At 40.0% G+C, this 59,249-nt stretch overlaps 4 protein-coding genes and 1 long non-coding RNA gene across 10 annotated transcripts; 1 reads left to right on the forward strand and 4 right to left on the reverse strand.

Annotated features, from left to right (window-relative positions):
• Nucleotides 1–4,562: 4,562 nt before the first annotated feature.
• On the forward strand, nt 4,563–5,120 carry LOC143414591 (uncharacterized). The gene is made up of 3 exons (XR_013095235.1): nt 4,563–4,637; nt 4,712–4,790; nt 5,009–5,120. It is a non-coding gene; the product is annotated as an uncharacterized LOC143414591 (long non-coding RNA).
• Nucleotides 5,121–14,787: 9,667 nt separating this feature from the next.
• Nucleotides 14,788–21,901, reverse strand: zbtb22b (zinc finger and BTB domain containing 22b). The gene is made up of 5 exons (XM_004572636.2): nt 21,750–21,901; nt 19,510–19,722; nt 18,051–18,800; nt 17,614–17,892; nt 14,788–17,275 (listed from the first exon to the last, which is right to left on the reverse strand). The coding sequence occupies exons 2-5, from the start codon at nt 19,720–19,722 to the stop codon at nt 16,190–16,192; spliced, it is 2,328 nt and encodes a 775-aa protein (XP_004572693.2). The 5' UTR covers nt 21,750–21,901; the 3' UTR covers nt 14,788–16,189.
• A 649-nt stretch (nt 21,902–22,550) lies between these two features.
• Nucleotides 22,551–31,161, reverse strand: kifc1 (kinesin family member C1). 3 transcript variants are annotated; one of them, XM_076879302.1, is made up of 17 exons: nt 31,045–31,161; nt 29,828–29,912; nt 29,524–29,617; nt 29,207–29,260; nt 28,944–29,027; nt 28,456–28,648; nt 28,177–28,342; nt 27,893–28,060; nt 27,603–27,716; nt 27,353–27,439; nt 27,053–27,250; nt 26,495–26,659; nt 26,239–26,377; nt 25,978–26,117; nt 25,813–25,886; nt 25,586–25,661; nt 22,551–23,174 (listed from the first exon to the last, which is right to left on the reverse strand). In XM_076879302.1, the coding sequence occupies exons 2-17, from the start codon at nt 29,897–29,899 to the stop codon at nt 23,130–23,132; spliced, it is 1,869 nt and encodes a 622-aa protein (XP_076735417.1). In that variant the 5' UTR covers nt 29,900–29,912; nt 31,045–31,161; the 3' UTR covers nt 22,551–23,129. The 3 variants fall into 3 exon arrangements, with proteins under 3 accessions (XP_076735417.1, XP_076735418.1, XP_076735419.1); XM_076879303.1 differs by lacking the exon at nt 31,045–31,161 and adding an exon at nt 30,972–31,025; XM_076879304.1 differs by lacking the exon at nt 31,045–31,161 and adding an exon at nt 30,710–30,868.
• An 899-nt stretch (nt 31,162–32,060) lies between these two features.
• znf384a (zinc finger protein 384 a) lies at nt 32,061–47,623 on the reverse strand. Of its 4 annotated transcripts, none has more exons than XM_004572640.3 (11): nt 47,464–47,623; nt 44,960–45,027; nt 43,852–44,173; nt 41,608–41,730; nt 41,154–41,311; nt 40,970–41,046; nt 40,622–40,846; nt 38,781–38,948; nt 37,812–37,890; nt 37,048–37,206; nt 32,061–35,246 (listed from the first exon to the last, which is right to left on the reverse strand). In XM_004572640.3, exons 2-11 carry the CDS (start codon nt 45,020–45,022, stop codon nt 34,851–34,853), a joined length of 1,770 nt encoding a protein of 589 aa, XP_004572697.2. In that variant the 5' UTR covers nt 45,023–45,027; nt 47,464–47,623; the 3' UTR covers nt 32,061–34,850. The 4 variants fall into 4 exon arrangements, with proteins under 4 accessions (XP_004572697.2, XP_004572698.2, XP_076734982.1 ...); XM_004572641.6 differs by lacking the exon at nt 47,464–47,623 and adding an exon at nt 47,115–47,373; XM_076878867.1 differs by lacking the exon at nt 47,464–47,623 and adding an exon at nt 45,720–47,098.
• Nucleotides 47,624–48,749: 1,126 nt separating this feature from the next.
• On the reverse strand, nt 48,750–57,998 carry flot1a (flotillin 1a). Its single transcript, XM_004572644.3, has 13 exons — nt 57,827–57,998; nt 57,255–57,318; nt 56,850–56,925; nt 55,865–55,955; nt 55,311–55,454; nt 55,037–55,156; nt 54,819–54,914; nt 54,295–54,447; nt 53,899–54,080; nt 53,536–53,581; nt 52,786–52,923; nt 52,436–52,600; nt 48,750–51,132 (listed from the first exon to the last, which is right to left on the reverse strand). The coding sequence occupies exons 2-13, from the start codon at nt 57,295–57,297 to the stop codon at nt 51,112–51,114; spliced, it is 1,275 nt and encodes a 424-aa protein (XP_004572701.3). The 5' UTR covers nt 57,298–57,318; nt 57,827–57,998; the 3' UTR covers nt 48,750–51,111.
• Nucleotides 57,999–59,249: the final 1,251 nt, after the last annotated feature.

Here is a 59,249-nt window from a genome sequence, read left to right on the forward strand (position 1 = left end):
ACTTCTAGCCTTGTGTCAGCCAGAATAAAAAAAGTAACCATTAACAAAAGGGTCTATACTCAACATGCAGAGTGGCGTCTTCTGCAGAATCTATATCTTAAAGGTCAGGATGGTGATTTGTTGGTCTTCTTCTCTTACGCCAGTCCATGTTTAACAAGCTGTGCAGATCCAAATCCAAATAAACCCTACAGGATCACTGATGAGCTTAAAAATCTCTTTACTGAACACGAGTGGGGAGCAAAGGCATTTGTGTTTCAAACTGTATTCCAGCCAGGTCAGACGAACATTGATTCAGATAAAAAAAGAGAAGAAATAAAAAGCAGTACAACAGAGGCCCTGACAAATATTGGGGAATTCATTGGCTCTGAAAACATATTTCGCTGTTACAGACGTGTTAATCTTGGTTACAAATGCATTAAATGCTTCGATGGTGATCAGATTGAGCCAAACTGTATCTCATAATGCACCAACTCGTTTATGCAGGAAGGAACATTTAAAAAAAATAATTTAAAAAAATTGCTGAACATTATTAATGATTCGTTTTCATTTTAAAAGCTGAAGTACTTTCTGCCTCCCTCACTTTCTGCCTGTAACCTGGAATTTTTTGTCTAAGTGATGACTCAGCAATTTAAAGTCCAGCTACATTTATATTTGTCTTTGCTAACTGATACAAACCATAAGTCGCTTTTTAAATTCTCTTTGAAATTTAATGCAGCTCAGTTTAGTCCCAAAACTGCTCGTGGTAGTCGTGCTGAATTGAATTTGACTTTAACAAAATGATATCAAATCCAAATCCTTTTAACTTACAGATCTATTTATAAAATAATATGTATTTATAATAATAATAATACATTTGATTTAAAAGTGCCTTTCAAGACATCCAAGGACACTTAGCAATAGAATAAAACACATAGTAGAACAATGACAAAACAAAAAACCCCACAAGATAAAATCAACAAACAATAAGATCACATTTAGATTAAGGCTACGGCTGAAATTAAGCAAAAAATAGTAAAAATGTAATCTATTTGTCATTTTTTAATAATAACTTTTGTAATACACGCCTCAAGTCCATTGTCTACAAAATGATATAGCTCTCAATTTACTGCTAAAACATAACAAAATAAAATACCCACTGTGTGATTATCACGGTGACGTGATGTTTGCTGAAGTCAAGAAAAAATCAGTCAAAGGTCACAGTCAAATAAAAAACAACAACAACAGTCAAAGTCAAATATAACTGTTATTTCAGTTATATTTGCATGTTTGAAATAAAATTCTATCTATCTAGTTGTTCGTTTTTTAAGCTCTGGATTTTTCCAACAATTACAATTATTTAAAAAAAAAACAACTTCAATGGAAAAAAATATTAGATTTAATAAGAATTTATTCATTCTAATTTATATCAGCTGCTAATTGGAAGACTTTTTGATATTTGAGTTGGTAGCAGTTTATGATTCGAAACAGATTCAGGACGATTATCGCAAAGCTACAACAGATGTGAATGTAATAGTTTGGAAGTGGTTAATGAAACCTGTGTGTTTCAGATAAAAGCAGTATGTGGATGGTTATTGTGAGGCTGAAAAAGAAGTTTTTGCGTTAAATAATGAATGTAAAGTTGGCCGATGGGGTGGCAGAGCCATAAATCACAGTGTGCCTGGAGAGCATTTATGTGCTATTTCACTCACTGTTCATGTTTATGTGACTCCCCGAGGATTAGAACAAACAACCACAAACTAATTACATACTTATGAATCAATTATAGCGTTAAACATTATTCATTTATTGTTTTGTTAGCAGTAATAATCCATCAGTTTGCTGTTTATTAAGAATAATTGTTATGAAGTGTTACTTTTGATGTGTTTGTTGGTGCTTTTATTTTGAATGAGTTTCAGCTTTACTTTGAGTGACACCTGAAACTGAACCTGTAATCTTATTGTTAGCTGAAGAAAAGGCTGATAGAAAACTGCAGTCTGTATTAACTGTAATACATCATTTTAATTGAGAATAGAAGTTTTCACAGCACTTGTGTGTTTGTATAAAGTTCTGTGCTTCTTTAAAGCCTGATGAAATCTCTGATTAAAGCTTCGCTCAGCAAACATTCACGTGTCTGCATGTCAGTCATTACAAACCGGCTTTAACCTTCATGATTTCACTGAGCCCAGCTTTCTGCAGGTGTAGCTGCTCTTGCAGTGAATGTTGTGGCTTTTTAAATCCAGTGTAGACTGAGTGTTCTTAAGTGTCCAGTACACAACAACGATGGTAAAACCACAGTGTTGCTTCATCATCCTCCAGTTATCGATTACTTTCTCAATTGAAAACCTCCAAAAAATGCTTCAGATTATTATATTATAATGCTAATCAGATTATTTTGATAACTGATTGTTATTGTGGTTTCTTTTGTTTTACCTCATTCAATTTCTTTAAATATATAAATAAGAGAACACAGATAAACCCCTGAATCCTTCAGTGAGGCGATCTGATGGCTCTGCTTTATAGTTGGCACAGGGTAGGCTTGTGTTAAAGGTACCAGGTTGCAGCACCCATGGAGTCATGAAAACAGAAAATGTGTCACAATCCAAGTGAGTGGGGGGGTGTTCTGGAGGCTGGCAGCAGTTTTCCGCTTGCACTTAAACCCAGCCTGGTCAACTCTCCTTCGCCAGCCCGTCAGCTACTCAGGCCGCGTACCTCTGTGTTTTCTACAGGTCGAGAGTTTGCCTTACCAGTTTCTTCCTGTGTCTACATCTTACCTCTTTGTTCTCACCGTCACTCCGTTGACAGCCTCCAGCCAGAAATCCTCACTTCTCCTCTACAGCCTCGCTCGGTCAAGGAGTTTTCAAGGAGTTATGTAATGTTATTTTCACTGTTGTCATGAAATAAATCACTTGTGTTAAATTACTGAGCTCACTGTGTCTGCCTTTGAGTCCTTCCCTTCTGTGGCGGCTACTGGCCGCTGTGACAAAATGATTAGACATGACGTGGCTTGTGATGATGGCACTATCATTATAAAAGAGGAACATGAAGTGTGCACTCCTAACTGCTATTGTCAGGCCAAAGCTGCAGTGCAAATAAAAATTTGAATTACTTTGAATTCTTCAGATGATTAAACTGTTCACTGATACATTTATCTGTTCTGAGCAGCTCACTGTGCCTGTATCCGTTATTTTTATCTGCTGAAAGGCCTCGTGGTTTTTAGCTGGGCCACACAGAGAAGAGGAAGTGCAGTTACTCTGATACTAACAGACATAAACAGAGAGAAGCTGCCTTCTCCATGGATTGTGGCCAAGGCCATGAATAAGGTGCTGTTATGGAATCTTCTGACCAATCATGTTAACATTCAAATGGCCTGTATTTTTCTAAAGCGCTTTACTAGTCCCTAAGGACCCCAAAGCGCTTCACACATTCAGTCATCCACCCATTCACACACACATTCACACACTGGTGATGGCACCCTGGGGCGCACTGACAGAGGCGAGGCTGCTGGACACTGGTGCCACTGGGCCCTCTGACCACCAGTAGGCAACGGGTGAAGTGTCTTGCCCAAGGACACAAGGAACGAGACTGTCCAAGGCTCGAACCGGCAACCTTCGGATTACAAGGTGAACTCTCAACTCTTGAGCCACGATCGCCCCAGTTTCTGTGACCTGCAATAAAAAGTGTTTACTGCCTGGTTGCAAAAGCCTTGGTCTCTGAGCCACAGAGACCAAGGTTCACTGTGCCATGTAAAGCAATTTGAAATTCTAAGGGTTTTGATAATAAACTGTAAAAACTTATAATTGGAGCACATTTGTCTTCTCTCTCTCATAAAAGTACCCAAACACCACTCTCACTATTGTTGTCACAATTAGCGGGGTTGACTGTGTGTAGAGTGAAAGGTGGACCCAAATGCAGATGAAACAAAACGTGAAACGTGACTTGAATAACCAAAAGCGACCCAGAGACCCAGCCTGTGACAATTGTGCTTCTCATTCAGCGACCAGCAACGTGGCTGCAGCATGGCTGCATTTAAGCCTCCTCTCCCTGTCCTCCTGCCCACATCAGTTTGAAAAAAAAAACCAAACTCTGACAACTCATCTGCCTGCCGTTCACTTGGCCTGTTTCGCACCTGAAGCCAGAATTCGCTGCACTAGGATTAAGCTCTCTTCTTAGTCTGCCCCTCCCATTTTCTGAAATACTTTCCCCTCCAGTTACATTCTCTCTTTTATGTTATAGAGTCAATCAATTTGTTTTTCAGGTGAAATATGAGATGTTTGTGTGGCAGAGTGAGAAAAGGCATGAATCTCTGACTGACATGTATGCTCTGTCTCTGCAGCAGCAACAGGAGGAGGCAGCTCCTTCTCCAATTGCTTTATCTCATGCCTTGTGTCCTCATCATTTTATGCCCTTTGTTGGAGTGCTTTAGGTCGTCCAGATCAACCTGCTTTGCACCACCATTGCTGGGGTACCGCCCATTGTTGAGTTTTTTGGACCAATCAAGACACGCCAGTGTTAACTTAGACCTGCAGGAAGGATGCTCTGCTGTAATTGGCTCTTAAGATAACGGTATATTGGTCAGACACAGACAGGAGTGTTTCAGATGTCTCGTTGCCTGTGAGAAACAGATATCTGAGTAATCCTGCCCTGAAACCTGACTGCAGGTAAGAGACAAAGATCAATTTAGTTTTGCTATATAAACAGTGTAAGTTTTTCACATGTGTGCAATGTTTTTTAGGATATTTGTTGATAGTTTCCAAACACTGGTTTTCCACTAAAACTGAATTCTTTTGGGGACAAACAGAAAAAAAGCAAAGGTGAGTAGTGACCACGTTTGAGTTTTACTCAAAGCATTTTATTTTATTTTGAATAACTTAACTTTAGTCTGACATTTAAAGTGTCTCACATCCAGCTCCAGATGTGGACACCTGTCAGTGCAAATCATGTGCAAATGAATGAAGAAAAGCTGATATGAGAAACGGCCTCAGTCCAAATGACCTCTTACTAACAATATCTGTTATGAAACTGAGTGCAGATGGCTGGTCTCTGGTGGATCACTGTGACGATGGTCTTCTGTCTGTCTGCTGGAAGTTTGGCTGAAATAGACCAAAACCAGCTCGCGACACTCATAGGTGTTCTAACAACAACAGTCAGACCAGCCACACGGGAGTAAGTCAGCATCATCTATGGTCTCTCAAACTAAATATGTTTTAAAATTTGTTTTCTTGTGCAGTCAGGGCTGTTTGCTAAGCTTGGGAGAGCTGAGCTATGTTATAAGGTGGTGACATATGGTTACACGCAGAGTTATTATAGTTAAAACTAAACTAAAAAAAGCTAGTTCAATAAAATAAAATTTTAATTAAAAACTAGACTTAAGAAAAAGAAAACAACCTGGCATGATTTTGTGAATTTGAAAATCTAACCAAAAATAAATAAATAAATAAAAAATGCAGAGGAAGCATCTGTAATGATTTCCCTACATCCACCATACAATTATAACAAAAAACATTAAAACTGACACTAAAACTATCAAAAAATAAACTACAGCTAAACATTTTCAAACAATAAAAACTAACCTGAATCAAGAAAACTCACTTTGAAGTGAAATGAAACAAAACTAAACCCCAAAAAAGTCAAAATGGAATAAAAATAAAACTGGAAAATAAGAAACTTTGACACCTCAACATGAGGAATGCTGCTACAGATTTCTTTGTATTACGTCTGACATGTACGTTAGCCATCTTTACCAGCTGTCACAAAGCTCTCTATTAATGTGTGTGTGTGTGTGTGTGTGTGTGTGTGTGTGTGTGTGTGTGTGTGTGTGTGTGTGTGTGTGTGTGTGTGTGTGTGTGTGTGTGTGTGTGTTTCTTTTTTGTGACAGGGAAAGATCAATGTATGCTGTGGCCGTAAGTATTCCGAAGGATGGAAACCAAGTCTCTTATGACCTAAGTCGAGTGACGGGAGCCCAAGAGCTACAATGGGATGACGGCATCCTCAGGACTTCTAGACTTGTGTCAGCCAGAATAAACAAAGTAACCATTAACAACAGGGTCTATACTCAACATGCAGAGTGGCGTCTTCTGCAGAATCTATATCTTGAAGGTCAGGATGGTGATTTGTTGGTCTTCTTCTCTTACGCCAGTCCATGTTTAACAAGCTGTGCAGATCCAAATCCAAATAAACACTACAGGATCACTGATGAGCTTAAAAATCTCTTTACTGAACACGAGTGGGGAGCAAAGGCATTTGTGTTTCAAACTGTATTCCAGCCAGGTCAGATGAACATTGATTCAGATAAAAAAAGAGAAGAAATAAAAAGCAGTACAACAGAGGCCCTGACAAATATTGGGGAATTCATTGGCTCTAAAAACATATTTCGCTGTTACAGACGTGATAATCGTTACGATTGCATTAAATGCTTCGATGATGGTCAGATTGTCGAAAACTGTATCTCATAATGCACCAACTCGTTTATGCAGGAAGGAACATTTAAAAAAAATAATTTAAAAAAATTGCTGAACATTATTAATGATTCGTTTTCATTTTAAAAGCTGAAGTACTTTCTGCCTCCCTCACTTTCTGCCTGTAACCTGGAATTTTTTGTCTAAGTGATGACTCAGCAATTTAAGGTCCAGCTACATTTATATTTGTCTTTGCTAACTGATACAAACCATAAGTCGCTTTTTAAATTCTCTTTGAAATTTAATGCAGCTCAGTTTAGTCCCAAAACTGCTCGTGGTAGTCGTGCTGAATTGAATTTGACTTTAACAAAATGATATCAAATCCAAATCCTTTTAACTTACAGATCTATTTATAAAATAATATGTATTTATAATAATAATAATACATTTGATTTAAAAGTGCCTTTCAAGACATCCAAGGACACTTAGCAATAGAATAAAACACATAGTACAACAATGACAAAACAAAAAACCCCACAAGACAAAATCAACAAACAATAAGATCACATTTAGATTAAGGCTACGGCTGAAATTAAGCAAAAAATAGTAAAAATGTCATCTGTTTGTCATTTTTTAATAATAACTTTTGTAATACACGCCTCAAGTCCATTGTCTACAAAATGATATAGCTCTCAATTTACTGCTAAAACATAACAAAATAAAATACCCACTGTGTGATTATCACGGTGACGTGATGTTTGCTGAAGTCAAGAAAAAATCAGTCAAAGGTCACAGTCAAATAAAAAACAACAACAACAGTCAAAGTCAAATATAACTGTTATTTCAGTTATATTTGCATGTTTGAAATAAAATTCTATCTATCTAGTTGTTCGTTTTTTAAGCTCTGGATTTTTCCAACAATTACAATTATTTAAAAAAAAAACAACTTCAATGGAAAAAAATATTAGATTTAATAAGAATTTATTCATTCTAATTTATATCAGCTGCTAATTGGAAGACTTTTTGATATTTGAGTTGGTAGCAGTTTATGATTCGAAACAGATTCAGGACGATTATCGCAAAGCTACAACAGATGTGAATGTAATAGTTTGGAAGTGGTTAATGAAACCTGTGTGTTTCAGATAAAAGCAGTATGTGGATGGTTATTGTGAGGCTGAAAAAGAAGTTTTTGCGTTAAATAATGAATGTAAAGTTGGCCGATGGGGTGGCAGAGCCATAAATCACAGTGTGCCTGGAGAGCATTTATGTGCTATTTCACTCACTGTTCATGTTTATGTGACTCCCCGAGGATTAGAACAAACAACCACAAACTAATTACATACTTATGAATCAATTATAGCGTTAAACATTATTCATTTATTGTTTTGTTAGCAGTAATAATCCATCAGTTTGCTGTTTATTAAGAATAATTGTTATGAAGTGTTACTTTTGATGTGTTTGTTGGTGCTTTTATTTTGAATGAGTTTCAGCTTTACTTTGAGTGACACCTGAAACTGAACCTGTAATCTTATTGTTAGCTGAAGAAAAGGCTGATAGAAAACTGCAGTCTGTATTAACTGTAATACATCATTTTAATTGAGAATAGAAGTTTTCACAGCACTTGTGTGTTTGTATAAAGTTCTGTGCTTCTTTAAAGCCTGATGAAATCTCTGATTAAAGCTTCGCTCAGCAAACATTCACGTGTCTGCATGTCAGTCATTACAAACCGGCTTTAACCTTCATGATTTCACTGAGCCCAGCTTTCTGCAGGTGTAGCTGCTCTTGCAGTGAATGTTGTGGCTTTTTAAATCCAGTGTAGACTGAGTGTTCTTAAGTGTCCAGTACACAACAACGATGGTAAAACCACAGTGTTGCTTCATCATCCTCCAGTTATCGATTACTTTCTCAATTGAAAACCTCCAAAAAATGCTTCAGATTATTATATTATAATGCTAATCAGATTATTTTGATAACTGATTGTTATTGTGGTTTCTTTTGTTTTACCTCATTCAATTTCTTTAAATATATAAATAAGAGAACACAGATAAACCCCTGAATCCTTCAGTGAGGCGATCTGATGGCTCTGCTTTATAGTTGGCACAGGGTAGGCTTGTGTTAAAGGTACCAGGTTGCAGCACCCATGGAGTCATGAAAACAGAAAATGTGTCACAATCCAAGTGAGTGGGGGGGTGTTCTGGAGGCTGGCAGCAGTTTTCCGCTTGCACTTAAACCCAGCCTGGTCAACTCTCCTTCGCCAGCCCGTCAGCTACTCAGGCCGCGTACCTCTGTGTTTTCTACAGGTCGAGAGTTTGCCTTACCAGTTTCTTCCTGTGTCTACATCTTACCTCTTTGTTCTCACCGTCACTCCGTTGACAGCCTCCAGCCAGAAATCCTCACTTCTCCTCTACAGCCTCGCTCGGTCAAGGAGTTTTCAAGGAGTTATGTAATGTTATTTTCACTGTTGTCATGAAATAAATCACTTGTGTTAAATTACTGAGCTCACTGTGTCTGCCTTTGAGTCCTTCCCTTCTGTGGCGGCTACTGGCCGCTGTGACAAAATGATTAGACATGACGTGGCTTGTGATGATGGCACTATCATTATAAAAGAGGAACATGAAGTGTGCACTCCTAACTGCTATTGTCAGGCCAAAGCTGCAGTGCAAATAAAAATTTGAATTACTTTGAATTCTTCAGATGATTAAACTGTTCACTGATACATTTATCTGTTCTGAGCAGCTCACTGTGCCTGTATCCGTTATTTTTATCTGCTGAAAGGCCTCGTGGTTTTTAGCTGGGCCACACAGAGAAGAGGAAGTGCAGTTACTCTGATACTAACAGACATAAACAGAGAGAAGCTGCCTTCTCCATGGATTGTGGCCAAGGCCATGAATAAGGTGCTGTTATGGAATCTTCTGACCAATCATGTTAACATTCAAATGGCCTGTATTTTTCTAAAGCGCTTTACTAGTCCCTAAGGACCCCAAAGCGCTTCACACATTCAGTCATCCACCCATTCACACACACATTCACACACTGGTGATGGCACCCTGGGGCGCACTGACAGAGGCGAGGCTGCTGGACACTGGTGCCACTGGGCCCTCTGACCACCAGTAGGCAACGGGTGAAGTGTCTTGCCCAAGGACACAAGGAACGAGACTGTCCAAGGCTCGAACCGGCAACCTTCCAATTACAAGGTGAACTCCCAACTCTTGAGCCACGATCGCCCCAGTTTCTGTGACCTGCAATAAAAAGTGTTTACTGCCTGGTTGCAAAAGCCTTGGTCTCTGAGCCACAGAGACCAAGGTTCACTGTGCCATGTAAAGCAATTTGAAATTCTAAGGGTTTTGATAATAAACTGTAAAAACTTATAATTGGAGCACATTTGTCTTCTCTCTCTCATAAAAGTACCCAAACACCACTCTCACTATTGTTGTCACAATTAGCGGGGTTGACTGTGTGTAGAGTGAAAGGTGGACCCAAATGCAGATGAAACAAAACGTGAAACGTGACTTGAATAACCAAAAGCGACCCAGAGACCCAGCCTGTGACAATTGTGCTTCTCATTCAGCGACCAGCAACGTGGCTGCAGCATGGCTGCATTTAAGCCTCCTCTCCCTGTCCTCCTGCCCACATCAGTTTGAAAAAAAAAACCAAACTCTGACAACTCATCTGCCTGCCGTTCACTTGGCCTGTTTCGCACCTGAAGCCAGAATTCGCTGCACTAGGATTAAGCTCTCTTCTTAGTCTGCCCCTCCCATTTTCTGAAATACTTTCCCCTCCAGTTACATTCTCTCTTTTATGTTATAGAGTCAATCAATTTGTTTTTCAGGTGAAATATGAGATGTTTGTGTGGCAGAGTGAGAAAAGGCATGAATCTCTGACTGACATGTATGCTCTGTCTCTGCAGCAGCAACAGGAGGAGGCAGCTCCTTCTCCAATTGCTTTATCTCATGCCTTGTGTCCTCATCATTTTATGCCCTTTGTTGGAGTGCTTTAGGTCGTCCAGATCAACCTGCTTTGCACCACCATTGCTGGGGTACCGCCCATTGTTGAGTTTTTTGGACCAATCAAGACATGCCAGTGTTAACTTAGACCTGCAGGAAGGATGCTCTGCTGTAATTGGCTCTTAAGACAACGGTATGTTGGTCAGACACAGACAGGAGTGTTTCAGATGTCTTGTTGCCTGTGAGAAACAGATATCCGAGTAATCCTGCCCTGAAACCTGACTGCAGGTAAGAGACAAAGATCAATTTAGTTTTGCTATATAAACAGTGTAAGTTTTTCACATGTGTGCAATGTTTTTTAGGATATTTGTTGATAGTTTCCAAACACTGGTTTTCCACTAAAACTGAATTCTTTTGGGGACAAACAGAAAAAAAGCAAAGGTGAGTAGTGACCACGTTTGAGTTTTACTCAAAGCATTTTATTTTATTTTGCCAGAAAACCAGAATTAAATGTAATTATAACGTCATGTTAAACAAAGAGGGATGTGTGGTCACGTGAATGAGCAAAGATGGCTGTCTTCCTGTGAGGAGACACTGCACCAGTGTAACGCACACTGTACAGACCATAATGACAAAATTAATATAATAATTAGATGACTCACTCGTGTTTGAAATCAATTAATGCAGCTTTAAATGTTCCATAACAGCAGAAAAGAAAACGACTTAGAAAGGTTGGTGGTGATGCAGCACGTCTGTTTACATGCAGCCTGATGAAAGTCATCAAAGAGAAGGAGTAAAATGATCCGGTCGTCAAACAAAGGTTGTTTTCACCAAATAATTTATTAATCCATCATTTCGTTACATGTTGGAGGACAATACTGATGTACTGTAGTTTAATACATTATTAGTACCACTCAGGATTTACACGTCATTTTCTGTTATCACTGTTCAACAATCAGCTGGTCAGTCAGAGGACACCAAGGAAGTTTCATGTATGAAAATAACAAAAATACTAAAGTCGGGTTTTCAGCAGCAACTCTGAGATTCTTCCATCGTTTCTTTTCTCTCAGTAAAAATATTTTGAGCTCCTTTTTTTCATGTGATGGAGACTGATGGTTTTTAGTTTCAGTACAGTTTAACGGTGAAAGCTGCAGGAAACAGAATAATAACATCTACACTCATCATTTCAACCCAGGCAGTAAAGGCATCGAGATCTGCTCAGACCCGTCACGCACCGGAGGGTCGAAGCTGATAAATACTGTGAACCATCTTTGGTCTGGAACCTGTTTTGTTTTCAGAGGAAACAAATCTGCATTTTCAGGTGACAAAAGAAGCTCAAATTATCAGAGTGGTCTGAGCAGCTTTCAGGAACAAACACGTCCATGCAGAAAACATGTTCTTCAGGTTTTATCTTCTTCTTTGTCACATTATGAATTATTTTCAAAGCAGCTTTACCTTTTGTTAAAACACACATATCTTATTTAACACATACTTTATCAGATACACACCCATATTTGACCTTCCTGTATCAGTTTACACCACATGGAAACATTAACTCTGACGTCCTGAACATAATCCAACATCAACGACTCCCGAAGTAAAAATTACCGTCAGTACAAACAGGTTTAAACAGGTTTAAACAGGTTTAAACAGGTTTAGTTTCTGTGAACATAAAACTGGATGAATAAACAAACAAATGAACTACTTGTTTTGGTCACATGACCATCGTGTGTAAAGTGTTCAAATGCATTAATCTCCACATTTAAGCATGAAATCATCATATTTAGACGTCTCTCACACAGTCGCTGAGTTTTCTCTGCAGCCGTTCAGCAGTTGACAAAAACAAACAGGATCAAACCCAAACAACCAAATCTGAGTCATACAGGAAACTCTGGAGGTCAAAGGTCACTGTACAAAAGCCAACAGTCTGCACCGAGTCTGAGCTCCAAACCTGCGTATAAAACATCTAAGCTGAGCCTTCACAGAAGGTAAAACATTCACTCTGAATCTCTTTGAGCTGGAAAACATCTCTAAAGGCTAAATATTCATGAGGTCACCAATAACTGCTCTGTGCTGCACGTCTGATTTTCATAAACACACACAACTATCACACTGCTGCAGATGTGTGTAACAGTAACACCTGTATGACCAGAGGGCGGCACAGCTCTTTGAAAGGAAAGTCACTCAGAAAAGAATGACTTATTGATAAACATAATAACACACCTCCCGTCATGGAAAACGTTTCTCTTTAATTGCACTCATTTTGTATTTATCACTGTAATTTTCTCTTTTATCTTCACTCTAGCACAGACCTGAAAACCTTTCAAAATAAACTAAACGATCAACAGAATGTGAATAAAAAGCTTCAAAACATCTGGGCCTAAAACATCTGCATACTCATCCTGCAGACTGGGCTGTTCTTCAGTGCAATACCTATTCGTACCACAAGATGGCGCACTGACTCAACATTAACTTTATTTGGGGAGGTAAGCCATAAAGATTCCGTTCTTTTTATAATAGTGGTCAGAAAAAGGTAAAATCTTCGAGGGTAAATGGGATTCAGGCTGAAGAACTGCTCACCTGTGGTTTAATACACCTGTCTGTGTTCTCAGCAGCAATAATTAATCAAATAATTATTTTTTTAATAATTGCATCAAACCAGTTAGTAACATTTAAAAACCACACTGAGGAAAATATCCGAAAATTAAAATGAAAGCACGACTCACTGCAGACCTCTACATTATGTTTTAAATACTATTAGGTTCTTCTACATATAGAGATCCACCAAAGATGTAAAGTAAGTATATATAGATCAGCTTCCTCCCTATGAGCTCAATAACAACTAATATTATTATGTTTTTATGGTAGCCTGTTAACTTTAAGGGTTAAGCAGTACAGCAATGATGTCATTGTTCCCTCATCAATGTGCAACATTTTTAGAATGAAGCTCCAAAATCTAATCGTCTACTCCCAAAAACAAAAATTATTAAATTATGTTTTATAATTGTGCATCTCAGATCATTTGAATATCACGACTATCAAATTTTCATATATTCCATGTTCATATTCATTACACATAAAGTGAAATATTGGAAGCGTGTTTTCAAACTGTGATGATTATTATTAAAGTTCAGGCTGCTTTGCTGGCGCTCTTCAGCTCGTGTGTTTCTCATCTTTCTCTTGATGATTCTCCATTAACGCCAAATTCAGGTGAGCTCGAGGACCAATCAGAGAACAACGTGGTCAACAAATCATTCGGGGCTGCTCGAAAAGAAAATTGACATCGCCATGAAGCTCTTCATCAGATGGAAGCTGACGCTGTGTAGATGACAGATGACATCATTCCTGGTAATATGCTTCCATATAGGCATGAAACATTACATGTAATGAATACAGAATATGTGAAGATTTTCCCCATTTGAATTATGAAAAAATAAACTTTTTAATAATATTCTAATTTTTTGAGATGCACTGGTATAACGCAGTCTACTAAAACCTTCATTTACAAACTTTCCTCAAAGAACCTTTAAAGAAATTTTAAATTTAATTTAAATTTTAAAAAGGCAGAAAAAGTGTGATAATAATAAAAATATAATTAAAGACAGAAATCTCTCTTCATAACAAACAGAATTAAGGATATTTGACTCTCAGTGTGCAGAACAGCTGCTGAAGATGAGGTTCAGTCTTTACCCGCCTCCATAACTTTATCTAAATGTGCTGTGAGACACTCAGAGGAGGTACACTGTGTAGCTTAGATAAGACCTCAGTGAACTAAACATTACTGAACAGATGGCTGCAGGGTAGGAGGGTAGAGAAACTCTCACAGACTTTGTCCTCTGAAAAATCAGATCAAACAACATCTGCATCTAAACGTCGCTCCTGGCCTGATGAATAGATGATGTATATTTCTATATATTTACACCAATAAGAATATTTTATACTCCTCAAAGCCCCAAAACTCTGCAAACAACAAAGTAATAAAGTGAAAGCAGCAGCAAAACAGTAAGTTAGTCGCCTCCAGCTATAAAAGCTCCAGAGGGGAAGTGATCAGTTACAGGTAGTGTTTGTGTAGAGCTGAAATAAATTTAGCTTCGACTTTTGAACTTCTACACGCGAACATGTTCGAAAGTCACTTCAGTCAGGCTCGAGCTGTACACGTCAATAAATGAGCAGCCTAAAGAAATATTCCTCCCTTCATGCATGACTGAGATCAACGGGCTTCCCTTTGTGACGGCGCTACTGAAGCTTCAGCTAAAATAAAGAACCACGTGTAAATCCAACACAGGCTTAAAGTCCAGTTTGCATTTTGTTGCTACAGACTTAAACTTTAATGGTGTAACTGTGGTTTGTGCTGGATGTTTCAAAGCTTTTATTTTGTAGTGTATTTGCTGATGTTTGCTGAGCTTCAGTTTGAGGCCAGCAGGTGTTTTACACCCTGAGCCCAGTGATCTGCAAACTATGCAAGAGCGCAGTTTATTATTTATTATCATTTATACCAAACGGAAAAGCCCGGGCATGAAATGCAGGTTATTTCAGAGATGGAATAAACATGTCAAGGCCATCCACCCATTTTTTGCTGCCTACCTGGGTCTAAGCTGAGTTCAGTCACCTCCTCAAGCTCATCTGGTTCTGCCCCGAGGCCTCCTCCCAGCTGTTTGAAGCCTGGTACAAAGTTATCTTGCCCTCTATTAATATTTCCCCCTTCATATCAATTGTACTCCATATAACTCCCTTCATTAGATTTTACAGTCCCAAAGTTCGATGTGTCTCCCTAAACTGACGGTACTGACTGTAGCTTACAGGCCTCACATCATCTGAGTGAACTGTGTTTATGAAGCATTTTTAATGGAAGCATCAGAGAATTAAATAATTTATCGTATCTTCAATTATTAGTCTGTTATGAGTCTAACTAGCAGAAATCTGTGCCTATTTATATATACGGTTTCCTGGTGTATGGTGTGTTCCATAGTCAGTAGTTGGAGTAGCTAGAACATGTCATGGTGGCTGTGTCCATCTTCTACATACAGTCTATATGCTACACGTGGCTCTTTGTTTTCTCGGAGCTGAATCCTCAGGCTGGGCTTCAAACTGGTGCCAGCAGCATCATCTGAAACAACATGGCAGTGCTGAGTTTGGTCTGTTTTGTGGGTCTGAGGCAGGAAAGACTGCAGGGCTGCTGCTGCTGTGAGGAAAGTTTGAAAAAACACAAATCTGCATTTTTCTTGGTTCAAACAAACGTTTAGCGTCTGATTAAGTCAGCTGAGAGTTTCATGAACCCCGGAGCTTTAAAAAAAAAACATATTTTTTTCAGGTTCAATTTGTTTTTGCAGATTTATGTTTTTTACTCCAATCGTAGCAAATATATCACAAAACAATATTGCAGAAAGTCACAGCAATTCAGAACAGCCATTTTTCTACTCTACTGAGACTATAATGTCCCCACAGAACGGTTAGAGAAGCGCTGTCTTTTAGTTTTTGGTTTCCTCCGGACGCACGCGCATATTCTTCACTCAGAATAAACTAATCGTCTCAGGCGTTTTAAACAAATACTCAGAGACAGAAGGTCCGCTTCTACCAGGCCACGATTCAGAGTATTGTGAACTGCGGACAACAACAAGTTTCACACGTTTGTCTCAGAAACACCACAGCAGATGAGTGGAAGTCAAAGTCTCGTTTCCCTGGAGGTCCTTCAGGTTGTGCGCGTCCAACGGGAGCCTCGCCTGTTTTTTACTCGACCTCTGTTTGAAACCTGTCGGCAGTTAAAAGAGTTTCAGAGTTTCTCACTGAGCTTCTTCTTTTCAGAGCAGCAGCAGGAACCAGCAGCTGTTTGCTTGGAAAGAGGCGCCCGTTGGATTCGACACACATTTTGGTTTAAGTCACGCTACTTTCATTGGCACTGACCTCGCACACGTCTTCCTCACACGCACCCCGACCCAACCCCAGACCGCCAAACATCACAGATCCCTGACCCTGGCTCTGGGAGATCGCCCCGAGGAGCGCCCCTGCAGCAGCGGCCATGTTGTTGCTCAGAGCGGCACTGCTGCTGTTACTCATGCTGCTGTTACCGCCGCCACTTCCTGCGGCTGAGAGGCCGCCGTGCTGCGGGGACAACACTGACGTTCCTCCCCTCGCGCCACCTCCCAGGACGCCTCCCTGCCCACCCTCACCTGCAGACAGGAGGAGGTGAGGGGAGGAAATCAGATCTGGACCATCCTCGCCTCCTCCTCCACCTCTCCTCCCTCCGTCGCTGCCGCTTCCACCTTCGCCGCTCTCTCCCAGCCCGCTGCGCCTCTCGCAGTGCGAGCGGTGCCTCATGAAGCTGTCGCGCCACATGAACTTCTTGCCGCAGCCGAGGCAGTCATACGGCTTCAGGCCCGTGTGCGTCTTCATGTGCTCGGTGAGGTGATGCTTCATCTTGAACTTCTTGGCGCAGACGGGGCAGTGGAAGGGCCGCAGGTCCAGGTGCATGTTAATGTGGCGGTCCCTCATGCTCTTGTGGGTGAACGTCTTCCCGCAGTGACACATGAACACTTTCCCTGAACCCCCAGAGCCGCCGCCACTGTTGCCGCCTCCGCCTCCGATTCCTCCGCTCTCTGCGCCATCCACCCCCAAACCACCCTGCACCGACAGGTGGACCGCACCGTGCTCCATACTGGGACCTTTGAAGGACGACCCTCCGATCATACCGCCTGCCATCCCCAGAGGCGGCGCGCTAGCATCCAGCGGGAGTCCGGAGGCCTGGCTGTACAGCAGGATCTGGTTTCCCTGCATGTCCAGTGGGAAGAGCTGAGCCCGGGCCGAGGCTGCAGACTGAACCTGACCCAGCAGCGCCGAAACCGCCCGGTTAGCGTTCTGGTTCTGACCTGCAGCGCCGTCGTGAAGGTGTTGCGCTAAAGTTTGGTCCATGAGACTTCCTTCAAACTTGAGGTAGTCCTCTGAAGACTGGCAGTAGTCGACCTACACACAGGGAAACGTATTAGAGGTTAAGATTATATAAAAATATCTGTCAATCAAGTTTATTTGTAGAGCAGATGCACAAATCAAGAAAGTTTTCAGTTAAAAATGATGTTTTTTACACATTCTGGTTGCTGTAACTTATTTCAACTAAAGATAGAAATTTCTAAGTTAGAAATTCTTTGTGTGACGTTTTAGCGCCCTCTACTGGTCATATGCAAAACCACCACAGCACCAGCTTACAACAGGTCTGCGTCATTATTTCTACAAAGCAAACCGCCCCTCAGCTACTGTCAGGATAATTAAAGCTGTAATCTGATTACACTACAGTTCCAGCTCACCTGTGACTCCATATCGTTCTCCGCTCTGCCCCCGAGCTCGCCTGAAAGGCTCCTGACGTTTGAGATGTTGAAGTTGCTCCTTTCCCGCTCTCGTGCCAGCTCCATCTCCCTCTCATCCTCATCCTCCTCGTCTTCTCCTCCTTCCTCCCCGGAGACCACGATCAGGTCGTCATCCTCTCTCCGTTCGGTTTTCACCACCACCCACTGCTTGCGAGGCATGATGCTGGGCTGGCTGTAGGTGGGACGCTTCTGCAGCGGCAACGCAGAGTCCTCTCCGTCCTTTTATTGAGATATTTCACATTATGTACAGAAAACACAGGATACAAACAAACAAACTGTAAACACTAACTCGATTATTAAAGTTCAACTTTTCTTTCAAAATAAAAGCTCTTCATACAAATTAAAGGTCGACTATCTTCAGGTTGCTCAGACCTCACCTGATAGGATGAAACCCCAAAGCTGTCGCTGACCCCGACCTCCTGCTCTGACACTGAGCTCATCTTCTTCCTCCTCCCGCTGCCTCCTCCTCCTGTGCTTCCTCGTTTCCTTTGATGGTACAGCACCTCCTCCTCTTCCTCCTCGGCTTCCTCTTCCTCCTCAATAAGGAAGGCTTCTTCGCCTCCTGATGGAGTGCAGTAGCTGGGGGTGTTGTTAGCCCCGCCTCCATCTCCAGAAGCTCCCGTTGCAGCCGCGCCACCTCCCCCAAAGCTGCTCCCATCCCTGGGGCTGAAGTAGTTGGTGCTGCTGGGTGATTGGCTCTCGCTCACCGACGGGCGGCTGGGAGGCTGGGAGGCTCGCGGGGGCTCGTTAGACTCAACAACCTGGACTTGACCAACACTTCCAGCACCAGCAGCTCCATTACCACCACCTGCTCCACCGTCACCATTGCTGCTGCTACAGCCAGAGTTGGCTGATCCTCCAGCTCCACTTATTCCATCCTGCACAGCCCCACCTCCTCCACCTCCGCCGCTCCCTCCTGCCGCCGCGGCTCGGCCCTCCTTCAGTAGCTCCGTGCATTTGTCCACAATGTGCCACATCTGCAGGACGCTGCCCACTGTGAGGTAGTTGACGATGTCATCGCGGAGCATCTGGAGCTGACCCGTGTAGGCGCAGCTCAGCACGCTCTCAAACGCCAGCGGGTCCATCACTGCCGGGATGGAGACCGTGGACATGTTCTTCAGTAGTACCTGGAGGCGGATGGAGATCACAACATCACAGTAATGAAGCTTTTTCATTTTGTAACGATCCCTCCTGCCTCCTCCTCCTCTCCCTCATCACACTGCAACATTACCCACATGGTCAGAGTCCAGCTCCAAGTGATTTTCTGGTGTACACAGGCAGTAAATCTGTCTGCCAGCCCCTCAGACAGGTAACAGGGGTCTGATGAAACCTCCCACCAGTTTCACTAAGCAGATATTTGGCAGATGACTGAGGCTCTCTCGAAAACCAATTATTACAGCATAAAAAAGCACAAGTAAAGTGTTTGTGTGAGGCTGCTGTCACACAGTAGGTCTTTATTATCTTCTAACTCTGAGCTCCCATATAATTAACCTGCGTGACTGTTCACATCTATTCTGTCTCGCCTCGTTTATTCTGTTTTTCTGAGGTAGAAATAAGAAGCGGCAGATGGCTTCAAACCCAGATTCACATTTTATGTCTCCGGCGTGTCAAAGACACAGATCTTGTGTTAGCAGAAACTGGGAGAAAATGCAAACAAGCTGCTGATTACACAACCGACTGAAAATATCTGTAAGACCAACTAATCCTGTCACCTGTCTGTCTTTCTATAGGCAATCTAATGTTCTAAAGTTTTGCTCAGGCACAAACTGCGACAGCTATTCTTGTCTGACGCTAATAAAGATCCAAGGCTGAGTGAGAGTCAGTGTGTTCATCCACCTGGTCGTGGAAATAAGGCGAGGACGCAGCCAGGACGCAGCGGTGGGCCTTGAACACTTGTCCCTGGACATGGATGGAGAGGTCGCAGAGGCTGCCGTCCTCTCTCTGCCGGTTCAGGCTGTCCAGCACCGAGGTCTGAGCGCCGGGGAAGCAAACCTGAACCACTGAGCCGCTGCCGCTGCTGCTTCCCACCTCCATGGGCACAGACTGCATCTGTGAGGAAGAAAAACCTTCATGACTCCCACAGCCGGAGGTTAAACTCTGACTTTAGATTCATGGCAGTCTTTCCTGGTTTGTTAATGCTGACTGGCAGGTTGTGGCTTTAAATCTGAGGCTTTAAATTACACGAACAGTGAATCTATTCAAGTATGGAGGAAGCTCTTTGAATGGGTCACATGACTGCACCTCTCAGGTAATTAGGTATCAAATAAAATATCATGTTAAGAAAAACGGCTGTTTTATTTATGAAAACAACCGTGACCGCAGTTTGCAGTTTATTGGGTTACTGGGTTGTTGGAATTAGAGCGGGACAACAGCCCTGCAACAAATCTCCACCTCGCTCACGGCAGAGGGTTCAGATCTTTCTATAAAACGTTTGCAGCTGTGCTGAAACAATCAACAGTTATTTTCCATTTAAACAAATCTTTTTTTTTTAAATTTAGTTTCTTTCATTTTAATAAATATATAAAGAGAAGAGATTGAAACTTCAAATAATTACAAAACAATTACAGAAAAGCTGAAAATCCTCAGAGTGGAAACATAATTTTAGCTGTCTCTTTAAAATTACACAAAATTAATGATTAAATAATCGTTACTGATGTAATGTCTGTCAATCAGCTAATCAACTAATCGCCGAATCTCTGATTAAATTTATGATAATTTTAGAGGTGAAGGGCTTTAAACTCAACTATGCTGGATTTCAAACAAAGTGCATCACAGAGGAATGTGACTGTAGGCAATATAAATGTAAACTTGAAGATATTTATCAGTAATTAAGGTAAACTAAGTAACATGTGATAAAACTTGTAACCTTTATAAAAGTTTTGGTAAACATATTTATGGAAAATTTAAGGAATGACTGCAGACTCACTGATGGTGCTTATACAGCTCAGAGTAACGCTGGTGCAGTCTTACATCATCACCTACACCTGTCAGTCTTTTCTGATGTAATGATATGTAGGGAGGTTATTTAAATAATTACTATAAATTTAACGGTGACGCACTTTCTTTGAACATCAGAAGTAATATTTTCCTTTAATCTGACCTTTTCATTCCAAAATTAATTACATTTAAATAAATTAAATGGAAAAAAATAATGTTACCTGAAAACTCAAAGCTATATGTTTCAGTTAAAATAGTTTAAGTTTATATATATAATCATGTTGAACTCATTGATGATGACAGAGGCAGAGAAACTGACTTCATTAGAGATGTTAATGCTCTGAAAGGATTTGAATTTTACCTCAGAAACACTGGAAATCTGTCCCGTCATTAAGGAAGCAGATAGCCTCAGTTAGAGGACAGTGACAGCCTGATTTTATCCGCCTGTCTGTGAGCCTGACATCACTGACAGGCTGCACATCACACACAAACTAAACTTTATTAATCCCAAAAGTTACAGCAGCCAAAAACCATCAACACAACCTCTGACAGAAGAGCTGCAACCAGAACAGCTCAGTAACATAAACACGATTAAAACCAAAACCAGAACAAGTTAAAAACACACAAAAAAATCAAAAAGTGAAATAAAAATAAATACTAGAGTTCAATAACAAACCTAAACGCCCAGTTATAATCAGCTGCTCAGTTTATGCAGCACATCAAATATTTACTGTAGTTATGACAGCTGACATCATCGGTGTCATTCTGAACTTCACATTAAACTGGAGCAGCACATCTGTGCAGAGCCTCCTTCATTAAACTCATTAATTAATCATCAGAAACCCGCACAGTCCACGCCGGACATAACCGGCAGACTTTATGGGGAGAAAAAAAGAAAAAAAATCAACAGCTGGACTGCACACTTTAACTTTACCGCTACAAAAGCGAAGCTGCTGGTTGGAAATGCAGCTGTGCTCGCGGTGCAGATGTTTTTTCCCCGGTGGCGGTGTTCTCCGTTCAGACGGACAAACGGCGGCATCTGGAAAACCGTCAGAGCTCCGGTCTCCAATCACAGCCGCACAGATGTGACGTTAGCCTGCTAGCTAGCCCCGTCGGGCCGCCGCCGACGTTAAACTCACCGTTTTCAGTTGACACCTGAGCCCGTTACAGTCCGGCCTCTGACCGAGCGGAGGGCGGCGGGTCCTGCCGGTTCATCCAGGCCCTGAAGTTTGGGGAGCATTTTTGAGAAAAAGCTCCTCGCAGCTGATCTCCGCAGCAGCAGACAGCCACACGTCGCCTTTAAGAGCGACCCAGACAGACGAGCCAGACTTTGGCCGACACAAAATAAACTAAAAAAAAAAGAAGCCTGAAAACACTCAAACATGCTGCTCATACATCACTCCTGCTGAAAACTACCGTGTTACAAACAAACAACTATATCTGACTGCAGGCTGGGTTTAAACTTTAACTATTTAAATACAACACAGAAGAAACTTTAAAAACATTAAGGTTCATTTGAAAGAAAATAAGAATATGAAGTTCAAATTTACATTTTGTACTGGACACCGAGGAAACCTTAGCCCTTACATATACTTCTGTCGTGCCTTCACAGTATGGACCAGGACACGAATTAGATCATGATTTAAAATTGATAATTTAATATTTAAAATGTATAAATAGCTCACCTATCTAATAAATGGATTAATCATATATAACTTCATATAATCATTACAAACGTTATACATCATTAAAAAAAAAAAAAATCCTCATAGTTAACATTTACAAATATTAATACTGAAGATTACAAAGATCAACATTAAGACCAGTCTGCATTCAAAGCAGTGATAGAAAATAGTGTGGGGCATTTCCCCACACTCACTGAAATGGCATCCAAGATGCCTTCATAACTTTAAGAAAAGGAAAGAAAAAAGGCAATAAAATGCAACAGCCTTTAAATTTGGTTTTATTTGTAAAGTAGATGTCATAGCATACATGTTAAATAAACATTTAATTAATACATACTAATGATATGGCATCCAAGGAAATGGGTAAAAGAAAACTAAAAATCAGTAAGTGATGTAGACTTGTAAAATAGCCATTATATACAGTATATACACAAACATAATCTAACATTGGTGAAAACACTCAATGTTACTGTCATTCACTTCCAACAGCAGGTAAACACAAGAGTTACATTAGAAACTGACTAATGTCTGAGTTTACCGCTCACTTCATGCTAAAACAGCTGAAAGAGGAGAAAAAAAAAACAGCCCACTTAAAACTCTTAAATGTGTTAAATCTGGAGTGAAAAAATTTTTTTTTTTTCCTTTTTATTGAAATGCACAGCAACTCCTTTTGTGGTGAAGCTAGCATTACTACACACAAGTACAGATATATGGAAGGTTTGAAGCATATTAGATTCAGACAAGTTGTTTGAAGTACTAATTAGAAGAAATGACATTTTGAACCTGAGATGAACCTAAAAAGTAGAAAACTCAGGATTTTAAAAAAAATAATTTCTACTTTTTGTTTGCAGTCGCTGTCCCGATGACGCAGTCGTTCACCTGCGGGGGAGAAAACAAAACAAAATTGTCAAAAATGTTAAAGTTACAGTGAAACTTCAAATCCTTGTACACTTCAGTGGTATTTATACTGTAAACCTAATCCCTATGCTGTAAACTGGCATGTAACTCTAGGAATCACTCATTTCATCCACTTTTGCCACCATTTTCCACATTAATTAGAAGAAAAAATGAAATAAATGAATTGATTAGCTCAAAGAAATTCCACTGCAGACGAGTGTTTGTGGTTAAACTGCAAAGCAAGCCACGCACATGGTGCAGGCCACTTCTGTGGGCTCTATCAGGGATTTATGTGACTAGTCGACTAATTGTCACTAGTCTGTATCAGACTTACCAGTCGTTCAATCTAATTGTTAAAATTTTAATTGATGCCCAATGCTGGTACATTGTGTTCTAAATGTTAGGCAGCGACCTGCCACCAGATGGCGCACTGTTGTTGAGAAACACCATAAATCTATTAATCTACCCTGATCTTCTTGTTAACACTGAGATCGCAGATACACGCAGAGGAAATTAGTTTTCTCAAAGGTGGAAAACCTCTCCTTTAGGAGAGCAGTTAAGTCAATGGGAGAGGGGCTCAGAGTAGAGTCACTACTTCACATCAAAAGGTGACAGCCACCTGGGCAAGGTGTTCCAGCTGGGCATGTCCTACCAGGAGGCCCCAGCATCCTTGGTCATGCTAGCCAGTTTACATCTATCAGCTGTGGTCAGGAGTAGTCCTTCCTGCTGCCCCCACAACCTGACTAGAAAGCGGCTGTATAATGTATTACTTTGTTACTAAATTTCTGCTTCTATTGAAAAGGTTGTCATTAATTTTCAGCAGCCTGAATCATTCGCGCCACACTCAGTCGTACTTTTAGATTCTCAAATGATTGTCATATTTTAATAGAACATCTTTTGTAGTAACGCATTTTCATTTGTATTTAACAGAATGTGATAAATGGATAAGATACATCTGCGTCTAGTTTGACAGTTTCTATTAATCAGTTCTGAAAATTAACTCAATATCTGAATGTTACTTAGTTTTACTTTAGTTGGTTAGTCTAATTATTTCCCCCTCGATTAGTCGACTAGTAAGTAAGACGCCAGGAACATCCCTACTCTTCAGACAAAACGTGAATATGAATTACACATAGGGCTGCTCGATTATGGCAAAAATGATAATCACGATTATTTTCACTGAAATTGAGATCACGATTATTTGACGATATTTATTTAACCCTTTAAGACCTACTATAGAACCAAGTCCACCAGAGCTTTTTTTTTTTTTTTTTTTTTTTACATGCTGTAGTGCCATTTGTGGGAGCATTTCAAGTTGCTATACATCAATACAACTGTTATAGCCCATATTTTAATAATATGTATGCATTAAGTCCATAGTAATTACATAAATTGCAAAAAAGTGCAATAAACTACAAAAAAAAATTGAAAATCGCTTTTGTTTTGTTTACATATATTTCTACTTGGAGAAATTTAAGAGGCTTATCCCTCAAAACTTTAAATACAATAAAGTTGCAAAAAATAGTTTACAACAACAGGAAATTTATTTTGAGTGTCTTCATAGTTTTATTTTGGAGATACAGCAATTTTTATATACTGCAGGAAAAACAAAAAACAATCCTATGATGCAAATTTGCAAAGAAAACAGCATGTGCATCATTTCACTGTGGGAAGTGTTACGAACAGCTGATAGGAACGGCAAAGCGTGTTTCTGGAATATTATGTTTTTGTTCCTGCAAGCGCTTTTTATGCAATTTTTGCAAAGCTATATGTGGAAGGAAACCGTGACCGAGGACAAGCTGATGGCATCAGATGTAAGTACAACTCCTCCGGTTTCATATGCAAAACAAATTATTGCGCTAGCTTACACGGTTCAGGTTCTACAGGGATTTAAAAATAGTTACACAAAACGGAGCGTGCTGCTCTGACCGGCTTTAAAGGGTTAACAATGACTTTAAAAAAATAATATAAAATAGTGTGCAACACCACTGAAGTTTTTTTTTTTTTTTTAACTCTCTTTTCAACCAACGGCAGTCACTCTCCAAATAACTTCTGCTTAGCTTTCCGAGCTTCCCTCGGGTCCTCTTAATCAGCGGTCTCCAACCTTTTTTGCGCCACGGACGGTTTATGCCCGACAATATTTTCACGGAACGGCCTTTAAGGTGTCGCGGATAAATTAGGGAGGGGCTAATAATCGGCTCAGTCATTTTTAATGATCGTTGAAAGCCCAGATCGTAATCGTGATTAAAATTCGATTAATTGAGCAGCCCTAATTACACACCAAGGTATTAAAATGGATATGGAGTATGGCTTTGGTTTACCATAAACAGCTAATGTAAGGACATCATTAATGTACTCTGTCCAATGAACACTGGAAACAAGACTGCACTGACCTTGCTGGCAAACCTCAATGAGTTTAGAGTTTCCCCAAAGCTGTCGGGCTCCGGGGCGATGTTAACAAACATCAAGCTGCAGATAAAGACATCCAAAATTAGCGCCAAAGAATAAACAGTCACAATCTGAAGTGATGGGATCAAACTCTGTTAAATATTTATTGGGGATAAATTCCTTCAGTTTTATGTATCGTCATTATAAAGATTTGTGATGTCAACAAACTCACGTTTTGCTGTTCCCCCCCAAACATCCCTGCAGGAGGTAGGTGAGCTTCGAGTTCCTGTAGGGAACGTAACTCTCCTGAAACACAAAGGCCAAAAAAATCATTAATACTGTAAACGTAAAGAAAGCAGGTGTGACATCTAAGACTACAGAAACTGCAGCTGCAGACCTTGTTGGCCAGAGCGGCGATAACGATGCCCAGGTTGGACAGCGAGCCGTTGATGGCGGTCATCTCTTTGAAACGGTCACCCTGAGACTGGCTCTTCACCATTCGCTCACTGCCAGCCAAGTCCACCAGGCACAGAGTGGCTACATCAGAGCAGATTTTGCACTGGTTACAGTAACAATAACTAACCAGACTCAATATTGTAGATCCAAAAAGAAGAAACCACATTCCTGATGCTGGTACTTCCAGTGGGATTATACTCACATTTGCACTTGACATCCCTGCCGGCATTGACTCCCTCAATATCCAGCTGGAAGACTGAGTGGGAGCGAGACGAGCGGTCATTCTGGGCTGTCTGGGCAGTGGAGCGATTCTGATTGGCCAAAGCAATGAGACCGAGAACCTGAGAGGACGAGGGGACGTTTTAAAACACATAGAGCACTGATAAAAGTTTGGTAACAATTTGTCAGTCGATTTGAAATTAATTTTGTTCTGAGCTACAGATGTCTGTCTGCTGTACCTGATCCTCATTGGAGACCCGCTCATAAGTGAGATTAGTGATTGTCACTTCGTTGCTGGTTGTCTTGCGGATCTCATGCTCCGGTCTCTTGCTGGACTTGCCGGTGTACAGAAGGTCCCTCAGGGTCTCATTGTAAATTTCAACAAAGCTTGCTGTGAACGTGAACTGAAATAAAAACTAAAATGAGCACATTCCCTCATAAAAGCACCGCGAGGGCACACAGCAGACTGCAGTGTGAAAGCCCTCTGACGCTGAGGAGCAGAAGCAATTTAACACTAATGTGAGACTTTTGTGGATAAAAAGAAAAGCACAACATTAACAGTGCGGCAGATTAATCATAAAAGCTCCACTCATCTGTATGCTCAAAATCATCTTTGGTGCTTAAGGAAATATGGCCGACTGTGGTAGAAAAGCAGTCTGGTCTTAGATGAACAACCTGTAACACTTACTACTCAAGTCTTTCAGATAGTCTGCAGTTTAAAAGCTGCTGCTCTACCACCGTGTAAAGCTGCTACCACTGACCTTCTCTTCAGACATTCAAACACAAACCAAACCAACCTCCCAGCCTTGTTCTCCCAGTTTTCCTGCAGCTTTAAAGATCTGTTGCACAGCTCTGGGAATGACACCTCTGGTCTCGTCAACCTCGTCCCCCTCCATGGTGTACGTCTTCCCGCTGCCGGTCTGACCGTAGGCAAAGCAGCAGACATTGTAGCCGTCCAGTGCTGACTGCACCAGCAGTGAGATCTCCTCAAAGACCTGAAGATAAAGACAAATTTATACATTTCCTCCACGCACAGGCGGGGACCACAAAATGAAAAACAGTTTATTCTTTGATATACTATAAAATGTGATATTCACCTCCTGCTGGGAGGCCCGAGGACCAAACACACGGTCGAAGCTGAAGTTGTAATTCTTCTGAGTGTCAGCAGTTTTGCCCGTGTGAGACTGAAAAGCACAAAAACTCAGTTCAGTTGGTTGTTTGTGCTTCCTCTTTGGGTTAGGGTTCATCTACGCTGACACTGAATTACACGTCTTAACTCACACAGAACTCAAATTCTCTGCAGCCAACAGTTTCTTTAAACATGCGTTAAGCGGTCCTCATTCTTACCTCCTCGGTTTTAGCCAGCGTTATCGCTTTATTGTCGCTTGTGGCGAGTTGTACATGTTTGGGAAGGCCTCCACCTACCAGAGGACGCACTCTGCAGAACACTCTGATATTACCCTGCAAGAGATACAAGAGTGACACTGAAACTTAATATTTTATTGGTTGCAGCAAAATCCGAAGGATGATTGGACAAATGTGACCAGCACACACCAAAAACAACCAAAGAACAGAGAAAACATTCACATTTTGTGCACATGAAGAGGCACTTTTATTGGTAACAGAGGCAAACTTGCCTTGAGCTCTTGTATGGTGTTGTGGAGCCGTCTGCGCTCCATCTCTCCAGCGTAAAGTTCATCCTTCTGCTGGGCCACAGTTTCTTTCAGAGACCGAACCTCCTCCTCGAAGTCTCTGAGGTTTACCTGCACACGGGCCAGAGTCGACTCCTGCACAGAGAGCTTCATCTGGAGCAGAAAGAACAAATGATATTAAGGTTTGGCAGGTCAGCCCATCTGTACGTTTATCTAGTGATAATAAACAAGCACGGCCATTCTCAGCTGCTGTTCAGTCAATCTTTTACCTTCAGAGTCTGCAGCTCCGTCTCTTGGCTGTCTCGGAGAGTCTCCATCACTCTGTATTTCCCCTCCAAGTTGGTGAGCTCCTTCTGAAGAAAGTTCTTGTCACTCAAGACTTTCTCCAGCTCATCCTGGACTCCAGCCAACACCTGCAGCTTCATCTCATACTCCCTAAAAATCCCAGAAGATAAAAGCAAAGTCAAGTTGTCAATGGTTAACACGACAATTTCAGGAGTAAAATTCCTAACTGAACGTTTATTTTCCAAAAGAAATAGTCCTCATACCCATTCTGGCTCCTCTGTATCTGAAGCTCCTTCTCCACTTCCACAATTTTTCTGTGGCTCTGGGACACAGAGTCTTGGAGAACCTCATTTTGCTGATTCAGAGTCTTAACTTTTATTTGGTAGGTACGGACCTTATCCTCCATGTCGCTGACCTTGCCCTTCAGATCCCAAGGGTTTCGTTTTTGTGTTCCACCTGTACACAAACGCAACATTTTCAATTTGTTTTTTTCCGGTCTGTTAAGAAAAACTATTCTACAGAAGCAACCTTTAAACTTCAACTTCCATTTAGGTGCTTCATGCTTATGGTCGTGTTTGCACAAACTCACTCAGAATCGTGGCTTATTTCAATGTACTGGGTCACTTTTTTCACACTTTGAAACATTTTCAAAAGCATTTAAAATTTATGGAGGGTTATTAACAAATCGAAGCCCCAAAATATAAACGTTTAGTTGTCAGAAGAAAAGAAATGAGCAGAATTCATTTCTCACCTGTTTTTGTGCCGGTGGATGCAACGGGTTGTTTCATGTTGCCTCCCTTTGATGTAGTTGAAGCTACAGACTGCTTAATGACACCTAAACAGTAAATAGATGCATTAAATGATCACATGTTCATCTGGGACCAAACTACGTACAAGATATGACATTGTCCATGAACAAATTTAATTAAACTTTAAAACTGCTTAATCACTGCTCCAGATGAAGGTTTGTGACCACAGTGTCTAAAGTCCTGCCACATATTTAGCATTTCTTACCTCTAGACGGAGCCGCAGCTACAGTGGCAGCTCCTACAGCTCTAAGAGGCCTAGCTGTGTTGGAGAGAGTGAAACAAAAAGGACATTTTTATCAAAATGACAAGAGGACAGAAGCACAATATACAATGTGAAAACGTGTTTTACTCAATGATTTTTTTTAAATAAAGTTAATGCAGTTTTAGTTTTTGACTGGTTTAGTTTGGGGACAGCCTTTTAATGAAGTGCTTTACTGAGATAAAGTAGTTCTCCGACATAAACCAATGTAGTTTGGAGTAAAACAAAAAGATTTCAACACTCAGGATTGAGACGTTACTTACAGATAGGTGCTCGGGTTGCTGCGAGAGCAGGTCGCTTGGTACCAATGACCGTAGCCGCTGGTTTAACCGGATCTGCATCCTTACGGAGTCTCTTCTGCAAAACAAAAGACACCATTAGCATACAGTGAGAACAAACCTGAGTCTTGCGCAGGTTTTCAGCTGTGGTTTACTAGCCTTCTAAGATACCTGCATGTGCATGTGAGGATGACTCACCTCCAGCAAAAATTAAACTCACAAATACTTAACAGTAATCTAAAAGTCAGACAGTAGCAGTAAAAAGGTAAACAGAAGGGTTTACACAAACCTGTGCAGGTGCCAAGTCCTGGGCATTCTCCGCGAGTACCCTCTTACTTGACATTACTGGCAGGCGGGACATGCTCTGTTGTGGGCTAAGAGGTGAATTATTGTTAAAACAGATACAAAGAAAAAAAAAAAAAACTTGTTTCATCATCATGAACAGCCACAGATTGAGTATATAAACCATTATTCTTAAATTGGGCCTTTAGTGGTTGACTACAGCTGTATGCAAGGCAGATCTGTATATAGTAATGGCAGAAATCTGCCTTTTCACACATTTTTTAAACCCTGTCATGATATTTAAGTTGCACTTTTGTTTTTTCCTAATAATAAAACCAAAAGAAATGTTTTCCTCACTTCAAAGCTGTACTGCCATTCAATAAATCATTTTGCGTTTAAAACCCACTCGACATTTTAACACTCTGTCCTCTGTAGTAGTAATCCTTCGTCAAAGGAGCTTGCAAAGAAAAGCGTCTGGACTTCTTTAAGTTCTTCTTCGTGTTACCCGAGTTGCAGTTGTATTTACCATTAAGCACACCAAGAACAACAACAGTCACTTGCATATCATGTGCCACATTTATTTTGACCAGACAGTAACAACGTGGTAAAGCCAGGTTTTATTAAGTAGCTGTTAAAATAACGTTGGCGTCTCCGATGAGACTTGGGTGTACTAGTAACCAATACAATGGAGACAAACTAGGGTGTTGCACGGTGATCCACACCTGCTTGGACATAACACTCATATAAAAGTGCCTGCTAATAATGAAAATCAATCACACGAAAACGTAATATTTACGTTTACAGTGAAAATCACACGATTTAGCGTTAACTCAACTCAGATAAACTTTTAATAGACCCCTATAACAGAGGTCCGACTTTAGTAACTTACCGAGTATGATGTGAGCCTAAACAAAGCCACTGTGTCCACAGTTTTTAGCATTTACATTAAAAAAAACTTAACTTGCGTAATTATCGAGTTAAACCAAGATAGAAAATCTTACTGGGACACGCTAATTTTTAAATCAGCTTCGATTAAATTACATAAAGACATCACCGACACTAAACCCGTTCGTATGATCGCTAACGTTGACGGCAGATACCCTTAGTACGAAAAGGAACTTCTACATTAAATTACAAAACTTTGCTCTTACGGTTTAAGTCGAGTTCCGCAACACAAACTGCAGATTAAAACACACACTTCACTGTAATATATGAAACAATTACCTTATAAACAATTTCCGTGTCCGCGGGATCTCCGTCCTCGACCGTTTAAATTTGAATTGAACTACCTTGGTGAGCGTCTTGCCGTGATTGGCCGAGATAGCCCGAACCCCGCCCCGTACGTGTGTATGCGTGTTTTGTCTTTCGGAGTTTTCTGCTTGGGCGGGATATACCCTGTTTGAATACTTGTCTCCAGTGCTAAAGGCCAAATTCTAACTGACTTATGATCAAACGAAACAATTAAAAAAAAAGTCGTATAATTTTAGTATATACGAATCGCTTTCTTTTTCAAGTACATTAATTAAATATATATATAATTGTTATAATCAATTTTTTTTAGCTACATTGTTTAAAATAAACATCGTACGGTGGCCCGGAGGTGCAAAAGGCAACTGTTTGGGGGAAAAACGCGCATTGACTTATATTCTTATCATTTCTATTCCAAAGCTTAAAACACAGCTTAAAACGCCTGAAAGAAGTAGTGTAAAACATTAAATTACATGCTTTGATATGGTTTGCTATGTTTACAGAAATATAATCTGTTCTTTTTAATTGTTTTGATAAATAATTGTTATGACAGAAACCTTTGGACTGCTTCTGGTAAGACACACGTACACTCTATAAAAATCCATGTGCAGTTTGTATATGCTTTCCTAGCGAAAGCATTGTTTTTCTATAAATGGAGCTAAAAGAAACACATCACGTTGTAGGTCTTGGTGTAGACAGTCTTCTAAGCATGTGAATCCTTTTCATACCATTGCTAAGCCTTTGCAGCATAGTCCACTGCAATTTCCAAACCACGTGGGGATGGTAGAATCACAGATTCCCTGAACCTGAATCAAAAATTCACCTTCATTAGTTTTGAGAAAAATACCCCCTGATCTTTACCCTGGGTATCTAGGATACACTGACCACGTGGAGCTACATGCTGTAGCAAAAGAGCAGCCAAAACTTTCATTATAAATGTTCATTAATAATATGTACTGTTGATTTTAATAAAATACCAATAAAAAATGTAGTGCTTTCATCATAAACAGGTTTTGAACTTTATTCTCCATAAGGGAAGAAACAGTCTGTTCAGATGAGCAAGAGGTGTAACTGTGCATACAGTATGAAGAGTGTAGCATAAGAGGGCAGTTAACTGTATTATCAGGAGCATTGGTAATAACATTAACAAGAATATTGAGAATGGGTTATTTCTCATAAAAAGACACAATGAAATACAAGGAGTATACATGGAGACAATCAGCCGTCTGTATGGGCATCCTGAACATTTCTGATTGGTTAGAGACGGCGTGTGCAGTGTCCCAGGTCACCAAGGTCACAGCTTCTCATAATCATGCTTTAATTATTTGCAGATGTATCATGGATACGTTAGCTTTAAATATCATATGGTTACAGTATTAACATGGTTCTCTGAGTAATTGAGACCATTTTTTCCCATAAGTTCAGGAATCAATCCCCAACAGTAAACTTAGCACAACACCTGTACAGATGTGGAATTACATATTTTAGCCAAACTGCACCTCTGGGAAGCCTCAGTGGTCCCTGTTTATAATGTATTAGGGATCCACCAATATTGGTACATATTCACCATCAATGTCACTGGGATACTGATAAATATAAGATTTGGCTAATTATCTGTTGTGTTACAATTATATGACTGAGTAATTGGGAATGGGAATAATTTAGGAGACTTGAGAATGCCATTTTAGCTCATTGATAATTAAGTTTTTTTCATTTCCTTAGTACAAAACTTGTTACTTTAAAAATCTGTATAAATTCATCCACTGTTGCCCCAATTTCCATTAGTCCAGGGAACAATACTCAAGTCCTGCCCTACAGTGAACCTATATAACAAAAGCATAAATGTGGAATTACAGATAGTTTTACCAAAGTGCTTCCCTTATGCCCAAAAATATTTTAAATGACTAATTAAAGTCCCTGCTAATTTTCTTCTTGCATTTCACTGATATTGGTACGATATCTGCGCCGTTGCCTGCCATTGGGATTAAGTTATGAGGACAGACTTTAGAAAAGTATTTATATGATTTAAAAGGCAGAGCTTTAGAGTTCACTGACATCAAAAGGGAACAAATAGATACATCCTAATTCTTTGCCTAATTATCACACATGAGGTTTAGTTGACTCATCTCTGGTTACGTCCTAATTAAGATCAGTTTCACAGTCTGTAGATGGTGGCTGTGGTTGTGTTAAAGGAAACAATTATTCTCCTGTCATTTCCTCACTTTGCTGAGCGTGACGATCTCACAGCCCGTCAGCTTTAAAGTTGACCTGGGACACTGCCAGTGATTTGGTACATGTTAATTTGATTTCCTTTAGTTTTCATAGATGCTTTACACAAGACATACTTCCCTTTTACAGATGAAAAAGTCTTTTCTATGTATTTTATGTACAGCATACTGCAATATCATAATGCCTCAGATTGATAATAATGTGGATAACATTTGCAATACAGTTATAATGGAAGTAGTAATAATATGTATGAAAAGTTCTTTAAAAAAAAAGAGATTAATAACAGTACCTGTCAGCCATTTTCATCACACAATCATTATTTTCCCAACAACCATCCTGACAATAACAAACTGGGCTGCCTTAGTCATTCGAGGACAGTAAACAGTTGAATAGCAACAAAAAAAAAGGAAAAAAAAGGGACCAAGACGTTCTGTTAGGACTTTTCTCTCTGTTCCATCACATTCATGCGCTCACGTTGCTTTCTGTTTGATCACACATTTCTCTGTTGGTAGAAAAATACATACATATGATATATAAAAAAAAGGTAAAGGATGAAAAACATAGGCGTGAAGTAAGTTTCATCAAGTGCTTTCGTTATGACCCCTCCCACCCCCGTTTTTCTCTCTTTCTGTCGTGGTTCCTGCTGTGGACTCCTTACATTTAGTGCATTCTCTGACCGATCGCGCTATCTTATTTAATACTTTGGGAAATGTTTCCTCGCTCCTCTGAGAGGAGGTGGGTGTAAATAAGGACATCATGATCTGTGAAATGTACACTTTTGAGATTCGGCTGCAGGCTTTAGCGAGACTTCCCAAACGCACGCTTCATTTTTCTTCCTGCTGCTCTTTCCTTTGTAGCTCCAATTCAGTGTTTCTGATGTAGTCTGTGACACCTGACTGTGCCTTTCAGATGCTGTTTAAACATTTCTGCACCGCTGCTTCAGATGCTCTCATGAATCTCTACAGTCTCCCATCATTCACTCCTTTTTTGTTTTGGCTTGAACTAATAAGTGATGAATGTTCAGATTAATGTGATCTGAATGTCTTCAACATTTACACTATTCTTTGGACCATAACTGCTCAAAGAATAGTGAAATTAGTTTTTTTAATTTTACAGATATTTTACACCTTTATCCTCCAAAGATCCCTCAGTCAGGACTGAGAGATACATGGCAAGTGGGCTCAGGAATCAAGAAGCACACTGTAAAATATCTGTGTAAGTAATTTATGGTTGTACTCAGCATCAAAGCTTCTTAAGTGGGTGAATTCAAATTTACTTCTATCCATGATTGTATTGCATTACCCGACTAACCGCTTTTAAAAAATAATCTCACTGAAAGCTACAGAAGTCTAAACTGAAAACACTAGTGTTTTTACACTTTCAAATTCAGTGATGTGTCAATAAAATAGAAGATCTGAATTATAGAAATTCACCCAATCAGCTGTTTTTCCCCTGATTTTAAGAAGGCTCTAATACTGAATACAGTTAAATTACTTGTACATATGGACCATTTTTACTCGACTAATCCCTCGAGCAGAGCAGGAAGACGCAGCCTATGAGTTCATGTGCTCCACCTGTATGGCTGATGTGGAGACGGTTAGGCAGAGGTCTTTGTGGGTCACTGGCAGGTCTGCCACAGTGACTGGTTTGTACTGGATCTCGCTGGCTGACACTGTCTTGTACTGGTGTAGATCAAATGGGCAGGGGACCACAGATTCTGTGGGTTGCTGTTGTGGCTGGTAGCTGCCTGGGGGTCCGGGGTTTGGGTTCTGGTTGTTGTTAGGGTTCGTCTGGTTTTGGAGCTGGCTCGCTCTGCCCGCACCTCTCCCTCGACCGCGGCCTCGGCCCCTGCCTGGTGTCAGACCCTGGGCCTGCTGAGCAGCTACTGTTGCTGCCACTGTTAATGGGTCGGGGTTGTGCTTCTTCATGTGTTTCATTAGATACGTCTCCTGGAGAACGGATGACAGAAGTAGAACACATGATGTCAGGAAAGAAAAACAGGAACAATGTGTTTTGATTTTTTTTAAACTATTAATATAGCTTTGTGGTTGTATGGCATCACTAACCAGCCATTTAACCCTCTCAAGGCAGGGGTTGCCGATTGGCAACAGTTAAAAACTAACAACCTCATTACCCCACATACATATTTTATGAGTTTTTTTTACTCAGAAGTACCACTGCAGGACTTGGTTGTGCATTAGCAACAAAAAGTTTAATTTGAGCCTGAGAGCGTTAATATTTATAGTGAATGATTTTTGAGTTAATGAGTTTTGCTGCTGGGCAGAAAAGTGCTGCAAAACATCTGGATGTGAAAGTGAAGCTAATCTTTTTTTAGCTTTTGGGTAAATAATTTAATCCACATTAGACATTTGTGCCATCTGAAGACTAAATGAACATTTGTGTTCAATCTGAAGAAATATCCTTCACACACTCCCAAAATATCTATGAACAACTAGGGCTGAGCCATATCATACCGTTCACGGTAATACCGGTATGATGTTGGGCAACTATAAGAAAATGAAATAGTGTCTTTGTTTACATACGCACATGGCGGCGACGGAGAATAAGAAGGGCGAAAGCGGATCGTTGAATGAAACGGATGAACCAGAATTGGTTTGTAAAAATGCTGCAACGTCAGTGGTGTGGAACTGGTTTAGCTTTCGTCCGTCAGATACACAACAAAGCACTATTTTTGGTAGAGCATGCTAGCGGGCCGTCGTTATTACCGTGTTTTTTGGAAAATACGGCACACTTAAAATCAATCCTTGGATTTTTGTGAAAATCGACAGAGCCCCTTATAATCCCGTGTGCCTTATGTATGAATTCTGGTTGTGTTTACTGACCTCGAAACGATTTTATATACACGGCGCTTGAAAATCTGTCAAATGTTTCAGTACGACTTTGCTAAGCTACGAAGCCGCACCGCTTGATGGATTGTCGGAGCATTACGGCTATCGTAGGCAGGAGCCTCGCGGAGTGATACGTGCTGTGCTTCAACATAATATTACCGTATTGTGTGTGTATAACCTCTTTTTAAGTTTTGTGGATATTATACATGGTTATGCTGAGGATATGTCGGCCAGTTTCCACTGGAAATGCCTTTTGGTTAAACTGTCAGCGAGGAATTTGCATTTGCACTGTTAAATTTTTATATAACTTTAATGCACATAAAAAACAGCTGCTTGTTTAAGTGAAAATACATTGATTTTTTTATTATTATTTTTTTGCACAAATAAAGTTGTGGACTTGTAAAGTATTTTGTCTAGTGTCAATTATATCGTCACTTATATCGTTATCGCAAATTTTCAAATGTATATCGTGATAAATATTGTTGGTCATATCGCCCTGCTCTATGAACAACCCAAAGACACAATGCCTGTGCCCACTGATGATGTATGTGCATAATTATATAATTACTAGATACATTAACAGTACCAGCTGCTATACAGCATCTGGCTTAAACTGCGCGAACAATGATTTTGGCAGAGAGGGATGATCAGTGCTTTGCAGTAATAATCATTATATTATTCTATTCTAAGACCTGAGATCAGAACAAAAGGCTCATTAGAGCTCTACATATAATGCATGTCAGACAGACTCATGGATTGTAAACAATAGTGTATTAACAGTAAAGCATCTGCAAACCAGCAGTACAATTCCTGCCAACTCTCTCCTGTTACGTCTTCTCTGTTGCAGTACAACCAAATCTACACTTTCAGTAAACTGCATGTCAGATACCAGAAGTCTTACCGAGGTATAGGATCGGTTGCAGAGGCCACAGGAGAACAGCTTGGCGTGTTTCACGGTGTGTGTGGACAGGTGAACCTCTAGACTGGCAGCATCTGTGTAACCACGGTTACAGTTGTGGCACTTGTACGGCTTGTCTTTGTTATGCTGCCGACGGTGAGACTGTGATGGAAAAATAAATAAATAAAAGAGGCATGTAAAAACTAGTAATATGTAATTTGATCTTGACTACAATAGAAAAGGCAAGAAAATCACTCTTTTCAGACTAGAGTCCAGCTGATATATCAGGCAATATTTGCTAAAATATCAGCATCGGGATTAAAGCTGATAAATGAAAATGAAAAAGGAGACATTAGTAATTCATGACCTGTGACAATAAAACATAATTATTTTTAAACTTCACTGTCCCATTATCTCAGGAAAGCCTGATAATTAACTTCATATAACAATTGTTAGGGAGACCTGTTTGTGCTTTATATGTCTTTCAAAAAAAATAATGGCCAACATGTTGAATTTTTAAATCTCTTTTTAATTATTAACAATGAAAAATGATCCAAAATAAAATTTCTGTGAAAAAAAAGGTAAGCATCAACATATCTACTACTCCATCACACTTGGTTGTACATTTTGTCTACAAAACCCAACCTGTGGAACCTGGATGAGTATGAGAACCACTGGCTTGCAAGTAAATATATGCTAGTAGCACTAGAGCCTTAGTAAAGTAATGATCATGTCAGTGGCAAAGAGAAAACCTGTAGATTCAGTACCTGGAGGTTGGACAACTGAGTGAAAGCTTTTTCACAGCCAGGATGATTACACTTGTACGGCCGGTCACCGGTGTGAATCCTGGGAAATCACAGTCAAAACAAAACAAAGGTGATGTCAAGTTTGACGTACTGACAAAGTTAAGATACTTCTAGATCAGCTCAGCCCCTCGCTTCCTCATGTTGCAGTTTCTCAAACTTCTACTTTCACTTCCTCGAGAAGGAAACGGCTTTGGTAAATTTGAATAGTGTGACCTTTGGTTGCTATTTGTGCACTTTAAAATCACATCCTTTTTTCAGCACATTTTATCATGAAGTGTCTTGATGCATGCTCAATCATCCAGGTAAGAAAATCCCAAAAAGTCGATTCTGTTCATGTGGACGTAGCGTTTTCAGTGGGAGGAATGTTTCGTCACTAATCCAAACAACAAAACGTTTCTCTTTTTTGGGATTTTATGATGAAGCAATAAGCTATGAAATAAAGTTTTATAACAGATAAACTAGGCTGCTAATACATGCCAGTGATCACACATCAACCACATTCTTCTGTCCTTTCAGGTGGTAGTGCCTAGCTTTGTAACAGCCTTTCGCCTTCCATTAGGTTGAGCTAATCTGTGGTTTGATTGTTTCTATCATCCGCTGAAAACTATTTTTTATGGGTCACTCACCCTTAACATTTGAATCTGGTTTACACCTCAGTGTATGTTTGTAGTAAAACATAAATATGGATTATTTTGAACTTTGAGGCATGCTGAGCTACTCCAGTAGCATCTAAGAGTTAAAATATGGAAGTGGGCAGAACAGATCCATCTTATAAAAGAAAAAAAGTACATGTCAGATTTGATAGATACTATAAACACACAATAACTCAAAAAGAAGGACACAAGCACAGTGACATAACTCTCCATGCACCTGCTCCCATACATGCACACATTCAAAACCCGCCCGGCCCAGCCCAGCTCGGCCCAGTACCGTGTGTGCTGCTGTAGGTGACTGAGCTGCCTGAATGTTTTCTGGCAGTAGGAGCAGGTGTAGGGCTTGGCCCCGGTGTGGATGCGGATGTGCTGGGACAGGTAGCTGGAGTTGGCAAACGACTTGGAGCAGTGGGGACACTTGTGGGGCTTGGCCTCAGTGTGGTTTCTAACACGGGAAACCGGGATTGGAGGGTTAAGGGGGTGGGAGGGAGAGAGAAACACAGAGAGAGAGAGAGAAACAGCGAGAGATTTTTAAGCTACAGCATGACCAAACTTCATAATGAGCCGAAGACCAAATCATGCATTTAAGCTAAAAGGATCTGATTGATCAAGTATTGATCACAGATTACTAAGTTTGACAGTGTGCTCTTTGTGCTGTGTCTGAGTTGTGAAAACACAGAACGAAACATACAGCAAGCACAGTCACGCTTTTCTCTTTCTCTCTCTCTCTCTCTCTCTCTCTCTCGCAGTCTCTCTCTCCTTTTGGTGTGCACTACTTTGAGTGAAGTGTGAGTGTAGTGTATCTATGAATGTCTGAGTCTGCTGCAGTCAAACCAAAATGTAAATTCAAGATGAGTGCCAGGCCAGCGGAGCACATCTTCCTCTTTAAAATTAATGGCCTGAAACCCACAGAGAAAACCCAGTGCATGGAAATGAGGGAAATGAAAGCATGAAGGTGAATGACAAGGTCAACATAAAATTAACACATTTATCAGAAAGGTGACAGCCTGGATGGGAGATAGATTTATCACTCATATTGTCACAATTAATGAAATATAGTAAAATGAAAACTAATTTTAGTGTCCGATTAGCGCCTTTACCACAGTAAAAAGGGGTGTAAAACATGCAGGTTAAAAACTGTATATCAGGATGTATTTTTTAGGCACAGCACATACAGTTAGTATGCAAAGTGTACTTAGACTTGTATCGTGCATTCTTAAAAAATGTTTTCGTTTTTATCTTGCTGAGAATGAAAGGAAAATGTTTTAATAAAGACATCTGAATAACAGAGACATCTAGAGAAGATGCTGAAACAAAACAAAAAGGGGATGCCTATTTTGGTGAAACCTGAGTGACAGACGGGTGTGTTGGTGAGAAAAGGCATTTAAATATAACTCAATCATCCTGTCTCACTTACTGCTGGAATACTGAGTATCTGAATCTCTACATATATAAGGAAACAAATGACATTAATCTGACTAAAGCCTGGGTTATACTCCAGTTCAGACACGGACAAATGGAGACCTGGTGCCTGGGTGCATTTGAACTTGTTTTTTCTCTTGTTTAAATCACTAGTAAATTACTTGCCAGGGAAAAAAATACTTTGACTGAATGCTGGGAGAATTAAGGAATTTCAGTAGTAGTATGCCATGTGATTGGCTGATTAAATATTTGTGTTAACAAGTGGTTGAACAGGTATATCTAATATAGGAATATGGATATGTTGCCCCCATACATGATGAACCTCAGGTAGCCATTGTAACTTAATAAATATTGCAGCTGTAAGTGAGACTGTGTAGGAGTTGTATTTAATTACCTTTAGATACTGACTCAGGAAACTGACTTCCCATTCTCACAGTGGGTCCCAGTTTTTAGAAAAGAATGAATGGTCAAAGACAAGTACTTAAAAATAACAGGTTAAGAGGCATGAAATAATTTAAGTTTTGGGGACTTTCAAAGATGATACTTTGACTGTGCAGAAAGAGCTTTACACTGTCAGCACTCCCCAAAACAACCCAGACAAGTCCCAAGCTCACCACTCCTTCTTCCCTTTATCTATCACCACACAGATGTTCACATGCACACATTTTAACACACGCACACACTCAGGCCCAGTACCGTGTGTGCTGCTGTAGGTGACTGAGCTGCCTGAAAGTTTTCTGGCAGTACGTGCAAGTGTAGGGCTTGGCCCCGCTGTGTATACGAATGTGCTGGGACAGGTAGCTGGAGTTGGCAAACGACTTGGAGCAGTGGGGGCACTTGTGGGGCTTGGCCTCGGTGTGGGACTTGGCGTGGATCTGCATGTCTGACTTGCTGAAGAACGTCACTGCGCACATCCGACACCTTGGCAGGCAAGGAATGAGAGGAGAAGAGAAGAAAACAGTTATGATAAACAAAGCACAGAAAAAACTGCAAGTATCTAAAACATCATTAATATTTTCCTAAACTTAACGCACTTTATCCTACCTGTAAGATTTGGGTCCGTCTTTGTTAGTGTGATCATCCTCATCATTTGACAGATCATATGGGTCGCCACCGTGATGCTACAATACAATAATAAAAAAAGTACTTATGGTTGTAAAGGTAAAATGCCTCACAGTTGGTTTTATAAAAGGAAACAAGGAAAAAAGAAAGAACATAGAAAATTCACCTGTCCACCAGCAGCAAGGTGTGCCAGTATTAATGCATCACTTCCTGGAGGGAGGACCCCACCCACTCCAGCCACCCTGCTCATCACCTGTTTGCTTTTCCTGCCTCGTTTTGATGGTGCCGGCATGACAACAGCAGGAGCAATGTCATCCTTCTTATCTAAAAATGAGAGAAAATTAAGAAAGAAAGAAGGGAAAGGAAACAGGGAGTGTTGAGTGAAAACAGGGACAGTTTGGAAAAATTATGATGCACAGCTCAACACCAAACCTTACATAAGACAGATACACAGATGTGTTTGATTGTGTATGGATGTAACAGTGCAATTGCAAGAATACATTTGGGTGGGAACAGGAATCAAGTGTCTAAAATAAAATGGTAAAAAGAAGCCCTAAGCCTCATCATTTTTTTTTACGTTGAAATTATTAAAATGATGGTGACCTGCACCTGTGTATTACCTGAATTTGAGGGGTGCACTGCTGACACTATCATGGTGGTGGCAGTGGGGTGTCCAGCTACAAAAGACTGCGTGGAGGCGGTGGGGACCAGTGTGCCCTGTGGGGTGGTGATCACTAACCCCGCTAAGAGGAAAAGAAAAACTGTGATCTGGCCGTCCAGATCTCACTCTGTTAGGCTTTTATTCTAACTAACAGTTAATGGATGATGTAGTGATAAAAGAACTTTAATTTTCAACCTTGCAACTTGAAAGCCACACAATATCTTATAAAGGACAAAGCTACAGCACTAACACAAGACTTGCTAAGGTTTATACAAAAGATTTTAACGAATATTTTTATACAAGCTGTGCATAAAAAAGGGATAAAACTGCTAATATTAACACTAAGTACTACTACTAACACCTAAATGGAAACTGAAAAAGAACCCTGTTGAGATTGTGATTAGTAGCCACTGTAGATTAATATGTACAGTGTCATTCACTCCTATGCACATATCTTGTGACACCAACAAATATGGGTAGAGTTCAAAAAGTTCTGGAAAGAGTTCTATAAAAACCAAAAACCTTACCTGGTTTAAATTTGGCTGAACTCCCATTTGAGATCATCTTTTATGGGATCTGCAGACAGCTTCCAACATGGCTGCTCTTTTTGTATTGCTCTCATTCTGATTATTTACACGGTATGCACTGTGTATAACCGCAGGAAATCAAACTGTGTCAGAAAGCAAACATCAGTTTCAAGCTGATCAAGGTACATGCTTGGTGATGAGACCTGGGTCCAAGCAGTCCACAGCTAACCGGTTTTTATACGAGTCCACAGTTCCAAGTATGTCTGATGAGGAGTGAGACCACGAGCAAGCCTGGTGTGTTTTTAAACATACGCACCATGATATCGTTCTCCAGGGTAAGACATGATGAGTGTCTCCACTGTGATGTGTCTGGCACACTTTTAAAGCATTTCAGAAACAACACATTTAGTATGCCTGCTGGGTTTTATTTTAAAAACTGACTAACTTTCAACTCTGTTCCTTTGTCTGTTACTTCCTGCCCTTCTCCTATGCTCTGTGCTGCTACATGTTGCTTCTGTAAATAAAAAAAGAACTGTTCGCTTTTTCTAGAGCAACTTCTGATGGAATTGCTACCATTGTCTCGAGTGGGTGTCAGGAAGCAGCCGTGCCTGCTGCACTCCCAGGATGAGTCTGTTAATGTGAAGTTCCAATATGACATCCTGAGGAGTCTGATGAAAAACATAAAAGTGCAAACAACATGATCTGTGGTGCGTGTCATCACGTCATCGCGTACTGTTTGATGGGGCCAGGTTTTGGGCCAGTATTGGGAATCTGAAGAACACCTGCATCCCAAACTTTTTTCAAATGACTGAGCATAACATAGCAGATTTTTGACCGTCTAGCTTCACCTGGGGACATTTACATGTTCTCACTGCCATTTCCTTTTTAAAAGAGGTGCTGTAGTTAATTTTAGCTTCATGTTTCTCACATTAAATGGTAAATGGCCTGTATTTGTATAGCGCTTTACTTAGTCCCTAAGGACCCCAAAGCGCTTTACACTACATTCAGTCATCCACCCATTCACACACACATTCACACACTGGTGATGGCAAGCTATATTGTAGCCACAGCAGCCGTGGGGCGCACTGACAGAGGCGAGGCTGCCGGACACTGGCGCCACCGGGCCCTCTGACCACCACCAGTAGGCAACAGGTGAATTGTCCTGCCCAAGGACACATTAGGACAGCATGATCTCATCTCATATGTTTCCCTTCAAAAACCATGGAGTTAGTAGCTTGTTTTTCTTCTAGTTTTTTTAATAATCACTTACAGACACCTTGAAGGTGCATTCATGCAGTCTTGTAGAATTATATTAAAATACTACCAGTTACTGCCATAAAGTAGGGAAAATATATATTTTAAAATTAAAATACATTTGGATGAGTTTTTCCTTTTTTTTTTCTTTTTTTTTTTAAAATGGTCTTTTAAAAATTCTGTAACACTGAAGCACACATGCAAACAGACATAACAGGGATGCCACCAAGATCAAATAAACATCCAGAGGTGCACAAGAAGATGATCTTGAACAGGAGACTGGCCAAATTTAAATCAGGCAAGTTTTTTTAATAGACCTTTTCAGAGAATTTTTCTTTCACAATTTGCAAAATAAGAAAAAAGACAAACTGAAAAATCATCTACGACTCAGGTTGGTGAAAACATCAGAGCTGCTCACTCACCTGCAGTCATGATACCCGTGGAGGGAACAGGCACAACGGTGACGTTCTGGGAAGTGTGCGACTGGTGCAGGTGTGCCCCCACCGCACTCAGGGGTCCGCTGTTTCCACCACCACCCCCTCCTACATTGCCTCCGCCTCCTTCCTGTTTAGGGATCACACGTACCCCAGCCGCTCCATCCACTGAGCTGGGGATGGCGAGTACGGCCGTGGGGTAGTGGGGGGAGGAAGTGGAAGACGCAGAAGAGTGAGGAAAGGAGGGCGCGCTGGCCTTCTCTGGACCTAGTTGCTCCTTCGCCTTGTTCAGGAACATGGCGTTCTCAATCTAGACAGAAGTGGGGAGTGGAGAGAGGAAAGAAGGAAGGGTGTAGGAATTAGGGGGCAAAGGAGTGTGATACAGTAAGGGTGAAATGTTTCATGACGGTGGAAGGAAAAGGATATGAAAGGAAGGAAGAAAGGGAAGGAGAAAGGAGACTTGCCAGAGATGAAGAAGGCAGATTGAAAGAGGAAATAGGATGAGGGTGTTTGGAAGAAGTTGAAAAAGAAATAAAAATACAAAAGACAGGAAGAAAGAGAAAGATGTGAAGAAGAGTCATATGTTTATGCGGGAAAAAAACAGGATGACCCAGAGATGACACAAGCAGAGTGGCGATAAACGTAGTGTGTGTCATGAAAGGAAAATGGAGAACAAATGAGACAGAAAATGAGAGGTTAACGACAGTAAAAACAGAAGGAATTAAAGAAGAATAAAGGAGGAAGGAATGGGAAGATTGGGGAGAGTGAAGGGTAGGAGTTAATGGGTTAGATAAGAGCAGACAGAGGAAGAGGAAGAAACAATGGAAGAGAAGAGAAAACGAAGGCATGGTGAGATGCAAAAAAAGCAAATGAAAACAGGAACAGAAGATTGAAAAGATGAGAGAGGAGAGGGACAGGAGTGATCATGTGAACCCATCAATAAGTCAAATAACTTCATCAACGTTGCCAGCATTATTTAGTGGTGTTAAAAACAACATGTTCAGGTTGTGAAGTGCTTCTGGGTATTTTTTCCAACAGCACAGACCACTATACCATGTGTAATTCAAGACAATTCCAACAATAAGGTTGTGTCTACCTGTCCTTGTACAGTGGGGACGGGAGACCAAAAGTATGATGAGTTGAAATGGGAATCGTCCATTATTTCTGTAATTAAAAAGCAACACACTTAGAAAACACCTGTCCTGCTCCTCCTTTTTTCGTTTCTTTTCTTTTAAATGAGACCATGCATGGCTGTATTTCAGTCATCTTAGTCCGGTTCCTTTCTTTCTCCTCCGCACGCTGACACACCGAACACGTCGGTTTCAGGATCAGCATGCAGCACTAAGACTAAATTTAGTCCACTAAATCGAGCCACTTTTCTACACAGCTAACCTTTGTTTTTAGGGATACCAATCAAGATGTCTGTGACAAATCTGAGCAGTTTAAGCTTACTCTGTTGTGGCTATTTCTTGAAATAATTAAGATTTGTACAGAGGAGGATGTGAAAGGAATCAGGCAAAGATGGTCAATCCCAGAAGGGAACCAGTGGTTCCAAATGCTGTGTCAAAGCATACTGATGTACCCTCTCAGCCCAGTAAACATTATAACTGAAACTGCACAAAAACATAGTAATTGAGATTTAATTTTCTCTATTATTCCACATTAAATACCCTTGGTTTTACAAAAAAGAACTGACAGGCAAGACGATAACATTTAAGAGGAGATAACACTGATCTCTTTACTGTGTGGAATAAGTCAAACAAACTACCTAAAGAAACAAAAACTGTTATTAGAAATTACTTAAAAAACTGTCTGCAATTTGATGCGAGGAGATAAAAAAAATGCTAAAACTGTACCTGCAAACTAAAAATTCCCTTCCTGAAGAAACACCGCCCCCTGTTAAAGAGCTTGGGATCTCAACCATATCCAGTGGGAACATTTGTTTGAATGTATGGAAGTGCCTGGTAAGGCTATGGATCACTGTTACATGCTTGCTGCAAAGCAACATACACATGCTCAAAAGCACAATTGTCACTGACCTCCTTCCAGATAACCTGTTTTCTGCAAACATAAATACAGGTCTTGAATTTGTCTTGCTTTTTACTTTTCTTTGACCACATAAAGTTTGAGAACCACTGGTGTAGAGGGCAGCAGAAGCAAGAATTAAGAAAACACTAATGATAATCAGTTTTTGAGAATTTAATGATTGTCTGTAACACAGCACATGCACTTGTTTACTACTCCCTAACACAGCATGAACAAATTGCACAATCTTAGAGTGCGTGTTTTATCAGCAGCATGTCAGTGAGGCTAGTTTTGCAACAAAATTGGATGTGGGTGCACCATTAGGTGAAAGTAACACCCTCTTCAAGAGTGCACACAGCTTCTTGACAGTTGAAAAAAACCCAAAATAAAAACCCACTGTCAATCTCATGAGTAATCAACCTGTAATCTTCCGTTTCCTGATTATGTCCCACTAACAGAGGCAAAGAAGGAAGTTTCATTGTTCTATGTTGGCATGCATTTGCACTTTATTTTAGCTTTCTGAAACATTTTGAGACCGTGAATGCCATGTATAATCCTGCTCACATACCATTAAAAGCATGCAAGTAATTACATGTTAGTAAAGCCCAACTGCCATTTAATAATTTATAACAACTGATATTCAGTAAGCCCCGCAAAGGAGTATGAGAGGCCCATAAAAAAAAAAATCACAATAACAATTGAGGTAACGCCATATTTCATGCAAAACATTTGCAATGCATAACTCATGAAATGTTTTGCATTGTTTTTCATGAGCCTCCTCTCCCCTCTGCAACTGCAAGGTCTATAAATAAATGAAAAGAAATGCTTTCAATGCAATTTAATCATTTTCCCTGATTCTGCAGCAAAGCATCAGATGCAAGGGGCCGTTATTAGTGCAGTACAAAGTCAATGTTTCAGTGTTCTGAGAGACATTTGTTTCTTCCCCCCCTCTCTTTTTCTTTTGGACGAGAGGGTGCAAGCTGCCTCCAAAAACTGTGGCATGGCTAGCGCCGAGCTAACGTTAGCTGTGCTTTATGAATTATTGCAAAAACAAATTTGCCACAAATCGTTTAAGTCAGGGTGCTTTTTTGGAACTGAGTCTGGACAGATGTGTTAAACTGCACCCAACCGGCTGACAAGAGCGTAATAACATATCTGGGTTATGCACAAACATGGCTAACGTTAGCTGAAAAACGCAACAAGACGAGAGGAGCTAGCTAACTTGCCTCCATTAATTTTCTCCTTTTGTTCGCTGGCTTGCTCTAGCTACAAGGAGGCCTGTATATTCAATATGCTTAACTAGCCCGCCGCTTAGTAAACACAAACATCCGTGCTCTCCCTACGCCTCCATTCCTCACTCCCTGCTCATCTCGCTGAGAGAAAATAAAAAAAGAGAAAAAAAAGTCTCGAATAAAAAAAAAAAAAACGAAGACAGGAAAAAAAAACGTCGACGCCGTTGCCTCTGTAGGAGACGCAGCTTCATGCAGACTTCCGGCGGTTGGGACGACGGTGCTCTCAGACACACTGAAAAAAACACTTAATTAACAACCGACTAATAAGTCCTGCGTTAATTACCGGTGAACTCGACTCCCCTTCAACCCCCCCGGAGCTTCCTCGGGTCGGGACAGTTGGAAAACTTTGTCCAAATCCGCCCCTCAAACCCCTCAGATATGCCTTTTTTTTCTTCGTTTTTTCCTTTTTTTCCCTCCAGCTCTTCTCCGAGGAGTCAAGGCAGGCTGAGTTAAACAGCTTCCGGCCACACTCTTCAAAATAAAATCAAAGCGCGATTCTTTTAAAGTATATTTCTTTGTGTATTGCGTTTGATTAAAAGCGTAATAATCGATGTTAACACAATTAACTAAAACTAAACTAAAAGTAGGTGTAAAATATGACATTTTATGCACCGAAATAAAATGATTATTAATTATTTTTTTAATTAAAAAAACGAATTTAAAGCAATAGTGTTTAATCACAAAACCAGCAAAAAAGTATATTTAAAATTTTATCAAAAACAGCCTAATGAGGTTTTGGTGCTACATGACTTAGAGTCAATTGTCTTCAAAAATAGCTGTTTTGTATAAGAATATTTATTCAGAAACTTATCTTATGTATTTTTCATAATAATAATTAATACTAAACCACAAATAATGCCGAAAACTAATAAAACCGAAGTAAAACCAAACTTACAAAAAACAAATACAATTTAAATCTAATCGACCGAAATCCGCTCTGAAAACTCAGTGAAACTTAAGCGACCTGAAAACAAACGCCATATAATCTAAAAAAGAAAAAAAGGGGTTCCGGTAGGAAAACCTTCTATACACAAGTCAAATAATATAAAACAAGAAAAACAAACTAATAATTGTGCAATAACTAACAGCCATTTACCCATATGTTTGCTCCGCTGAGAGTTTTGAATTAGACTTCCTGTACTGGTTTGGCGTTTTACCAGCTAACTTGACACACCTGCCAGCGTCTATGCAGTATCTTCCGGTGTATTAATTATCCAGTCAGTGAGGACGTCGTATCAGTTTCTATGTATATTTCATTTCTGAATTAGCTGAATGGTTTTCTCATTTTGTACAACAGCTCTCAGGTTATGCGGACATGTGAGGCTATTAAAAGGTAATGAATGCTTGTACTTATAATATCCACGTCACTATAATTATTATCGCCCATTTAGCTTGAACTATGTCCATCATATAAGATGGACCTAAGCTACTTTTGTCAGCATTTATAATGCAAGGAAAGAACTCTAATGTTTGTTGCAAGTTTAATTCCTGGTGCAACATCAGCAATTCATTCTTGGGAAAAGCACCATGTACCATGAGCATTTTATTGAAAGATCAATGACAATAAAATGATGATGAAAACGTTTATTGGGATCCCCTTATGCATGTGAAAATTGTTTATTATGCAGTGACAATTCAAGACCTCACAGATGGAAAAAAAAAATAAAAACTGAAAAAAAAGAAGCTAAAATCAGATGTGTAAACAGGTGAGTAAAGAAAGACAGCAGTGGAACATTTGATAGCTACAATAAATCTTTTTTCACAAACAGTAAAGATTTAAGTCGTTTCCCCTTTTGCATTTAAATGACAAGGATTTTGTGTATAGAAGAGTAGAACGACGTTTTCCTAAAGTACACGGAAGAAAAATAAAAAGCAAACATCCACTTTGGTCAAACATCACGAATGCAACACAACAGGGTCTGAAACATCACAGAAAACTAATAAACTGGATAAAATACATTTATAATGAATTAGTCAAGCTGTTAGTGGTGATGCAAACAGTGCTTTACACTGATACTGTATCAAATATAAATTGTATAAACACATACACATACATATATATCCATATTTAGTGCTGATCCAGTAACGAAAGCACACTTCCATTTCTATAGCTGGGTAATCTCCTACTTTGGTAACTCCACAGTGAAGCTGCACACGCCTACTGTGTCCTGACTTCAAACATATGCATTTGCAATATTACTTTACAGTGTAAGAGTGACAGGTGTTGATGCATGCATAATAACAGTAGTACTCATATATGAAAGAAATAAAATGTACCCTCAGGACACTTACAGCACGTATGGTTGTGCTGTAATCAGGAGTGCAGAGAAGTCACAAACAGTGTTTAGAGCTGAAGACAAAACTGCTCAGTTAAAACAAAACCATATATCCATCTTCAGTGTTTAAATCCTTTCTGATGTATTAAAACATGTCCATAAAGATATTTTCCTAACTAGCCCCAGAGGGTAATGGTGAGGTAGAGGGATACAGTTTGATTGGGTGGTGACAAAAGGCAAATCAGGATACTTTACAGTTACTACCGTAATACTTTAGAGCTAGTATTACACCTTCAGTGGAATATAAAGCACAAACTACAGCAAGCAAACGTAAAGAAAAAATAAAGAACAGAACAGCAAACACCCCTGCCCTCACTTAACAATTGAAATATTTAGCTTCACATTACGCCAAAGCGTTATATACTAACAAATACTTAATGTTATGAATACACAGGGATATTCTCATTGCTACTATGAAAAGCAAAGCTGTATTTCACACATTTAAATTTAGTCTGACTGGCTACACCTTTATGAGAGCTGCTACATAACTGCTATCACTAGGAACCACTTTACTTAAGATTTGTAATACACATCATGTATTAGTGGACTGCAGGGTGGTACAGACTTAAGGCAGTTGAAGCTCCTGGTTGGGAAAAACAGAATCCCATTTTGTTTCCTGTAGCTGATCTAAAGCTAATATCTCCAAGCCGAGGCTCAACAGGAAAAAAAGAAGATTCACCGGCGCATCAGTTTACAAATAAAGAAATACAGAATAATTAACTTAATTAACTTATTAAGTACCAAGGATCATAAAATATAAAACAGTAAGAAAAAGAAAAAGAAAGACCACACCTTTTAAAAACCCTATACATATTAACGCTGAAGTTTACAGATAATATCAGAAATATTCACCCTGAACCTTTATACACCAAATTTATTTCAGAAATACATGTAGAGAAAAGACTGATGGGTTAAAATGCATGTCAGTGAATATATGATAATATGCAATATTAGTAGGATTAGTAAATGAAGGTTTTGGTTGCATGTTTTAGCACATGCTCATGCTAAGAAGCACTTAAGGTTTGGCAGCAAGGCAGTGCGGACACACACACACACACACACACACACACACACACACACACACACACACACACACACACACACACACACACACACACACACACACACACACACACACACACACACACACACACACACGTTGTGAAGGAATTATTAATGGTAAACAGGAACACAGACAAAAGTGTGACATATAAACACAGAAAGGGACAAAGACAAAGATCAGTCATGTAAAACTCAAAAAGTAAGAAAGCTCATCAAACCATCATAGAATACATGAAATATGATTATATTATCCTCTGCTTCTTGTTACCTGTGACCCTGAACTGCATAAGCAGAAGGTAATACAAGGATGGATGGAGGCTAAACGAACGCAGTACCGCTAAGCACAAAGTCATAACATGAAATAACATTCGTAACTGTAATCAGACTATTTTCACAACAGAGAAACATCACAAACCAGCTGAACCAGCCACACAGCAGAATGACGCCGTGATGAGAGAATCATGCAGGGAATCCAGACAGCTGATTGGACACTGGGAGGAAGGACTGCCTGGTCATCACATGGCTGATTGTCTTCAGCCTGTATGAGAGGCCATCTACAGAAAGGAGAGATATGATATTATGATGTCAGCAGACTCCAGAGAATACACAGTCCTAGTCTTGTTAGACCTTACCTCAGCCTTCGATACAGTCAACCATACCATCCTGATAAACAGACTGAGAGACCTGGTTGGGATGTCTGGCTCTGTTCTAGACTATTTTTTTTATCTTATATATCTGAAAGAAACTTTAGTGTGTCTGCAAACCAGAATCTACAGAGTTGTTGTGTGGAGTTCCTCAGGGCTCTGTGCTGGGACCTATTCTGTTTTTAATATCCATTCTTCCTTTAAGCCAGACAATACAGCAGTTTCCTGAAGTATCTTATCATCGTTTTGCTGATGATATTCAGCTATATTATTCTTTTAAGCCTGCTGAAGCTCATAAGCTCTCCAATCTGATTGACTGTTTAACCAACATTAAACAACGGTTGAACAATAATTGCTTACAGCTAAACCCGGCCAAAACAGAAACTTTCATTATTGCACCAGGCAGTGCAATACCCGATATTAAACGGCGAATGGGTGACTTAGGTTCCTCACAGAAACATAACCTTAGAAACCTGGGTGTTATTTTTGATGAAGCTTTTTCTTTGGAGGGACATTTATATCAGATCATAAGAAGCTGCTTTTTTCACTTGAGGAACATTTCTAAACTTAGATCCATCGTGTCAACAAGTGAACTCGAGATGATAATGCATGCTTTTATCTCTACAAGACTTGACTACTGTAACAGCCTGTTTACTTGTCTAAACATGAAAGGGCTAGCCCGCCTACAGGTTGTTCAAAACTCTGCAGCGAGGCTACTGACCTGCTCGAACAAGGGTTCTCATATGACCCCTGTTTTAAAGTCGCTGCACTGGCCAACAATCACATTCAGGTTCCATTTTAAAATTCTAGTTTTAACTTTTAGAGCATTACAGAGACACCCCCCTCCCCCCTACATTGCTGATTGATTCATACACATACCACCACTCATCCCCTATTTCTACGGGGTTTGGACTCAGTGGAGACCTTCAAAAAGCAGCTAAAGACATTTTTATTTCAAAAAGCTTTTAATTAGACCAGGGTTTTTATGATGTATTTTATGACTGTATTATGCTTTTACCTTGTAAAGCACTTTGTGACATATGTCTGTGAAAGGTGCTATATAAATAAACTTTACTTACTTAGAGAAAGGTGGATGTTTTAAAGTTTTGTTATATTTAATGCTGAATTTAATTATTAATAATTAAATTTGATTGGTAGCAGCTATAAGCTATAGATGCATGAGTGCAGGTAAGTGTAACATAAACCGAGTTACCTGGGAGATGTTCACGCCAGTCATTTTCTCCAGCGCCTCAGGCAGCTGGGTCATGATGTCCAGCACCTCTCCTGAGAGTTTGGCCACGCCCACATCTCCACCTCCGCTGGATACCATGGTAACTTTTTTGGCTTCACACAGAGGCCTGCTGATCTCTTCTGCCATCTGGTGGACAAATGACATTACAGCTGTTAAAATTGTAACTGGTGAATGTAATAATGTAATCCAGAAGTAAATGCACACACAACACTCATGACTAACAGGCTTCAAATTCTGTTTTTTTTATCAGCACAATTCTAAAAATAAGAGCAGGAGCTAGAAATGCTTGTTATGATGATGTTATCGCTCACCAAAGGCAGTTTCTCCAGCAGCATGTCCACCATGGCGCCCTCCTTGTACTCCTTGAAGGCCTCGGCCTTCTTCACCATCTGCTCAGCCTCAGCACGCCCCTTGGCCTCCACTGCAAATGCTTCAGCCTCACCTTTAACCTGAAGAAGAAATGAGGACGGACTTACTGTACCAGAAAACACTGAATCTCACCTTGTACCTTAATGGTACATAAATTAAAGTGAATTACAAAAGACATTTACAAATGTTACCTCATACAAAGCGATGGTAGTTTGAAATGCCTCCTCTAATATCTTATGGATTTTTCCCTCATCCATATTCCATTCATTTCCGTTTTTTTATTGCTAGATTCAGAATTATAGGCATCATATAAGAGGTCTCACCTGGGCTGCATATTAATACTCTTATTAACATAAATCATCATGACTGATTTAGCTCTTTGCCTTCTATCTCCTTATATCCTCTTCTAATTTGGAGTTCAGAGACCCCAAATTAATACTGCACGAGTGTGATGAATATGTACACCCAAATAATTTACTGAATACTCTGAAGATTAGATTTTTAGATAATATCTTGTATTTAAAAGCAAGGAATTGTATCCTTGATACATTAAGTTGGTAGTCAGATAAAGAGCCATACTGAGCTAGATAATTAATCGGTTTGGAGAGGGATAGGAAAGGCTGCCCAGATAATTCAAGATGACATTTGTGGAAAATGCTTTTGTTTTTTCCCCAGAAACAGCTTTGACTCACTCTTATGGACTCAGCTTCAGCCTCTGCCTCCATGATCAACTTAAGACTGGACAGACAAAAGAAACATAGTCACCTGGTTAGCAGAGGGATAAATGATTTGACCAGTACAAACATGTCAGCCATGCTCTTAAAATATAAAATGATAGCTCAATTGTTATTCTAACATAAAAAGGAGGATTTAAGTGGACGGATGAAAACTTGCCAAATTACAAACAAAACACACACACACACACACACACGAGGGATTTTCCATGTTTCTTCTTCAGACATATAAACAGAGAAAACATACCAGAAAAACCTAACAGACTATCTGCTTACTGTCGTTCCTGCAGTTCAGGAGGTGAAAATGAACCCATAACTCACCGCTCAGCCTCAGCCAGCTTCTCCAGCCGGTATCGCTCAGCCTCTGCAGGTTTCTTCACCTTGGCCTCCAGCTCTTTCTCCTTGCGGGTGATCTCCTGCTCCTGCAGCATGATCTGCTGCGCCCGCTCAACCACCTGCACCTGCATCTTCTCACTCTCAATACACTGCTTCGTCTTCGCTACCTGCCAGAGGAAAACAGATCATACATGTATGTCTGTACACATAATATTCTTCATTTAATATCATGAATTGTAAAAATGTTGTTGATTTGTAATAAGTTTAAAACGTTTGGCCTGCAATTATAATTAAAGAAATGCTGTGCACTGTATTTAAAATATATATTCAGCTTAGAGATCAAATAGCAAAATGAGCTGCTTCCTGTGCACGCCTGTGTACCTGCAGCTGGTAGGCCATCTCTGATTCAGCCCTCTTAGTGTTGACTTCAATGTCATAGGCTGCCTTCTTCAGCTCATAGTCCCTTTGAGCCTTCGCCATGTCAATCTCATTCTTGTACTGAGCCGATATTTTCTCCTGCATGGCATGAGCTTCCTGCAGAGAGAGAGTCAAAGAGGGATGGAGAAAGGATGGAGGTGATCAGGATCAATGGGAACAGATGTCTAAAATAAACAGGATGAAGATGCTAAAAATACAGACAGAGTTTAGACAAATGGCACCAGTGACGAGGCGAAGACACACAGTGAAGTGCTCTGTAAACAACCTTCTAGATGATTTAAATGCAGCTTCTATTATTAGCAAGATAAGTATTTATCCAAGTGTTTCTAAAAATAAAGAAAGATCTTCAAACTACATCAGCAAGCCCCATTGACACCTGTTGCAAAGAGAGATCTGTGTAAAAAAATAGCTTTATAGTAATACAGTATTAAAAAAAATAAAAACAGCGACAAAGTGACAGATCTCACCCTAATCACAGCATCTCTCTTGTTTTCGGCCTCTCCAATGCGAGCATCTTTCTGAACCTGCGCTGTTCGGCCTTTCCCCAGAGAATGCAGGTAATCCTGTGTGCCAGCAGGAGAAAAAAGATCTGATGTGCGTTTACTGGTTCAATTTTTAATTCCGAGAATCTGCAAAAATGTACTGAGATCATCTATGATATGATTCTTATAGCGCAAAGAGATACCTGGTCATCATGGACATCTTTGAGGGTGTAGCTGACCACGCTGATGCCCATGTTGACCAGGTCAGAGGAAGCCACCTTAAAAACCTGCTCTGAGAACTTCTTGCGGTCCTTGTAGATCTCCTGTAACACAAACACCTTCACTGTGATGCAGAAGTTCGCTTTTTGAAATGTACTCATCACACTGAGGTTGTGAATACTGAAGGTGTATTCTAATAATACCTGTTCTATAATTCAGTTGGATGATAAACTCCATTTATTTACTTTAACTCCTTACCTCAACAGTCAGATGGGCGATGATGGCTCGCTGATGACCTTCAAGCGTCTCCAAGGCGATCTGAGCAATTTCAGCCTCTGACTTTCCCATGAACATCTGGCAGGCTGCAGCTAACATCTGTTTATTCTGACCCTGGATCTTCATCTGTAGGAAACAGCTGCTTGTTTATTATTTAGACAAACACTGACATAAACATTGGGTTCATTTCCTCGATGCACAGTGAAAAATAGCAAATCGGGAGCTGGGTTTCACGTGCAACTACATGGCACTGTCAGTGTACCTGACCCTAATATTTACATTGGCCTGCTTTAATTAATCAACAGATACAATAACATGCAAAAATAAATAAACAATGAAGCAGCAACAAAGTTTACTGTAAACAAAAAACAAGTAGGAAAAAACATTCTGGTTGCTACGAGTAACTTTATACACCACACAAAATGAATCTTATCTGCTAAATGTTAATCTTCTAGTTTACACCTGTCCTTCTGAGAAAGGCCTCCCCTGTTTTGCCAGCAGCAGCACCTGATTCATCTGCAGTGGTGCACACTGACCTGGGCGATCCCGGTGACAGAGATGGGCACTCCGTGGCGTGTGTAGACTTTATCGCTCTTCACATTCAGAGTCAGAGTGTTCAGGGAAATCCTGGAGAGAGGCCACGTGAGAGATATAATGGGAAATATGATTATTGATTCATTTTCATTACTCTAATGGTACATTAGGTGTAGCAATTTCCTCCTTGCTTTTGTTACACTGAGTTGCAAACACAGAGTGTATATCAGCGGTCCCCAACCTTTTTTGCGCCACAGATCGGTTTATGCCCGACAATATTTTTCACGGACCGGCCTTTAATGTGTCGCGGATAAATACAACAAAATAAAACTAGTACCGGTATCGAAAAAAAGAAGATTTATTCATAACACACGTAAAAAGACCCAGGAAAACAGAGTAAACGATAAAAACGATAACAAAATAATGCTGAAAACTGATAAAAACCCTGAAAACCATACATTTCACACCTGAGCCTCAACTCTCGCGGCCCGGTACCAAACAACTCACGGACCGGTACCGGTCCGAGGCTCGGGGGTTGGGGACCGCTGGTGTATATAGTAAAAGGGATTTTTTTTTCTTTAATGTTGGTACTAGACCCAAATGTGGCCTGTGTGGAAGCTAATGTCTTAAATTCAACAGGAAGATGGAGAGAAAGGACTTAAAAAGTAACAGTTTATGAACAGCAGCTGGATGCTTTACACACATTTATTACTAATGACACAGATGTATATGCCCTGTGCTTTAAATGTGTCCCCAAAAGAAATCCTTCATTACTATAAAATTAATTTAAAATGAATTTGTTAATCTTTTTTCCCCCTTTTTATCCATTTTTGCTGCTGAAGTGCTGTTTGCCTTCTCATCATGTTATTCAATTTGTCACTTAAAATATAAAATATATCGGCCAAATGTCAACAGTGTTTGCAGAAACATCAGGAAGTAAACTAATGGGATACAGGAGAACATAAATAAACTTTGTGGTTTGTTTACCTCTGTATCTGCTGAACGCAGGGGATGATGAACACTCGGCCTCCGGCTATCATGAGAGGTGGAGAACGGCAGAAACCTGGGAGAGATCAGAGACCGCGCTGAGCATCACAGGGAGAGTTTAAACATTTACTACTTCATGATAAAAACAAATTCAACAAACTTCCATCACAAATCAAGTTCTGGTTTATGTTTGTGTTCAGAACTACAGACCCATTAAAAAATTTTTTCTCTCCTTTGGAGAAGTCTAGGGCACCAGCTAAAGGTTTTGGAACATTTTGTTTGCCTTGATGTGACAGCCATCACATGTGCGTTAATTAATGAAAGGCAACAGTTATGTATTAGTTTGATGTTATAGTTTCTTAAGTTGTTTAGATTTCAACAAAGCAGTACAAGGCATCATTTTACCTGATACCACCATAGCCTCGTTGGGACCACAGGTGTAGAACATGTTTGCTGATCCTCCTTCAGACTAAAAAAAACAACAAAAATGAAAGAATTATTTAACAAAAACACTTTTATAAAGGACTTGTTTAGAAAATCCATCAACAAACGCATAAGGCCGGAATCGTGAAGAGTTATTATACGAAATATAATTTTAAAAACACTTTAAATATTTTATTAGTTTCTTTTCAGAGGCTAAATATGCAAGCATCAGAAATCACAATGATCAGCTCACTCCCAGAAGAAAAGGAGTGGATGTGATGGTGGTGGCCAGACAGAGGAGCAGCAGACCAGCGGAAAAAATCTAATTAGCGCAAACATTGCGCAGTAAAAAGCCCAAGAAAAGCTGCAACAAACGCAAAACCCCGAAGCTCACAAACAAGATCAACAGAGAGATCAAGATTTTAAAATATGTGCAGCAAAACAAATATGAAGTGCAGGCTGTTTATCTGTTAGCTTAACTCAAACAATTTCAGCTACATCTGTGTTTACACTCGATGAATGTGGATACAGAGAAAATATGACGACACACTCACCGATTAGTGTACAAACGACGTGGTTTAGGTGGAGTAGAGTGAAAAGCGATGAATAATTGGCCACTCAGATTAATGAGTTTTCATCCCAGGTGACGTTTTCTCTCGTTGGATACGAAATGATGCGGTTAGTGAATAATAAGGCTGCAGCTCAGTGGCTCCAATAGAGCACGCCCATTCAGCAAACTTTGTGCTTCCGCCATCTAGTGGCGAGGTGGGGAAACGTCATTTTTCAGGTGGAAAGCAACTAAATACATTTATTAAAGTACAGTTAATAGTTCAATTTTCTACAACTTTGAATTTTATTATTAAACACTATTATTATCTTGTATATCTCTCACTTCTGATTTTAATTCATTTCCATGGTGGATTTGCTTGTTTCAATCTAGCTAAAAGGTGCGAGATGGGAATGTATTATTATTATTATTATTATTATTAATTATTTTTTAAATTATTATTAATTAAAAATATTTTGAAATGCCTCTTCAAATGACAAAAAGCTAAAGTCATTTTCTTGTATGCTTTTATTTTCTTGTAGGCAGTTCTTTAAGTTTTCTTGTTTGTTTTTTATTTTAGTTAACTAAAATGTTTTTACACCAACTAGCTTTGGTATAATGTCGCTTATGCATATGACTCCAAATTATTCAAAAGTACATTTAAGAAAATTGCACTGTCAAAGAAATATAGTTTAAAATATTATCTAACAGTAGCAGCATATATGTGACTCCTCAATCATTGCTGGAAAAGTATAACACTTTAACATTAAATCTTCCTTTCAAAACACAGACTACTGAATTATTCTAACAACTATATCTATATATCATAATAAAATATATATTATTAAACGTGATGCTCTATTGGATTCCGATCCAGTGACTGTAGAGGAGATTTGAGTACAGTGAATTCATTGTCATGTTCTCAAATTCCACCTGAATGCCACAGCAGAAATCAACACTCATCAGACCAGACAACAGTTTCCCAATCTTTTAATGTCCAAATTTGGTGAGCCTGTGCAAATTTTATCCTCGGTTTCCTGTTCTTAGATGACAGATGGCACCCAGTGTGATCTTCTGCTTCAGTTTGATGAGCTGTTACATTCAGAGATGCTCTTCTGCATACCCTGATTATTTAAGCTACCATTGCCTGCCCAGCTTGAAGCAGTCTGGCCTCTGATCTTTGAAATCAAGACACTCTCCCCTAGAGAGCTGCTGCTCACTGGAACATCAGCAGATTGTCTTGATCATGTTTATATTCCTAAATGCACTCAGTTGCTGTTGTGGTTGACTAATTAGATATTTTGAATTTCTCAGTTGAACAGGTGTACCTATCAAAGTGGCTGGTGAGTGTATATATTTGTGTTCATACTATTAAAAACGTCAGGACCTTACATTTAATGTGACGCTAACGCCTGGGTCCATTATCTCCT

Source organism: Maylandia zebra, linkage group LG22, assembly GCF_041146795.1.
Source record: "Maylandia zebra isolate NMK-2024a linkage group LG22, Mzebra_GT3a, whole genome shotgun sequence".
In the NCBI taxonomy this organism is placed as follows: Eukaryota; Metazoa; Chordata; class Actinopteri; order Cichliformes; family Cichlidae; genus Maylandia; species Maylandia zebra.

Bases quoted from the DNA above. Each gene is read 5' to 3' on its own strand.
- zbtb22b (XM_004572636.2), bottom strand. From the start codon at position 19,722: ATGCAGTCTGTGCCCATGGAGGTGGGAAGCAGCAGCGGCAGCGGCTCA. The intron at 18,801-19,509 runs GTGGATGAACAC...ATCCGCCTCCAG, and splicing joins CGCCTTATTTCCACGACCAG to GTACTACTGAAGAACATGTC. The intron at 17,893-18,050 runs GTGAGGTCTGAG...TCTCAATAAAAG, and splicing joins TTGGGGTTTCATCCTATCAG to GACGGAGAGGACTCTGCGTT.
- kifc1 (XM_076879302.1), bottom strand. From the start codon at position 29,899: ATGTCCCGCCTGCCAGTAATGTCAAGTAAGAGGGTACTCGCGGAGAAT. The intron at 26,118-26,238 runs GTGAGTATAATC...GCTCTGATGTAG, and splicing joins CAGGGATGTCAAGTGCAAAT to CCACTCTGTGCCTGGTGGAC. The intron at 25,887-25,977 runs GTCTGCAGCTGC...TTTGTGTTTCAG, and splicing joins TCGCCGCTCTGGCCAACAAG to GAGAGTTACGTTCCCTACAG.
- znf384a (XM_004572640.3), bottom strand. From the start codon at position 45,022: ATGGACGATTCCCATTTCAACTCATCATACTTTTGGTCTCCCGTCCCC. The intron at 41,312-41,607 runs GTAATACACAGG...TCTCATTTTTAG, and splicing joins AGTGCACCCCTCAAATTCAG to ATAAGAAGGATGACATTGCT. The intron at 41,047-41,153 runs GTGAATTTTCTA...ATTGTATTGTAG, and splicing joins ACCTTGCTGCTGGTGGACAG to CATCACGGTGGCGACCCATA.
- flot1a (XM_004572644.3), bottom strand. From the start codon at position 57,297: ATGTTCTACACCTGTGGTCCCAACGAGGCTATGGTGGTATCAG. The intron at 56,926-57,254 runs GTAAAATGATGC...GATCTCTCCCAG, and splicing joins CGAGGCTATGGTGGTATCAG to GTTTCTGCCGTTCTCCACCT. The intron at 55,956-56,849 runs GTAAACAAACCA...GCCTCTCTCCAG, and splicing joins TGCGTTCAGCAGATACAGAG to GATTTCCCTGAACACTCTGA.